The 72,089-nt window shown below is 46.1% G+C and overlaps 1 protein-coding gene across 2 annotated transcripts; it reads left to right on the plus strand.

The window, feature by feature from the left end:
- The first annotated feature begins 5,093 nt into the window (after nucleotides 1-5,093).
- THNSL2 (threonine synthase like 2) lies at nucleotides 5,094-45,325 on the plus strand. Of its 2 annotated transcripts, none has more exons than XM_075571921.1 (9): nucleotides 5,094-5,115; nucleotides 23,967-24,203; nucleotides 25,524-25,718; nucleotides 26,394-26,546; nucleotides 26,878-27,108; nucleotides 28,984-29,129; nucleotides 30,893-31,018; nucleotides 34,061-34,212; nucleotides 41,842-45,325. In XM_075571921.1, exons 2-9 carry the CDS (start codon nucleotides 23,981-23,983, stop codon nucleotides 42,044-42,046), a joined length of 1,431 nt encoding a protein of 476 aa, XP_075428036.1. In that variant the 5' UTR covers nucleotides 5,094-5,115; nucleotides 23,967-23,980; the 3' UTR covers nucleotides 42,047-45,325. The 2 variants fall into 2 exon arrangements, with proteins under 2 accessions (XP_075428036.1, XP_075428046.1); XM_075571931.1 differs by lacking the exon at nucleotides 5,094-5,115 and adding an exon at nucleotides 18,942-19,157.
- The last annotated feature ends 26,764 nt before the right edge of the window (nucleotides 45,326-72,089 follow it).

The following is a 72,089-nucleotide window of genomic DNA, read 5'->3' on the forward strand; positions in this document are numbered from 1 at the left end:
TCTCGCCCCCAGTATGTGCAGTAATTTACTGAACATGTACTGTAGAATAAATGCATACAGTAGTTTTATTTATTCGGGTTTATTACACAGTATACTGTATGGCCGGAAAACATCAGCATACAGTACAATATAATCCATCGAAATCCCCCCATTAGCCGTTTTCTTTTCTGAGGAAAAACAAAATGAAAAGTTTTAATGTACAGTAATGGTCAGCCCCCTAAAGAAGTTCCCAGCCAGCCCCACCAAAATAATACGGCAAAAATACAGTACTCACCATACTGTACAGTACAGTATTACTAAATTTCCCATTCAGCTTGCGCTGGCGCCGGCCCACTTCCAGTCCAGCTTTCATCATTTTGCAGAGGGACTAGCCCACCTGTAGTCAGCGGGAAATCGCTTAGGTACATGCAAGCTTCATCAAAACTGGCTGCGAAATCCATCTCAGATTTGTCACCGACGGCAGGACCATGATGATAAGCTGGTGCTGCTGCTGGTTCTGGTTCTGGTTCTGGCGCATTGCTTGGCAGGGACTGTCGCTTCTTATTTCGTTTTAACACGACCCTTCGCCTTTTGCCGCCTCCATTATCATAGATACGGGAAAAACCCTGTGACACACACCAATACCCTCCAACAAATTGGGGCTCAATACGGTGAAAACAGGGGTCACTACATAACCTTTTCCTTATTGCATGCTTCCACAAATGAGGAGTTGGCGAAAATCTGTAAAAGTCATAATTTTCGATAAAATACTGATAAATTTGAACAACTGTTGCCATCTTATCCTCTGTTGCATTTATAGCGGCCCATATCAAATAAGCATAACTTCTGTCAGGTTTTTGGAACACGGGCTCCACTTGTTCACTCATGTCTCTGTAGAATAGTGTAAGTGAAAATGATCTTTGTCTTTATTTAATACATTACTGTATGTAAAGCCTAAATTGATACATTTTTTGCAACTATTCCTTCAGTCTCAAGGACAAGTTACACAATAGCATACTGTACTGGGATAAAGTAACTTTTTTTGGAAACGAAACAACTTGCAAAGGCCACACATTACTTAAGTCATGAGTTTATGCCATCTGGTGGACAATCGAAACATCGCAGCCTAGTAAATCATTCTCATTATCATTTAACAAGATCAGGCCCCCGTCAGCCAGGCATGAACCGTGGCTGGGAAGGCAAGCGCAACGAAGCATGCAAGAGGTGAGCAGTGGCGGATTCCAGGTTTCTGCCAGGTACAAACCAGGCATTTGCTCGAATAAAGTGTGTCGGTGCAGTATGTAAAGCGAAAATGTACTTAAAGTGAAGCACTACCTTTTTCCTACTTATCGATGCATGAACTGTACGTCAATCGTCATATACGTGCATAACTGATGTAAATAACGCATGTGTAACAGGCTCTATAGTCTCCCCGCATGCGCACAGCTTCGGTACAGGGAGGGAGTCGGTATTGCTGTTCAGGACGTGCTGACAGGCGCATGCGTGAGCTGCCGTTTTCCTATTGAGCGATATGTACTTACTCGTGAGTGTACTTAAAGTGAGTGTCATTAAAGCGGGGTATGCCTGTATTCTATTTTAATAAGCATTTGCTTAGGCACTGCCCCTTCATGTCCTGCCACAAGCCCTGGCACACCCCTTTGTCAGCCCTGCCCTCCCTCTAGCACGTCAGTGCAGGAGTGCTCATGAATATTCATGAGCTTCCACTGAGAGACAGAAGCAGAAGAAAAACATATGCCAGCTCTAATTATGTCACCAAATTTCGCCGATCAATACACGGAGAACGAATTGACCTGCAGCTCTTCAGTTCTTTGGTAATTAGAGATTGCACACATGAAACTATTGAAGTAAAAAAATAAATAAAAAAAAAAAAAAAAGACTGAACTGCAGCTTTAATACGAACAACTTTTATATTTGAAAGCAGCTATTACTTACGGTTATGAGACCCAGTGAAGGGTCCATCACAAAACTTTTTGTGAACCACCACAACGAATGACATATTTTATCTGAGCCCCATTTCTCTGATCATATCATGTTCTATCACTGGCACGTTGGCAATATTTAGCAGTGCTCCGTCTCCTCTGATTTCGGTTTATTGAACAGCTGAATTCTCTCGATTCAAGCATCAGATTTCCCCTAACGTTCAGCAATATCTCGATTCATTTTTCGATATGACTTTAGGCAAATACGGACATGTTGGTTTCTGTATAAAGAAAATGACAGAAATACTCCTATTTGCATCCAGTCACCATCCCGTTCCCCGAAAAATATGGGATACCATATTCCCAGATATTAAGGGTGTTACAGACCTTGAGACCCTTATTAAGATGGGACTGAAATGTATTGACACCGGCTATGATCAGGATGAGGTAACTGATGCCATTAATACAGTTGTGGCACTTAATCAACAGATTGATCAATTCAATGAGTCATGTTTTGTCTAACAATCATGGCCTCGGGTTTCATAAAAGTGTTCTTAACACTGGTACGTACTCGCTAGGTATACCTCTATTGGACTTATTTTTGTTCTTTGTTTTATTACAAACGTGACAGAAAACTCTTGGATTTGTTAATTCAGACTGATCCTGTGGACAAATACTGTAGCGCCGACGAGTATTCTAAAACAAATCTGGGGCTATCACCAACAAGACCCAGGTACATGCTGGGTACATGCTGGGTACATGCTGGGTACATGCTGGGTACATGCTGGGTACATGCTGGATACATGCTGCAACATTTCAGTGACATTTCTGCAGACAGACGAATGGCCCATCGGATTAACAGTGGGGGTCCCTGGCAGTCCTATTCAAACTGAATGGGACTGCCAGGGACTCCTGCTATGTTAATCCAATGGGCCATTAGTCTCTGCAGAAGTGTCACTGAAATGTTGCAGCATATACGCAGCATGTACCTGGGTCTTGTTGATGATTGCCCCAGATTTTCCAAGGCAAGTTTAAGGCAAGTTTTAAAATACTCGTCGGCGCACCAATGGCTCGCCCGACCAAATGGATTTTTCAAATTCAATGGATGCATAAACTGTCAATATCTGACTACTGGACAAATCTACACACCTCCCCAAAAGGGCAACACAATCAAGACTTTTCAAACTGGGAATTGAAGTATGTTGTCTACTTGATTAAATGTTCTTGTGAACTGTATTATGTTGGGAAGACAACAGAATGTTCAATGAAATAAAGAATTAACCTCCATCGATCTGCAATTAGCAAGGCTTTTGATTGACTCAGATGAAATGAAATGCCAGCATGTCACGTGGCATTTCCAGTTAAGGCGCTATAGTATAGCAACACCATGTTGCATGCTTATTGTACCGATACATACACCTCACTGGAGAGGTGACCTTGACAGGCTCCTACATTAGGAGGCTAAAATTATTTTCAGGCTACTGTAGAACTGACTCAATGGACTTCAAATTTAAAATATTTGTATGAGTTTTGTGAGCATTATGTATTCATTATCGTTCAGAACTAGGAAGCCTTTGTTGAGACACTTCAAGTTCCTGATGCACTCTTACAGTACCAGGTTTCAGCATAACGCAGTATAAAATAAAGAGCAGGAATGCTCCCCTTATGTGTGACTTTCTTGGAGACACCAATTCCCCCGTGCAACCACCTATGCTTGTGTACTATTAGATCCATACATTGCTAACGTATGCAATCACACTGTGTTCCTGGGATGCCCTAGCTGAACCTGGCTCATAATGAGACATGGATTACTATGTCTTCTTAGTGAGCAATTGAGCGCAGGCACCTGATACCCTTAGAAACGATTTAAATCACCCTTTCAATGTCAGGTCACAAATGTAAATTTAGAGCATGAGTACTCCCCTTGGTGTATGACTACATCAGAGACTGTACTACTTACTGTACATGACACGATCCCCTGTGGATTCAATTTAAGAACTACATCTTTTGTCCGTAATCTTTTGAAGAACTCCGGTCAACTTGTTCCCCTCAGCTCTACATAGATTACAGCGATAAGTTACCTACTCCACCGACACACTTTATTCGAGCAAATACCCGGTATGTACCTGGCAGATACCTGGAATGCGCCGCTCCTCACCTCTGATAAGCCCCGTTGCATTTGCCTTCCCAGCCTGGGTTCATGCCTGGCTGATGGGCGGCTGATCTGTTAAATGATAATGATTAGGATTTAATAGGCTGCAATGCTTCGCGTGTCTACCAGATGGCATAAATTCATGAATTGTAATGCAGTATATATATATATATACTGTGCAGTATTGCAGCCAGAGGGAATAAAATGCTTCAATCCCTGCTTGGAAAATAACTCAATGCACTCGGGCAGAAAACAGTCACAAACCTCAATACACCCGGGTATACCCGAATTCGTGGGACTAGCCGAGCTCGAATAAAGTGTGTCGCCAGTGTATTTTTATGGGGACACTGATTTTTCATTGCTGGCACCGATTTTGGATGAAATGACATTAACCTCTGATGGACTTATGTTTCCGTAGCACTCGTGCTTTTTGCCCTGTCCTGGCACTGCCCTCTAGCTAAATCATTAACTCCTTTTTATGCAATTTCCTTTATGAGTTATTATATGGGTATAATAAGATTTTCTTTTCACATTTACCAGTGACGGACTGGCACGGTTATCTTTATTATTGCTTAGGTCTCTTTTTGTGTTTTTGATCTATCCTTTAGCTGGGGGACACTTTACTATTTCAATATTCTCGATGGCCGTAACTTTAATTGCTCTTTACGTGAACATGCAAAGATTCATTTGAATTGTTAACTGATAATTTGTATCTGATCTATAATAGTTGACATACCTCTTGGTATCTCTTTGTAACTACCTGTGTGATGCAAGCAACACACTGACTGCCCCATCAGGTTCCTCTCCTGTGTGCTATGGGTATGTGTCTTATGATGGACATAGGATCAGCCAATAACCAAGGCTGTGATAGAGGTGGGACTTAGGAGAGAGGCGCCTTTAAGAGGGATTGACAGGGCATGTATGAGGGAGATCTGCACAATGCCTGGAGCACCCCAGGTTTGAGCGAGTGGGACCCGGGGACCAGTTTATGTCCATCTGAGAGAGAGCGGACGTTGATTGGAGGGAGAAGAGCACATCGTGCAGGTAGACACGCAAATCACCAACGGGAAGCTGCACGGAGCAGCGAGCACCGTTGGAGGGGGGCCTCAATTGTTGCAGCTAAAAGTGTTACCAAAGTATTTTGTGAAGTACAGGGCCGCTACACTTTATTGCATTAAAGAGCTCCAATGATTTCCCGGCACCATCACATAGGCCTAGATACCCAGGATCAGGTGGCCGTATCCCGAAGACACTGACATACACCTGCGAAGCGTTATGGGGAATGTTATGTTGATGTGTTATAATATGCATGTGGTGATCCTTTGTTAAGGGTCGCCAGGATTCTATACTATCTTTAATTGCTACAGTATATAAAACCGGTTATATTACAAACACCATTGTAGTTTTTTCCTGTGTCTGACCGAAAGTCACGTGTGGTATACCAACCAGAAATAGAGGACTCGGGCCCCCACTTCAGCAACTGTTATCAGTCTCAGGGGCTAGATATAAGAGTGGTTACATCTGTTTTTATGTTTCTTTCCTTATGCCTCTGCTTTTGCATTCTGTTTTTTAACATGTCTGACCCACTAATCGGCTCCCATTTTCACCGTCTTTTCTTTTATGTCTTTCGGTTTGTTTGCATTTATAACATTTTAAAGTTAGTTAAGTGACACTTTCTGGGAGGAAGGTAACACTTTCCAAACCACAATTAGAGGTGTAATTTCCAATATTCACACACTCAATTCGGCTCCTTACTTATAAAGCTTTACACTCTTCTGCCCCTCCTTTCTCGCTATACACCATCCCGAATCTTGCGTTCTGCTAAAGGATGTCTTCTCTCTACACCTTTTGTGTCTAAAACTCTCTCCCGCCTTAAACCTTTCTCACTGACTGCCCCGCACCTCTGGAATGCCCTTCCCCTCAATATCCGACTAGCACCCTCTCTATCCACTTTTAAGACCAATCTTAAAACACACCTCCTTAACGAAGCATATGAGTAGCTCCATGGCTGATACTATACATCTCTTACATAAACCTTGGCCCCTTGCAGATGCACTTACCAGAACGCCCTCCTACTGTCTCTGTACGTTCTTCCTATTTACCAATCTGATTGTAAGCTCTTTGGGGCAGGGACTCCTTTTCCTAAATGTTACTTTTATGTCTGAAGCGCTTATTCCCAATAAGTGTTATTTGTATTATTTGTTATTTATATGATTGTCACGTGTATTACTGCTGGGAAGCGCTATGTACACTAATGGCGCTATATAAATAAAGATATACATATGTAGCCCTTTTTGTGAACGCCTGAACTAAGGGACTACTGTGCATAAACCTGTGGCTTCAGGAGCTCTGAGCCTCCGCATATTGGGAGCCTGGGGGTATACCTTTATCACTTGTGGTGCAGCGCCTCCACTTACCCAGGATCCCCATTATAGAGATTATACCCTGAGCAAGAACCTAACAACAGCAGTATGCAACAGCAACCTTTTTATATCACACATGAATAACAAATGATAGGCAGACTTATCATATAACATTTACATACACACACACAACGTGGCTCGGCCACACCTTATTAGGGATAATGTCCTGTACATAGGTGGCTCTGCCACTCTCCTTAGGAGTATGTCTCATAACCAGTAAAGTATGGTACCATATGCATTCTCTCAGGAAACCCAATTAGTTAGTGGGAGGCGGGATCAGCGCCTGGTGACCGGTGTAGGTGCACTTGTAGATAAGGATACCTTCCGGTCACTACGATGACCTTGACACTCCACAGGGGGTCCTGGTGTTAATCCAGCCTTGCGCCGTCTCTCCCTTCTGCAGCACCGTCAGATGGGAAATCCAAGATGGCGGCCGCAGCTCCGCAGCTCCGCAGCTCCGCAGATAACCCTCACTAAAGGGAAACGTCCCTGACGACTATGGGCGTCCTTACAAATACAGCACCCTACGATGGCAGGGAAAAGACTCCTGGGGCTGTGGGCATACCCTACCTAAGCAGACGGGTCACTGACCCTCTGCTCTCGCACACGAGGTTCCACCAACCTCCTCCTTCACCTCCCTCGCTGCTCTCTCCCACCGCCCACACGCATCCGGTTCCTGCATACACAGTCTCGCATCCCATTGGTCCTCAGCCTCAGCTGACCTTCTCACAGTCAGAGTTCATAGTTCAAACCCCCTCCAAGTCTCTACTTACGATTACCCTTCGCGCGCTTCCCTCGCGCATGCGCAGCCCAACTGGTACGCAGTAACTTCGCTGGCAAACAGGGACAATATGGCGCTGCCTATGTAATTGACAGCGCGGAACCTTTAATATATATGCACATCCTTACATTCTCCCCCCTCCAGAATCCAGCGTCCCCGCTGGACTACCTAACCACATATATATAACTATGTACACAACCCTCTCTTCCTAGATTAGGTTACACATCTCATTAAACAGTACCATCATAGCTTGCATCCTATGCCGAGCCCACTGCTGAGCCTCATAATGGGGTGCCCCAAACTGATCATATGCCATTCGCATGGGAGGTTGACTGTTTCTTTGACTTCGGCGGGGTTGATCCTCCTCTGCTTCCTCTGCAGAGTGCTCAGTCTCAACTGGTATTTCCATCTCTACCCTTGAGGGGTGTTCAGCATTAGCACAGTCTCTTTGGGGTGTAAAACATGGACTTTGTGGGTCTAGAGGCTGACTCGCTGGAGTCAAATGATCAATGTTCGGGCCAAAAGGCTCTTTACCCGTGGCTCCTTCGGGAGATGCCTCCACGGCCGGAAGGCCCCTTTGAGAGGTTCCCTCCATTGTATCCTCAGAGGTGGCAATTTTTACAGTCTCTGAGCCATCCTCTGTGTATTCAACTGCTCCATCTAGAGCAGTGGCTGGGGCTTCCAATTCATCCGTCCCTACTTGAGGTATGAGAAGCAGATGATTCCTATGCCACACTTTTACGCGGCCTTCAGAATCCTTGATCCGGTACACAGGAAGACCCGGCATCTGTGACTCCACCTCATACACACCCTCCCGCCACCGGTCTGCCAATTTATGCTTCCCAGGAACACCTAAGTTGCGTAAAAGGACCGCATCTCCGGGGTGAATTTCCTTGTAACGTACTTTGTGGTCATAACGCCTTTTATTCCCCGCATTCAATTGTGCGGTCGTCCGCTCAGCCAATTTGTAGGCCAACTGTAAACTGTCCTTTAGTCGCTGAACGTATCGGAAATGCGTCCTATTGGATACCCCATCGGTAGATATCCGTAGGCGCACATCCACCGGTAACCGGGCTTCTCTTCCGAACATCAAGAAATACGGGGTATACCCAGTGGACTCATGTCGGGTACAATTATACGCATGTACCAATGCTTCGACGTGTTTACTCCACTCCGTCTTTTGCGGGCTCGTCAATGTACCCAACATATCCAACAAGGTGCGATTGAACCGTTCGGGCAAGGCATCCCCTTCGGGGTGGTACGGGGTAGTACGCGACTTGGCAATGTTCAGTAGAGTGAGCAACTCCCGTATCAGTGTACTTTCAAAATCCCGGCCCTGATCGGAGTGAAGACGATTTGGTAACCCATAGTGAATGAAATATTTTTCCCATAGTACTCGGGCTACCGTTACGGCCTTCTGGTCTTTCGTAGGGAACGCTTGGGCGTACCTAGTGTAGTGGTCAGTGATCACAAGAACATTACTAACTCCCCGACTGTCGGGTTCGATACAGAGAAAATCCATACACACCAAATCCATGGGACCCGAACTTTTCAAGTGTGCCATAGGAGCCGCCCTGGTAGGCAGTGTCTTCCTTTGTAAACAACGATTACACTTCCTACAATGTTGCTCCACTGACTCCCTCATTCTCGGCCAATAGAACCTATCCTGCAGTAGTCCAAAGGTTTTGTCAATGCCCAGGTGACCATGGTCATCGTGAAGGGCCCGGAGGACTAGTGTTCTCAAACGTTCCGGTAAAAACAACTGACGTCGATCGGGATGGTTATGATAGGAGATCACCCGATATAACAAACAATTGTCCATTTCAAACTTCCCAAACTCATTTAACAGGAGCTTCACCAAGTCTTTGGGGGCCCGCTTCAGTATAGACGGATTATCTTGCTGTACAGCTTGACGGGCTAGCTCCACTATGGGGTCTTGTGTCTGATAATGCACTAGGTCCTTCCACGCTATGATATTATCTTCATTGATATTCATCCCGTCTCGACCTTGATAGGCCCGAGGAACAGCCTGCGAATGACATCCCAACGAGTCAACCACCCGTAATTCCGAGAATGCTACGTTGTCATCGACTATCGCCGCTACTGAACAGAGAGCACGAATCCCGGGGCCCGGTATCTCCTCCCAGACTTCCTCATCAGGGGTGGATTGCAGGCCAGGTCGACGAGACAGAGCGTCGGCACCTATGTTGGTGGGTCCGGGTTTGTATTTAAGGTTGAACCGGTAATTGGCTAGAGCAGCTAACCAACGATGTCCGGTGGCGTCCAATTTGGCAGACGTATTGATATAGGTCATGGGATTGTTGTCCGTGCGTACTTCGAACGGTACTCCATATAGATAATCGTGCAGCTTGTCCACCACCGCCCATTTTAGCGCCAAAAATTCCAACTTATGGACCGGGTAATTCTGCTCGCTAGGGGTTAAACTTCGGCTCGCGTAGGCCACTGGACGTAGCCCGGTCTCATACTTCTGATGCAAAACCGCTCCTAGCCCGCTGAGGCTAGCATCGACATGTAGGACATAGTCTCGCTCAGGATCCGCGTAGGCCAAGACGGGGGCCTGAGTGAGGCTGGTCTTTAAGTGTTTGAAGGCCTGTTCACATTCTGGAGTCCACGTCTTCCCAAAGGGTGTCTGCGCCGAGCTCCCCTTTCTCCCGGTCTCTCCCGGATACACCTTGAGAAGGTCATTCAGTCTCTTGGCCTTGCTGGAATACCCCTCCACGAACCGCCGATAATAGCCACAAAACCCCAAGAAAGACCGCAGCTCTTGAACATTTTGAGGTCTGGGCCAGTTCACCACCGCCTCGATCTTCCCTGGGTCGGTGGACACCCCATCAGCTGACACAATGTGGCCCACATACGTTACAGAGGCCCGACAGAATTTGCACTTGTCTAGCGACAGTTTTAGGCCCTCCCCCTCAAGCCTATCCAGCACCTTCATCAGTCTCTCGGAATGCTCCTCTAGAGTCCGCCCGAACACGATAATGTCGTCCAGGTACACTAAGCACTCTCGCGGGTTAAGGTCTCCGAGGGTTTTTTCCATTAGTCTCTGGAACGTGGCCGGGGCACCGCAGATCCCTTGAGGCATGCGGGTGAACTGGTAAAACCCTAATGGACAGATGAAGGCCGTTTTTTCTTGGTCTTCCTGGCCCATGGGCACTTGATAATACCCGGACCTGAGGTCAAGCACACTGAACCATTTACTCCCGGTCAACGCATTCAGGAGGTCCTCGATTCGGGGCAGTGTATACTGGTCGGGGATAGTACGGTTATTCAGCGTTCTGTAATCCACACATAGACGGACCGTCCCGTTCTTCTTGCGGACTACCACAATGGGTGAGGCGTAAGGGCTCCGAGATTCCTGCACGATGCCAGCCGTTTCCATCTCGTCGATTAATCCCCTCACTTCGTCAACATCCCTGGGGGCAAGCCGGCGGGAGCGCTCCCGAAAGGGGGTGGCGTTGCTCATTCGGATGGTATGGTGGGCACTGCGACTGCACCCCACATCCATATCACCAGTGGAGAACACACCCCTTCGGTCATGTAGCTCATCCTGCAGCCTCTTCCTCCACTCATCCGGGAGGGGCGAGTCGCCAAAGTCAAATTCCAATGCCGGCGCTATGGTAGTAGGCGAGCTCCTAGCTAGTCCCGTCGAGGCCTTCTCCTCGGAAGTTACCGGGTATATCCTTCCTAACGTCTGCCGCCGGTCAATAGTCATCGGGTACGGGGATATATTCTGCACATACACCCAGGTGCGCTTCGGGATCTTCCCGGGCCATTCCTTGACCGAGGTTAGTACTTTGTAGCCCAAACGTTGTTCGTCCTGGGCCACACTCTCCAAGGTGAAGAGCTGATCCTCCGACCGTCGACGGGGGTAATGGCAAGCGGCGACCATCATTCGTCCTTCCCCCGGGGGAATCTGGGTCAGTCCCCATTCTTGGCTGTAGAGGACGCCATGCTCTTCCTCAGTCGCAATTTTACCGCAGACCTCTTGGAGGGCGGGGCAGGCCGCTAAGGCCAGCAGTGGGGCTTCTCCCGCTTCTTGTAAGAACTGGCGAAACACCGTGCGTACTATGTCAGCGTTGGTCCCCAAGATGATTGGGGCGCTGGGGCGGTCCTGAGGTTCGGGGCACACTAAGGCCTCCACTTCCATGGGGTGATGTTTACCCGTATTCAGCTGGAGAATATCTAGCTGCACCTTTATTACTCCGTCTATGGGGTAATCTTCATGACTCAATCCCCGTAGCCGCAGGGCATCCGCCGATAGCAACGGTAGTTGATGTAGGTGTTGGTCGTAGAAGGGCCGGTATACGATCGTTACTTGAGATCCCGTGTCCAACAATGCGGCGGCGTAGATGCCTTCGATAACTACGCGAATAATGGAGGCGGGGCCGATTCGGGAGCCCTGAGGAGGCGGTAATGCCTGGTCATCCTTCAGGGGTTGGCACGGCATTGAATGCGCCGGTCGGGACGACGTTCTCCGTGAGGTGGGGCAGTGGGCCCGCAAGTGTCCCATCTTTCCACATGCATAACACTGTATTTGGCTGAGGTAAGCCTCGTCTCTCCTGGTGGGGGGGCTCCGCCCGGTCAGGGGACGAGGTCTGGGTGTCACGGGGGTGGGGGCATCCTCGGGGTCAGGGTCCCCAGATTCGGGCGCATCGGTTTTGGGTTCCACTTTCTTGGCCTCCTTACCTCCGAGCTGGGGCTTCTTCCCGGTGGCTAGGTCACGCCCCAGCAGCACCGTCTCATGCGCTTGAACCCGGTCCATTAAGTCGTGAAACGACAACGCTTGTCCGGGCGTTAGGCAGCTACTGACCCGCACCGACACGGGGTGTAGGGGTAAGAGGCCCCGCAACAGCTGAGTGGTGCGTAGTCCGTTAGCTTCTATCCTTGGTAATACGCCTTTCCTCACCAGATTCCAGAGGTCCAGGTGTAATCGTCTGAGAAAATCGGACACCATTTCTCCTTCTTTCTGGGTTAACGCATGAAATTTGGACATCAACGTGTACGTGTCCACCGGGGCTCCATAGGCCTTGGTCAGGCAGTAGATAAGATCGGCCGCGTCAGCTTCCGGATTGTCATCTCGGTAGTAGTGCACCATGTGGGACGCGGGGGGCCGTAAGCACTCAACTATGCGTTGTCTGCGGACCGCGTCCGTGCAGGTCCATTCAGGCAGTACCTGTTCGGTATGATCCAACCAGTCCTCTATCCCTACTTTCCCTTGAGGCGTGGGTTTCTCGCCGGAGAAGGCTTTTAACTTCCTGTACTGGAGCAACTGGGTGGTGTTGTGGATAGCGGCGGCTATGGCGGGAATAGAGGTGTCTCCTGGTAAGCTGTCCCCGACTGCAGGGTAAGCGTCCAATCTTGATACGCTAAGGCGGTTGAGGCCAGCCCGCAGGCCGGACGGGGTGGACGAGGAGCCTAGGCTCAGGGTGGCTGGCCAACGAGGGTGTAGGCCACGGTCAGGGGAGTGGTCGGGGCCTCCCGTCGCGGCACCTGCGGTGGGAGCATACTCTCTCCTAGGGGTAGAGGTGGCCAGGGGCGCAGGGGTGTCCGCCTGGACTAGGGGGCAGCGCACCCCCGGGGCCTCAGCCAGCAACAGTACACGGGGCAAGGCCTCGGGGCATATGTCCTGTTCAGTGGCGTACAAGACCCGGCGCCAGGTCTGGTCGCGGTCATAGAAGTGGTCTTGTACTTGGGCATTGTCCAGGAGTGGAAGCTTGCGGACCTGCTCGGTCACTGTGCCTAGCGAGATCGTGGCGGGGACATGGCCCAGCGCGAAGACACGGTTCAAGGGAATCCCGTGCCGTTGGGCCCACTTGCGCACCTCGAGCGCCGAGGGCACCGACATGATGTGGGTTGGTTGCACAATAGAGACAAAAAAAAAAATGTGGGGGGCACCCCAGGTCTAAGATCTCAGCAGCGCCTCCAAATGTAGCCCTTTTTGTGAACGCCTGAACTAAGGGACTACGGTGCATAAACCTGTGGCTTCAGGAGCTCTGAGCCTCCGCATATTGGGAGCCTGGGGGTATACCTTTATCACTTGTGGTGCAGCGCCTCCACTTACCCAGGATCCCCATTATAGAGATTATACCCTGAGCAAGAACCTAACAACAGCATTATGCAACAGCAACCTTTTTATATCACACATGAATAACAAATGATAGGCAGACTTATCATATAACATTTACATACACACACACAACGTGGCTCGGCCACACCTTATTAGGGATAATGTCCTGTACATAGGTGGCTCTGCCACTCTCCTTAGGAGTATGTCTCATAACCAGTAAAGTATGGTACCATATGCATTCTCTCAGGAAACCCAATTAGTTAGTGGGAGGCGGGATCAGCGCCTGGTGACCGGTGTAGGTGCACTTGTAGATAAGGATACCTTCCGGTCACTACGATGACCTTGACACTCCACAGGGGGTCCTGGTGTTAATCCAGCCTTGCGCCGTCTCTCCCTTCTGCAGCACCGTCAGATGGGAAATCCAAGATGGCGGCCGCAGCTCCGCAGCTCCGCAGATAACCCTCACTAAAGGGAAACGTCCCTGACGACTATGGGCGTCCTTACAAATACAGCACCCTACGATGGCAGGGAAAAGACTCCTGGGGCTGTGGGCATACCCTACCTAAGCAGACGGGTCACTGACCCTCTGCTCTCGCACACGAGGTTCCACCAACCTCCTCCTTCACCTCCCTCGCTGCTCTCTCCCACCGCCCACACGCATCCGGTTCCTGCATACACAGTCTCGCATCCCATTGGTCCTCAGCCTCAGCTGACCTTCTCACAGTCAGAGTTCATAGTTCAAACCCCCTCCAAGTCTCTACTTATGATTACCCTTCGCGCGCTTCCCTCGCGCATGCGCAGCCCAACTGGTACGCAGTAACTTCGCTGGCAAACAGGGACAATATGGCGCTGCCTATGTAATTGACAGCGCGGAACCTTTAATATATATGCACATCCTTACACATACATATATACATACTGGTGCAGCTGGCTGTTGTTGACCACATCTCGGGCCAATCTCGCTGCCGTCTATCGTTGTACATACTCTACTACCTATATGGCTTAGGTATCAAGACAAAAGAGGAGCAATTATAGTGCAAAAAACTGCACCGTATGTATCGCAGAAACAATTCCATTGAACACAATAGGATTTTTGTGCTTTGATTCATCTGGGGATGTTTGTTTTCAGCCTTTATTTCACAATTGTTGCCTACATACAGTACAAAGGGGATTATTTACAAAAGTCTCCCGGGTACAAAACTGGCGCAAAACCAGTGCAAAAAAAACTAGCACCATATTTATGAAAGGAAAGGAATCCAATTAAAAGCAATGGGATATTTTACTTTGAGAAACCTGGTGCAGTTTATTTGCTCTGATTTCCCCCCACTTTAGAATCTGGAATTCTATAGTAAATAACCCCCATGGGCCTCTATCTGCTGTTTCTATCTGCTTGTTCCAGCAACCTATTCTGGCACTGAAGTGGCTATTTGGAAATACACATTTTTGTCATTGTCACCTTTCAATTAACCATGTTAAGCTCTGTATAGTGATTTCTGGCTTCATTATAATTGCACTTAGCACTCTAGAGACATCTGCTTGTACTTTTTGATTTGCAGCATGATCATTTTCAAGAGGGGTAGGGTTAAACCATCCTTCTTACACATGTACTGTTACATTAATTTAGGGTGCATAACAGGGGTGGCCAAACTCAGTCCTCAAGAGCCACCAACAGACCAGGTTTTAAAGATGTCCCTGCTTCAGCACAGGTGGCTCATTCACACTGACTGAGCCACCTGTGCTGAAGCAGGGATATCCTTTAAACCTGGCCTCTTGGTGGCTCTTGAGGACCGAGTTTGGCCACACCTGGTGTATAACATGCATGCCTTATGTATAGTGCACTTGTTTGCATGTAGACTATGTGAAATCATCTGTGTTGCTGAAATAAATGTCATGTCTAAGTGTAGTTACTGACTGCGTTAGTAGAAAGAGCCACAAAATAAATATTTGTCATTGTTGTAAAGTTTATTCAGAGTGTGAGAGAGTTTTTGGTTCCATATTAACTGTGCAAACTTGTATTAAACCATTAACAGGCCTGGACCTAACCAGCCACAACTTTATGAGTTCGTTTTTATAAAGCGGTAGGTGTGTGTTTTATCAGTTAGGGGAGGTTTCTCAGCTATGTGAAGTGGTAAACTTTATGGTGAAAAAAAAAAATGTATTGGGAGATGTTCAACTTGAAATAAATAGAGGTTATTATCCCATTTAGATTTCATGTTAACAAAACTTTTTATATAGCATGAAGAATGTGACATTAACTGAAACAAGGTTGCTGTCTGTCCTATGATGTCCTTTATTCATCCGAGTGAAGAGGTAATCTTTCTTCATTTTCCAGGAAATGGACAAATGTTGGCATATATTGTGTAGCACTGTTTCTCTCTCCCCCTTTCCCCCCAGTGGAAGATACACAGCTTCTGCTACCTGGTATGTGATGTGGATACCTGTTAGGTTCAGGAGAGCTGAGTGGATCTGCGCTGTAGTGGAGATCAGGACAGGCTCAGGTTCTTTCTCTGTAGTTCTTCTCATGGTGTTAGCGCCTCCAGCCGTAGTGGGCTCCAGGTTGTCCAGAGATCAGCTTCCACTATTGCACACGTCTCCCTCCTGCCCAAGGACTGATACTTAGACAGGAGTGTAATGAACAAGGGTCTTTGTTGGCATGCACCCACTGCAGATGGTTCCATACAGTGATGCAGAGTCTCAGTGGTCCCAGGCCTCTGGATGGTGATGGCCACTGATCTTACAGGGCATCGGTGGTTCGAATCAGATGTTCCCCCAGCCCGCGATGGGAGAGACTTACAGCTCTACTGCTCTCTTAGGCTGCGCTTATAGTGCCGGCAACGGCGACAACAACGTCGCGGTAAAACAAATTCATTGCCGCCGTTGCGTGCGCTTATAGTAAGCGCGATGCGACGGATTGGCCGCGATCGCTGGAAGTCATCTCTATTTGATTTTCCAGCGACCGTCGCCGGCACTATAAGCGTAGCCTTACTCGTCCAGAGCAGGATTGAACTCAATTTGCCACTCCCTCCTAGGAGGAAACAGAAGGGGCGGGCTTGTGGTCTATACCTATACCAGATAGGCTTACACAGGCCATGAATCACCACCACACTTCTGTCACTCAGAAGAGGGGCATGAGAGGGGGTCAAAAAGACCATAGATTAACCTGTCATAGCCTAGACTGCTAGGAGTTACATGACAGGGAGGAGAGATAGGCCAGAAGATACAGACCATGTTACACTTGTATATATTACAAGGGACTTCATGTGGAGGGCCTTTTTTTGCTTGTATTTAAAGATGATTATTTCCAGAACATGCTGAGAGCCATGAAATCAATGGGGACAGAAGGACTTCCTCGGTCCTGTCATGACATACATTATGGTTCGCATCTTCGTGACCGCTTTACAAGCGAGATTAATCACTGTGGGGCCCCAACGTGGGGTTCTCTGGTGCTAAATGAATTTGGTGCATAAAGGGCCTAAGGATAATTACATTTCTTTATGGGAGCCCATTACACAGGTACCTTGTTCGCAAAGTGTTTTGGAAGCAGTGTCCTTAAATTGTCTGTGGAGATTTGTTGCGGGTGTTTCTTTGCATTTATTTATACTTCCTTTGCGAGACCTCTTCTTGCACTTTCCGACGCTGTTATTCTTTATAAAATCTGATTCTCCATTGAGGAAATCTAAGCATTTGAAAAATTAGATGACCAGGCTGTAAAAATGGAAGCCGCACCGATGACATCATGGCTTCCTAATAGGGAGCAGTGCAGGAGAGTTCTGAACAGAGGACATATTGTGAACCCTAGTAGCCAAGGAGAGTCGCTACAGGCACCTAATTCATAGGTAAGTGTAACACCTCCCCCCCAAGGGAGATCTGTAGCTCATGGTATGGTTGTGGTTCTGGGTAGCTCACCTGTGGTCTTCCAGGAGACCCGAGTCTCCGCAGTTGGTAGAGGGAGCAGCAACAGGACAGGCTTTTAGGTTCGTTGGTACAGTGTCTCCATCCTGCCAGAGGTAGGGAGTAGTCCCTACAGGAACCCCTTCCAGTAATACACACTCAGGCAAGGAACAGTTCACCATTTATTGGCAGGCCAGACCTGATCCTTCTGTAGCCCTCTTTCCCCCCTCTCTGGGAAATGTGCTGCTATCAGTGTGTTCTGTGGCTGCTGTATCATACCTGGTTGGTAAACAGGATGGCTCTTTAGCAGTCCAAGAGGAGCCTGAGGCTTTAGGATGCATCTCATGGACTTCTTCTTCCTCTTCTTCTTCCCATGCTTCAATGATCGTTGGTAGGACTGAGGTTTATTTAGTAATGAGGTACATGCACTGGATCACATATCCACTGTACCCCCCCTAGGGACTAGGCCTAAGTCACTTTCTAGCAGAAGAACTCTCTGCAGTGTCTGCACACTCTGGCATCTCTTCCAGAAGACCCTCACTCTTTGATGGCTATCCCAGACTCTATGCTCACTCACTCTTAATCTACACTATAGGGAAGGACACCCCCCCTTCCCTGGGGAGTGGCTTGTAAGCCGGCCTATTTTTGTCATAGACCCCCCTTACTTCAGTGACAGGCTACTCATAACGTAATTGCTCAAGTTTATTGAGAAAGTTCGGGGCAACAATGTAAGAATCTGCCACTGTTCCTGGAAAGCCCGGGGAAAGCACGTTCTATCGATGTACTATCCTGTATAACAGGAATGTGTTGCAAATAGGGTTAGCCAGGTGGCTTCTCCAAAAAAAACTGGCACAATTGTGAAAGGTGTTTCAGGTCACTATGTCCAGGGAGGTAATTCCGGACACATACTGTACATGTCCAGTATTACAGTACCTCTCATTTTTTACTGGACAGAGTGTCCAAATACAGGCCAATATCGGACACCTGGCAACACTAGTTGCAAAAACGTTTGTAAGGGATCGGAAGCGTGACGGACGGGCAGTTGAATTGTGTGTGTGCATATCATACATCATATGAGATAAATAATGAAATCATTTTAGTCCACATGTATTATATTAGATATTATAATATTTTAACAAAGTGCAAATATATGTACAGGCACACAAACACTGTAAAATACATACAGATGCAGCCAGACTACAGAAAGACCTCATAATATCGAGGGCATGCCTTAAGACACGGGTGCTCAACTCCAGTCCTCAAACTCCCAACAGGTCAGGTTTTCAGGCTATCCCAGCTTCATCACAGGCGGCTCAATAAGAGGCCAATCAGATTGAGTCACCTGTGCTGAAGCTGGGACTGATTGCGCCACCTGTGCTGAAGCTGGGACTGATTGCGCCACCTGTGCTGAAGCAGGGACTGATTGAGCCACCTGTACTGAAGCTGGGATATCCTGAAAACCTGACCGTTGGGGGGCTTGAGGACTGGAGATGAGCAGCTCCCCTGCAAGAGTTTCCATGGGATTCAGTGTTAATGTTGCAGCAGAATGCCTGTGCATGCCTAATAAAAAATAAGGAAAGTTAGTCTGGTCACATCTGTTAATGCTGAGAGAAAGTTCTCCCATTTCTTTATGCACGTTCAGCAGTCTCAGCTAACGGCACTGCCCCTTTAACCGAGACAGTCTGTCATGTGACAGTGCAGGGGGCAGAGGGCATCTCTCTGCTGCTTTTTCCGGTGACTTCTGTTCGATCGGTCTGGGACTTTATCCAAATCCTGAATATAAAGCCTCCTTTTGTATGTGAAAGTCCTTTCTACTCGTCTAACTAGGAAGCCGGCAAAGAAACTGCTTGCTACTGTATCTCTGTGCTGCACAGGAGGCTGGTGTGTGAACACTAACAAGGTACAGCAATAAGATGCGTGTGTTTCTGCAGAAAAGGCTCAAATCGCCAACAATAAATGTGATCAGCGTTGATCTCCATAACCAATTTTATTCTTTAACATTCTTTGGTATATGCAAGTTCTAGCCATTGAAAATAATCTGTAACCTTTTTAGAGTGTAAGCTCCTTGGGTCAGGGTCCTCCTATTGTCTGTGTGTCTTTACTTGTAAGTCCTCATTTTAGATATACAATGTTACCATCCTCCCTCCCACTTACTGTAGTACTGCGCTGCGGAATATGTGGGTGCCATAAGAATAAAAGATAATAATAATAATAATAGTTGTTTTTTTACATATGTTATCACTCTAAATGATGAGAAAGTTGTTTAAAGCTATTTCCACGGTTTCAAATGTACTTTATGGGCTAATCAAGTAAGGCTGCTTCCATAGATAGGCAGACCGCGCTGTTGCGTCCGCACGCTGAGCGATCAGACTGCCTAAAGGCAGTGATCGCGTCTATACGACATGCGGTGCGGAAGCGGGAGGGGGCGTGCGATGGGCGGGAAATCAGCCAATGAGGGCGAACCAGCTCCGTTATGTCACTGGCCCGCCCATAGACACACCCCCGGACGGCGTGCGTACTAAGGCCAGGGAAAGCACCCGCTTTCCCTCAGCCTCCATGCGCCTCCGCACGGCTGCAGTGTCTATGGACGCAGCCTAAGGAAACAGTAGAAGGAGACAATGGGGCTTATTCTGTAAGCTCCGTTACCGCGTTACCGTACGATCTGCACGGAAAGCCATATTCACGTCAATGGGACTTTCCGTGCAGATCGCACATTTCAGCCCTAACGGAGCTTACAGAATAAGCCCCAATATGTTTTCTTTCTTGTCCCTCTACCTTTTTACCCATTTCTGTCTTACTCATCTCTGCCACCAGGGCTGGCTTCTAATTTGGTGGGGCTCAGTGCCGGGGGGAGCGTGGTGTTTCTTATCTTGTCACCAGCATCTCCTCCTCATCTCTGCGATGTCGAGTTGTCATAGCAGCGCAAAGTGTTGGCTTCACGTTGTCATGGCAATGCGTCGCCATTTGACGTCATGGCGTCACGTCGTTGCTATAAGAAGATTCTGGAGAGAAAGTAAGAGGCAGTTACAGAGGACCCACGCTCCCCCCACCGCCCCCTGCCCCCACCGGCAATCGGTTTCCATGTTGCGGGGAAGAGCGCAGGGCCTTTGTAAGCGTGGCTGCATCGATGGAACTACTATCAAGCCAACGCTGCCTGCAACCCCTGGCTGAATAAATGTTAGAGTGCCACGGAAGGCACCAGGGTGCCACCGGACTTCCAGGTCACGTGATCGCTCCAGGAACAATGAGATGGTGCGACTGGACAGCTGGATGTCGAGAACAGAAGTAGTGGGGGCGGCACTTCCATTACAGAGCGGCCAGCCGGATCACCATCTACAAAACAAGCAAGGGCCTATAATGTACTTGACTATGGCGTGCAGGACCAAGGCTGTACCTGGTATGTCATAAGGGCACCGGGAGGATCAAACTGCGAGTTTCGCCAGGCAAAGCCCGTCTGAAAACTAATTGCAATTCAGCGTGATAAACATCGGATGTTTTCACCATATTGATTAAGAATTATTGGTACCGACAATTACGAATATTTCATTTGTTGCTCCCTCCATATCTATTTTGCCCCAGTACTTGCCCCTCATGACTCTCTTACCCAGGAATTGCCCTATTTATCCTTTATTTTATCTCAGTAATAGCCCCTTGTTAAGATTTCACCTCATTTATTACCCCCAAGTTACTATTATACCTTAGGGCAGGGAAGGGAATAATATTTTTTATCAGCTCCTCATTGATTGGTTGGTATGATACCCAATCAGCATTAACGTGTTAAAGACTCAGAGACTGTTTCAAAAAAGGACAAATATGGCTGCAAGGTCACCAGTAGAAATCTATTGATGACGTTGCAGCTTTCTATTGGTCGACGGAGCAAGGATGACTCAGGTGGCCAGTTTGTCTCTTTATGGTCTACTAGAACAGAGACAGAATTCAGGAATAATATAAGACAATGTACTCTGGAGGGCCATCCAGATTAAACATCTTTTGTAGTCAGATAAGTAACTTCCTGTAGTATAAGAGATCATGTAGTTGCAGCAGTAGATCCCACTTGGGTTTTGAAAACTTATTCCACTAAACTAGTGGTAATATCCTGGGCCAGAAAGGTGCGGACATCTTAGTGGCCACTTGGACATCTTTATATCCTTTTTACCAAACATTGTGAGGTATTTTGTCCTTGAAGGCATCTGAAAGAAGGAAGGTGGAACATGTTGTAGGTTTCCTCAATGTGTCCCGCATCCCTTTTTTGTTTTGCTATGTTTTGTTCATGTTCTACATTGGATATCTGCCTCATAAAATGTCCTAAGTGTTATATCATACTTGAAGATGAGAAGTAACTATCAATGTATTACTTCCTGGTAAAACATTTTTATAAATAAATAACTTAATTCCCTTTTCTTATCGTGCCCCACATAAGTACACACACACACACACACACACACACACACACACACACACACACACACACACACACACACACACACACACACACACACACACACACACACACACACACACACACACACACACACTCCATTGTTTGTTTTTCTTGTAACCAAAGTATATTGGATTGCTGTTTCTGACTGTAAAGCTGTATTTTTGCTCTTCCATGGAGATACTAGACTGTAAGAGGTGATGGAGAAGAAGTCATTACCATTTGGAAGAAGTGATCTTCCCAATAGTGTAAATATTGCTGTTAGGTACCAAACAAAATGAAGGTTACAGGATTCCCATTTTTTTGCCTTGGTCTTTTAGCTCTCCAAAGGGGTATGATACAGAAAAGAATAGGAGTAGATTGGCCATGAGTATGTAACAGGTCTTTCCCCACCCAATCTCATATTGGGCCTCCTCAGGGAACTCTCACTCTGGTTACAGGGATGTTGGTGGTGCATACCTGCTGGTAGCAGGAGGGCCTGGGTCTCCCGTGATGTCATGGGGGATAACAGGACAGGCTTCTGTGGCTGTGCCCAAATCTTTCTTAATGGTGCAGCGCCTCCATCGTGTGCAGCCCCCAGTACCTGCAAAAGAGTTGTCTCCCTCTCCTCCCAATATACTCCACTCTCAGGCAGGAGATAAAAGCAGAATTGTTATTTATTGTCCTGTTTAGCAGCAATCTTTGTTACAGCACACAGAACTCTCAAAGATGTTCACCACCAGTATGTTCCTAGACACACTCCCCGTCAGATATAGGAGCTGTTCCTTTCTCTTCCCTTACTCCTTTGTGGAGCAAGAGAATATCTCTCCCCCTCTCCCCTAAGGGAGGGCCTTCAGCTTACCAGAGCCCTGGCAGCCTACTGTGATCCAGCCATCCTCTCTCAAAGCTGGAGAGGAACCACACCTCTCTCAAGGCTGGAAAGAACCACACTAAACAGGAAGGGGTAATCCATTTAGTACAGATCCAGTAGCCCCACCCCTGTGCCCTTGACTGACACAAGGCCTGAGCACTACCTTCTCTGACCAACCAAATTACATTTGTGTGGGGCAAACCCATTTTAACTCCTGGCAAACCTGCCCTTACCAGGGATTATTGCACAGGAGGAGGACAGAATAATAGCCCAAACCTACCAGGGCTATAAGTATATTAATGTAATTTGGGATACATTTAAAAGACATATAAATATTATTACTCAAGAATTTGCAAGCAATTATAGCACCTGTGCCATATATTTATCTTATAAGTCACTTTTAGCGTGAAAACTTGCACAGCTGCCTGAGCAATGAAGGTGAAATCAGCAGAAGCAAACAGTCTAAGGACCACTTCGTAATCGGGTTTGCCTCCGGGCGACCTCCAGTTGAAGAGCCCTGCTGTATTCTCTGAGTTTAGGACATACGTATGCAATGCTAGAAGCGAACTCTCTTCAAACTTGCAACGTGTGCAAAAAGGTATTCCCTTGCCTCTCCACATGTGTATTTTTGCGTTACTATATACAGGCATACCCCGCATTGACATACGCAATGGGACCGGAGCATGTATGTAAAGCGAAAATGTACTTAAAGTGAAGCACTACCTTTTTCCCACTTATCGATGCATGTACAGTACTGCAATCGTCATATACATGCATAACTGATGTAAATAACGCATGTGTAACAGGCTCTATAGTCTCCCCGCTTGCGCACAGCTTCAGTACAGATAGGGAGACAGTATTGCTGTTCAGGACGTGCAGACAGACGCATGCGTGAGCTGCCATTTGCCTATTGAGCTAGATGTACTTACTCGCGAGTGTACTTAAAGTGAGTGTCCTTAAACCGGGGTATGTCTGTATTCTGTTACCATTTTCAAGAAATATATATATTTTTTTATATACCTACCTCGCTAAAATATCGGTATCACAGATATTTTGCGTTCCCGCCATTGGTCTGTATGAATTGGTGCTTTCGATTTTCAGTACAGTTAATATAAATGGCGGTATTATATTTTTATGCACAGGATAATGCTTCGTACCTTTTGCTGGCGTTAAGTAAACAAGGCTGAGGAGCTGATGCCTTTTTTTTTAAACAGTCTGGAAAAAAATATCACTAACAGTTTACCCTTTTTAAGTACTTCTTGCTTTCTATGCAAGTGGGAAGGGGCTCATATATATATATATATATATAATCACACACACAGCAAACCTACACTGGTTACTGATGCTGAAGCCTTCACAATGTTAATTCTTCTATTTTTTTTTTGTCTTGTAATACCTTCTGAAGTGTGTTTTTTTTGTAGGGGAGAGTGAAGACATGAAGTACATAAGCACACGTGGAGGAGTCCCGGGGGTGGATTTTGAAGGAGTGCTGTTTGCGGGTTTTGCTCCAGATGGTGGACTTTTTATGCCCGAGGAAATTCCTAAATTGGATGCCAAAACACTGCAAGCATGGAGCTCTTTTTCCTATACAGAAATAGTCAAGGAAGTATGTTCCCTTTTTATTCCTCCAGAGGTCATTCCGCGGGAAGATCTTAATGGTAAGTGCAAACAAAAGTAAACCGGACTTCCCCTACTACTGTATGCACGGTATGCCTCCTCTCTGACAAATGGCCAGTAGGGTAATATGATCAGTATAGCTAATAGATAGCAGAATTCATCATTTACATTGTTCCAAGTAAGATTGGAATGTTTCAGTGTTTGATTAACGGTTAAATGTGTACAATTCTGTCCCTGGGGAAGTTAAAGCTGGTGTGGCTCTGACATCGGGGGACAGTCCCGTTAATGTTGGGGTAGTTCCAGTGATATCAGGCGCTGTGTAATCCTGTAGAGAGAGCCCAGATGACATAACAATTAAACATTTAAACAGGGCTGGAGACGAATTCTATATGTACAGTATAAGAAAAAGAAAATCCCCAGATTTCCATGGTAGTTGGGATATGCAAAATTACAGTGAGCCCATTCAGTAAAGCATAGTAACACTTACCACTAGTATCAGCCATTCAGCTGCACAGCTGATATCATGTTATAAGAGCTATCACACTTTAGGGACATTTCCGCCTACATGTGAGTAAGTATATACTTAATCAGATCAACACATTGGGGTCTATAGTAAGGCAAAAATGAAGCAATTCTGGGGCATAAAACTGCACAAGATGTATCAAAGAATAAAATCCTATTGATTTTTAAGAGACTTTTTTTTCTTTGATATACTGTATTTGGAGTTATTTTGCCCCAGAATTGTTCCACTTTTGCCCTGATAAATACAGTATGTTTCGTAGGTCTTATTCTACATCTGCCGAATCGGCCGTTCAGACCATTTTCAGCCGCAAATCGCCATTGAAGTCTTTGGGGATTTTTGGACGAAAAACTGCCTGAATGGCCTTTTTGACAGATATACTATTATATGATATAAAATCACCATAAGTTATAATTATGAAGTGTACAAAAAACAGACACTGATACACACACACACACACACACACACACACACACACACACACACACACACACACACACACACACACACACACACACACACACACACACACATCTCCTCTCATACACACTGAAAACACGCACATATATACTCCCTCATGTATTTCATACACACACATACTGTATACACTCAAACATATACACTAATTTACACTCATACAGTGATGCACATAAACATTAACACATACTTTTTTACATAAAACAAATGTTTTTGTGGGGGCTCAATTTAAAAAGAATGGGAACCGTTGCTTTAAGCATTTGAATGTTAAATGTTTTGTGTATTTGACAGTGCCTCACTTTAGGTTTAAGTAGGCTAGATCCGATGTGCTTAATGAGTGACTACGAATATTTTGCTTCCTTAGGTCTCATTAACAAGGCATTCAGCCGCTTCAGACACAAAGACATTGTTCCTCTTTCCCGGCTGAGAAGTGGGTTAAATGTTTTGGAGATGTGGCACGGTGCGACTCACGCTTTTAAAGACCTCCCTATGTCCTGCCTGGGACAGTTTTTAGCGTACTTTCTAAATAAAAAGAATACGCACGTCAACATTGTGGTTGGTAGGTGATTTAATGAGATTTCTAATTTTGTAGCATCAGTGTTATTACAGACTGTCATTCACTTTAGATGCTAGTGCAGGTTGTCTGATTTATTCATTTATCCAATGCCAGGTAGCATTTACTTACCCCAAGAATTTATTTATTTAGTGCTCCTGAATATCATCCCAAAGACTAGGCAGGTGATAAATAGGTGCGTTAAACTAGTGTGGTGGGGTCATGAGAAGCTCGAGTGAAACACGCAGGAGTGGTTTATTTTCTTTGTGTAGAACAAGGCACACAAATAAATAAGGGAACAGTCTGGTCTCTCAGAGCAGGACAGTTACCCCACAAAACTTTGACCATAGCCATGGGACTCACAAAAGACTGGCAGCCTTTCCTGCCATTGATAAAGGGGCAAGAGCAAACAGTGCTATGCATCCGACAGTCGCCATGTAAACCCTAAGATCAGGCAACTGTTCCTCCACCATGGAATGCAGGGTAACAACATATCTGGGTAGGTCTTGTGATACATATTGCAGTAGCATTAACGAATCCCATTGCAGTAACAGGTGCAATCATTTCTGCCACATCAATTGGCGCACTTTTTTTTTTTTTTTTTTTTAACATCTATATTACCAATTTTTGTCCAACTGGGCTAATTTCCTAATTGAGTTGATATTTTTCACCCAATTTTAGGAACGTCGGGAGACACCGGCAGCGCAGCAATTGAAAGTGTGAGAGGAATAAAGAATATAGACATCCTTGTTTTGTTACCACATGGGCGCTGCACTAAGGTCCAGGAACTGCAGATGACAACTGTGATTGAAGACAATGTCCATGTATTTGCTGGTCTGTTTGATAGAAATTTAGATGTTTCCTATATTATGCAGTGTTCATCGTTTCCACTCACTTAGCCCTGGCTTCAGCACAGGTGACTCAAACAGTCCATGCTTCCGCACAGCTGGCTCAATCAGTGGTGCTGTCTCCGGATTAGTTCTAGCCTACACTATCATTAAAGTCCCTTTCTGTACATAAACATATATGAAGAATTCCCACGGTTGATTATTTAATAAGTATCCCAGCCTAAAATGAACCGGATGTCACTTCCGATGCAAAACTGATGTTGTAAAGTTAAAAAACTATGCAGTGAAAGTAACCACGTTTTCTATTCTTTCCACAGTTGATGGAACGTGTGATGAGTTAGATGAACCCATCAAAAAACTGTTTGCTGACACTGACTTTGTGACAAAGCATCATTTAATGAGCACAAATTCTGTCAACTGGACTCGGATTATGATACAGATATCCCATTTCTTCCATGCCTACTTTCAATGTGCTCCATTCATAGAGGAGGGTACTCTGCCCCTGGTGGAAATAGTGGTGCCCACTGGAGGAGCAGGAAATATCACAGGTTAGAAAAAGACCTTAGAATTGACACACTGCCATTAACTGGAAAGGTAGTTAATGCAGGATCGTAGTGTGATAATAACCTGTATCGGAGCATAGTGACTCTCCTCTAGAGAACCACAGGGATAGGACAAACCCCTGATTGCCAGAATGGTTTCAAAGCATGGCAGCATCAATGCATTTCACGTCATTATAGAGTAACATGGTATTGTATAGTGGATTATATTTATCACTAGCTGAGAGACCCGGCGTTGCCCGGGATGTGAACCGTGAATAAGTACAGTACAGTATGTGTAAATGTTGTATTGTAAAGTGTTAATGTTTCAAACAGTTTCACACAGTCACAGACACTTACACAGACTTACACACACTCACACACACTGTCACACTTACACACACTCTCACACACAGTTACACACACTCACACACAGTCACAGACAGTTACACACACTTTCACACAGTCACAGAGACTTACACACACTTACACTCACAGACACTCACACACAGTGTCACACAATTACACACACCAGCACCAACACCCGCTCCCCCCCCTCCTCCTGCGCAGGCAGCGGGGTCAACGGTGGGGCATCCCCCCTCCCATCTCCTGTCCCGCGGCCTGTCACGCGGTGACAGGGGGAAGCCGGGACCGGAGGGGCATCCCCCTCCCATCTCCTGCCCCGCGGCCTGTCACGCGGTGACAGGGGGGAGCCGGGACCGGTGGGGCATCCCCCCTCCCATCTCCTGTCCCGCGGCCTGTCACGCGCGGCGCCGGGGTGTGAGCTTGGGGGGGGGGGGGTGAGTTTGGGGCGGGGGGGGTGTGAGCTTGGGGGAGGGGATGAGCTTGGGGGGGGGGTGTGAGGTGTGTGTGTGTGACACTGTGTGTCCTTTGGGCCGTCACTCTGCCTCAGGCCAATGAGAGGTGTGCGGGGGCGGCCCAAGGGACCAATGAGAAGGGACACCGGACATCCAGGCAGGCAGGCAGGCAGGCATACAGTGCTTTCAATTATATAGTATAAGATGGGATAAAGACTGGTCACTTTGCTTCAAAGTGTTATTCAGAGCATATGTCATGTATGAAAGTACATTGCTCCAATCTGGCTGCATCTTCATCATGACATTAGGGGTGTGTTGTAAAATGGAGCAATAACATGAGTTAGGGGTGGAAACTCTTGACACACTTGTTATGAGATGCATCAATTTCTTTGCTGCTTGCCCTTAGTTTTCTCCCTTTCTGAGGGGATTGATGCACTGCGAGTATTATAACTAATGAGCATTTTTATGTTGACAGTGTTCTTACCGCTTTATTCCTTAAATAGGCTGTACTAATCCGAGGTCCCTTTTATCTCGCATAATAAAATCAATGCTGGAGCCAAGTATTCTATACAACATCCGTAGGAAAGAGTGAGCTGTTTGTATATCACAAACAAATGATTCACCTCGGAGGAGTAAATAAAGAATATGCAATAATATATTTACAGTATATTTGATTTAGTAGCACCTGTAGTGCACATACAGTATATTGAAAAGTGAGCACGACTTGAAACAACTTTGTTTCTAAATTTGGAGGACAACATTTCGCTTACTGATTAAAGTTAGGAAAGTGTCATCGTTCTCTTATAACGGCAAATTTGGGAAGTAACGAGATGACAAATCAAAAATATGTGCGTCTTCTATAGCGGGTGTCAAGCTTGTAATACCGAAATGCACAATGCTGGTCAATGCAGAAAGTCAAAGCAGCACTGCAGGCGCTGGAAGGTGGGGGTGTCCCACTTCCGTCGTGTGACATAACTATTAATATAAGTAAACAATGCGTTAAAGATAAATACAAGCTTGTTTATTTGAATGTAATAGTCGCAGTAATTCCCCTTTTTCTTAACAGCTGGATGTATAGCGCAGAAGATGGGTCTTCCAATCCGCCTGGTCGCTGTCGTAAATCAAAATGATATTATTCACCGCACTATTCAGCATGGGGATTTCTCATTAAGTGACCCACACATCACTCTGGCATCTGCGATGGATATCCAGGTAACTTAGAATCTGAAACATTACCTGTGAAGTCTCTCCTCCTGCATCTTGCTATGCCCTCCCTACTGCTTTTTCGGTTTACTGTTTTCTCACTCCTTTGTGAATGTCTCTGTTCTCTCCAACATCCCCACTCCCCACTGCACCATTATTTATACACCTCTCTCCCAACAACTTCTATACCCCACAACAAAAAACACTGACACAAATCCTCTATTCACACCCTCTATCTACTTCTTCCTGCTGCTGGGGATCTCCCCATAGCCTGAAGCCAGACATACACACCTGATCTCACTCATGTCTCCCTGACATCTCTTCCCCTGTAAATGGTGTTAACCTTTTCATTTAATATTGACCAGCCTTAAATCTCACCCCACAAATCAAGTATCCCAATAGCCTACACTCATGGCTATTGTCCCACACTCAGTCACTCCTACCACCCATTGTGACCAAGCACTGCCATAACAGCACTTACTCCCTCACCTGCTGTCTCTGTAAGTTTCCCATTTAAATACAGTGAAATACAGTTTTTTTGCTAGGGAGGGAGAGCGAGGGAACTAAATATATATTCAGTGAGCTGAAATATTGAATAAACAGCATAAAAGGGGTTACAGGTGCGCCGACGAGTATTCTAAAACTTGCCTTAAACTTGCCTTGGATAATGTAGGGGCTATCACCAACAGGATCCAGGTACATGCTGGGTACATGCTGGGTACATGCTGCAAACATTTCAGTGACATTTCTGCAGAGACTAATTGCCCATCGGATTAACACAGCAGGGGTCCCTGGCAGTCCCATTCAGTTTGAATGGGACTGCCAGGGACCCCCGCTGTTAATCCATTGGGCCATTAGTCTGTCTGCAGAAATGTCACTGAAATGTTGCCGCATGTACCTGGGTCTTATTGGTGATTGCCCCAGATTTGTTTTAGAATACTCGTCGGCACTACAGTATAGATTTCATGTTGATCATTTAATTTATCACCCCCTGCAAATATTTTTAAAAGGTCCCGAAAACCCCCCCACATAATTCATATAGAATTTCCACCGGGGACCCCGAGTCAGCGGCCTTGCAAGCACCCCCCTTCTTTGCCCCACCACAGCTCCTTGATCTCACCCCCTCACAATTCCACCCTCTCATCCTCTCCTCGGCTCTCCCCTCGTGTCTTACTCCTCTCACCTCCTCCCTCACTCCCCCACCAAACCCGCACACAATTTCACAACCACAAATCTACACACACCAACAAACCCACAATTCCACACGCGCGCACACACAAACTCCACACACACATTTTCTCCCTCCCCTCTAAGAATTTTACCTGGGGTTGAGGGGGGAGGCATAGAGCTGCTCAGGTCCTGGGTGTGTCTGTGTGGGAGCTGCTGCAGTGGGTGCTCGGCCAGGTGGGCAGAAGGTTGGACCGACTCAGGGGAGGCATGGGGAAGGGGAGTTGGCTGTGAAGTGACGGTCCTGCATCAAGCAGCAGCAGCAGCCGGCGCGGAACTTGGGCTGACCTCTGTCCGCAACCGGGCCCAACTTCCAGCACCAACCTGCAGGCTCCCGCCCCCCCCCCTGCTCTCGGGCCCTTCCGTATTGCGGGGTTTAGCAACATGGGGGTCACTGGTAGCACCTTCTTTTAAATGCAATTGTTGAAAGAATATATGGCAGAAATCCTTATTGTATGGTAATATCATCTATTCATGTTTTTATCGGTTCATCCTGCTACTGTACATGTACTGAATGCTCATACTTGATTCTTATTTATTCCTAGGAGCCCTATAACATGGAGAGGATCTTCTGGTTGCTCGCAGAATCTGATAAAAGACAAGTTAAAGAGATGATGGAAGAATTTCATATTAAGAAACAGTTGACTTTACCAGAGGAACTTCACAAAAAGGTTAGGGATCATAAATAATGTATATTTATATCACATGCACGCACACGCACACACTCAGTCCTGTCTGGGATGTTTGCGGGTCTTGGTGCAGGGACATGTGTGGGGCCTCGGCTCTTACCTTCCCCAGCAGTATCACCTCAGCGTCCCTTCGTCATGGCTCCTCGACAATGTTGTCCCATTGCCATGAGAACATGACATCACATTGTCATGGCAACACGACGCCACTGAGCGTCCCATTATCATAGCAACGTAACGCCATGTGATGTCGCGGAGCCATGATGAGGGACCCTGCAAGAGGAGATGCTGCAGGAGAAGGTAAGAGAGTTACAGAGACCCCACACTCTCCCCCCAACAATGAAACTGATTGCCGGAGGAAGAGCGGAGGGCCTCTGTAAGTGTGGGGCTCAGTGCAAATGCACGGACGGCACAGCCATCAACCCGGCCCTATATATACAGTACTAGCAAAACACTATATTTTATACTGCGTTGTGGGAAGAGTGAGTAAACCTACAGTAATATTACAAAGATTCATAACAAAATGAAACATGGGCAAAACCAAATTTGAAACACCAGTTTTTTATTTTTTGACATTAAATTGTGCTAGTATTTTCAAACTTCAGTTAAAAACAGTAATGTTATTATTATTATTATTATTAGTATGTCTGCCCAATTTAATTCTCACACTACTGTGTGGTATTATATGAGCCTATAAATAAGCCTGGTTTCCACTGACAGTCAAAGTACCGGCAAAAAAGGCCGGCTATTGTCTGTCTCGATGATCAAGCGCGGTCTTGAAGTGAAACAAAAATGTAAATACTGAATATCATTTCAACGCTCACATTATTGCGACTTGAAAAGAAATACATTTAATATAATATGAACTGTAAAACACTTTCACGTAACAATGACAATCTCATTTGCACCGAACTGTCCGAAAGATGAAAAACAAAAAAACAACACACAAAACTCATTCTCAATAAGGCCGTGATGTATGAACAGTTATACTCACATCGTCAGAGGATACCGTGGGAAAGCGATCAAAAACCTATTACGCAATCAATAATTATCACTGCCACCAATGTGTCAAAGTGAATCAACAGATTTGTACAGTGTTGTTTGTTACCATGGTTACCAGTTTATTTTCATTTTAAATATTTAATTTCTCTGAAAATTAAAAGCAAACTGTCTGAAAGTGTAGTCCAAGTTGCAAAATAACACATTGAATGTTTTTTGTATAAAGAATCCTGTCGAAGAGGGTTTTTTTTTTATCACTTCAAAAAAGCAAAAATGTATTCAAGATGAGGCCTGCACTGATTTGGTTGACATTTCTGACAGGTCGAAGTTAGGATAGTAGAAAGGTACCATCAAAATGTCATCAGAATCGGTCAAGGATTTTAGCTTGTGGAGAGAGAACACACAGACAAAAAAACACATTAAAAAAACATCCCCAAAGTGGCCAGAAAGAATAGTTGATGACTTCACTTCACTAATCCAAAAAAAATTATACTTCACTCAAACATATGGCTCAAAAACGGAGACACAGCTTATCAAAGGTTTCTTCGATGTGCAGCGTCTCCTTCTTCGAGCCATTGGTTTGGGGGATGTATAAACGTTATGTTGACCTTTATAATACATGCAGCACTTATCTGAGATCTGACTCCAAAAGACTGTTCATGGTCCCAAGGTTCAACAAAGTATCCGGCCGCTCCTCCTCCTCTTACTGTGTCCCCCAAAACTTGAACAACCTACCGGAGACTCTCACATCCGCCACCAATCTAAATTTGTTCAAAACTAAAAGCTGTCTCACATTTTAATCTGGTCTGTAACAGTTACATACACCTATAATATATATTATCTCTAACTGTGCATGCAATGTCTGTATATAATGTATAATTTTGCTCACTTAACGTAACGATGTATTTGTAACCATGTATTGGTCATCATAACTAGTGATGACAAGTAGTGGGCTCGGCGTCGGGTAATAACCGGCGCAGCGTAATGTCAGAGTAGCTGAAAATAATCACTTGCCTGCAGCCAGCGACGGAAGACATCTATGAAGAGCAGCAGAGGTTCGGTAGCGATGTCAGCCACTGACACCGCCACAGGACCTCTGCTGATCTTCATAGGATGTCGCCGCGGTCTTCCTCCACCCTGCAGGTAAGTGCCAACTGGGTAATTGGGTAACCAGGTACCCAGCCGGGTAGAACAATTGATTTTGGCGGGGTACCCATTACCAACTTAAAAAAAAAATTCTACCCGGCACAACACTAATCATAACTCTATGCTCAGGACATACTTAAAAATGAGAGGTAACTCTCAATGTACAGGTGAGACCGCGACTATTCTAAAGCTTGCCTTAAACTAGCCCGGTTACATTCTGGGTATGTGCTGGGTATGTGCTGGGATAGTTTAAGGCAAGTTTAAGGCATTTCTGCATTGACTAATGACCCATAGGATTAATACAGCAGGGGTCCCTGGCAGTCCTATTCAGTTTGAATGGGACTGCCAGGGACCCCCGCTGTTAATCTGATGGGCCGTTAATCAATGCAGAAATGCTGGGGTTAGTGTATTACTTCCTGGTAAAACATTTGATAAATAAATAAAAATAAATAATTACATGCACTCCCCAGTTATCTGCTTCAGTATATTTGTGAGGCGATACCATGTGTAAATTCATCAGAAATCACAGGAAAGCAGTCAGACAAACACAATTAACAACCATTCTTCATTTAGAGTTCCTGTATTTCTGTGATGGAGAGATTATTTCTAAAAATGAGGAAACGGAAAGTGTAGTGGTTTGTAAAGAAGAAAGTAGCCGTTCTATGTAGCAGCTAGTACCCTTGCACTTCAGACCCTGCTGGGACTGTATGTTGTATTGATAGGGCCCTGGCAAACCAGCATGTCCCTGTCACAAGTGGGCATTTCTGAGCTATGGAGCAAACAGCAGCTGAGCTGACTTGAGGCTGAAGTTTGAGTAACAAACGAACTTTCACTGTAGTTTATATGAAGACATCTACTTCAAACTCTTTTTAACACCTCCAGGTTGCAGGAGCAATGGCCTCCTGTTCAGTTACTGATGAAAATATACGTTCTACCATGAGACGCTGCTGGGAGGAAAATCAGTACTTGCTGTGCCCTCATTCTGCTGCAGCTGTTTTTTATCATTACCAGCAACTTGACAGCAACCGGAGCAGGTAAGGACTATGCCAGGAATATCAGGAATGAGTTGGATTGATAAGAGAATGTTATCTTCTGATAGATATAACATTGTGGAAATTGGATGTCAGGCGATTTCTTCTTACTGTGAAGCCAACTGTAAGATCAACTCAATCAGTGGGGCCTGTTCTAGTAGCTTCGATAAGTGACGTATCTAGACCATTGGGCACTTCTCCAGTGAGTTTCCATGTGTAGGTATTCAAGAAGCTCCGATAACATGCCAAACTGACGGGAGAAGTGCTTCTTCCCGACATGTCGCGCTCCCGCACAGACAAACCATGCGGGAGGTGAAAAATGCTCAAACTCACATTTTTGGCTAAATCTAGGTATTCCAGTAGCTCCGCTGCAAATCACGGCTGCAACTGGCAAGCAACTCACAGGTTTTGATCTCGCCAGCTGAAGGGTGACTGCAGAAAAAATGTATTTTTACTGCATTGGATTGAAGCCGGGAGTCTCCGGAGCTGACACGCATTAATATCAGCACCGGAGACACCCTGCTTCAATGTAATGTAGGGGTGAAATACCAGTGCCCGGTTTATTGGGGGTAGATGGGCTGGGGGAGAAAGTGATATTCGGCCGGTGGTGGCTCTTTATTTATGCCTACCGGGAGGGATGCGGGAGGAGTTAACCTATGTGCTATTAGCCATTTTTAGCTACTAGTGCCTTTGCCTATTTGTATGTGTGGAGATGGAGATAGAGGGGGGCCTCCCGGGTGGGTATCAGGTAGGGGGTTTAACCCCTTAATTACTAACTGCTAAGGTAATTAAGGGGTTAGTGGCCAGTAGTTAGTTTTTTTATTTTAATGTTGCTGCCCACGGAGGAGGATGAAGATGAGGATAGCCATCATCCTGACAGGGGTAAGTACAACTTTAATTTACTTTTATGCTGGCTGGGTAATATTTTATATTTAATGGACAAATGCGCTATTATCGAGATCTGGATTTTGCCCATTACTGTACTGTATGTGTGTGTTGTTGGGGGTAGAGGGGTGGATAGTAGGGTGCCCATTCATTGCAATTGGGGTTATATTTGCTCCCATTGAGGGCATAGGCAACCACACTGGCAATCAATATGTGTTTTGGCTAGTATTGCTGTTTGTATTGTATTTTAATGTTTATTGGGGTAAGAGGGGGTGGGTGAAGGGGGTAGTTGCCATGGGGTGGGTGGTTAGGCCTCTCAGGTGGGTTGCGGGAGGCCTAACCCCCCCCCCCCCAAGGGCAGTTATACAGAGGAATATAGGTGCAAACAGGAGAAGAGAAGTTATATGCACAGATTGATAAATACATTTAGCTTGGAAAAGCAAACAAAAAATGGGGGAGCACAGGTTGAGGGACTATACAGACGTTTATAAAACTGCACGGTATATAACTGTGAGTTGAAATTTGGTAAGGTGTGCAATAACATAAACACTTACACGGCCTTGTGTAAATGCTTTCACATCAAGGTGTCTTTCCTTTAGGTGTCTTCTCTCCGGTGTTCTTTCTGCTTAATACTTTTCTTCTCCTCTGTTGTGTGGTTGAGTGTTCCTGGTCTTCTCCACACGGATGGTTAGCGATGTTGTCCTCAGGATTAAATGAAACGAGAACAAATGGCGTAAGGAACAATACAGGAAATAAAATGAAATATAGCTGGGGTAGACAACTGTATTAAAATCAAAAAGCAGATGATTACTGCATCCACTCACACGGGCAAGCGTGAGTGATCTCTGGAGGGAGGTATCTTTTAAGGCACCTAACTTGCAGTGCTGTCACATCCCCCACCTTCTCCTTTATACCATATAAGTAGGAAAAAAAGGGGTAATGGGGCGGAGGTTGATTTAAAATGTAACCCCGTAAGGTTAGTGATAGACTCACACGGCCATGTGTGAGTGTAAACTCTGATTGGTATCTCTTCTCCCCTCACTGGAACTTCAAATCCAAACCTTCACCTAGGTTTGTTGAACCACTCAAATAGTGCCTTGATCACACGATGATACACAGGGGTGCAGAGGTAGAAAAGCGTGATACTTTATTAACAACAACGGGACAAAGTCCTAACAAAACATTAAAAAAGCACTTAGTCAAAATAACTAAAGAGCTAAGGTGTGCATAAAAACAGCCAGTCCATCTGAAAATGTTTGTGCAGGATACTCAAGTGCGCAGCTAACTCTCCGCGTCCGGTTGGTCTGCTGTGCTCCTGCCTCCTGCTTCCGACGGTGGCTGTGGTGGTAAAAAAAGTCTCAGGGATACTAGCAACGCGTTTCGCCCTTCTTGGGCTTCCTCAGGCTCCGTAGAAAGGTATGGCTGGGGTCATAGCCTTATGTAGGGATCCCACAGCCAATCCGATCCTCTCCCTGAGTCCCTCCTTTGCTTCAGTGACGTGTCCCTCTTGAATCCTCTCAGCTGTCACATCTCGGGGATAACGAGTGCTCCCAAGTCGCGCTCTCGCTCTGCAGCATTACGGCACAAAGTGGATCAATTACATGACCAATTCATAAATAAATAATTATATGTGTTCACGATGTCAGCGCAGATTTTCAGATCTCTGGAACAGATGTTCTGCTTTGAGAGTGGTTTAGTGCACAAACCCTCTAGTTAGGTACAGTGGTTAACATATTTCTTAGTTTCTCACCGGGGTACACATGGTGATAACAGAAATAGTTAGTATAAATGCACATACAAATATATAATTATAATTATATCACACTTGTTCATAGTGAACAGACATAGATGTTCAGTTTGGTACTAAAAACTATTTAAAATTGTTATGAATAGTAAAATAATCAATATTAGATCCTAAACATTGATAAAACATATTACATTTGAGTACTTAAAATACATACTTTTATTGTGACTTTAGTTAAAATGTTTTAAAAACTACGACATGGATATGGTCTTACAGACTTTGGATTATTATCTCTGCTGGGAAGTGTCATCTGGAATAAAACATGAAAAAAATAAAATCAATGGCTTATATCTGAATGGGTATAAGGTGCTGCCCAACTTAAATCAGTTGGAGTAGCTGATGTCTAAATGATAAGCATACCGTAACATTTATAAAAACAGACGTGTCTCCAAAATGTTGTGTGTCCTGCGAGACATACTGCACCTAGATGAAGGCCCCCAGGTCTATGTCTATGTTCAGACCTTTCGGATTTAGGGTCTTCAACTTATAGATCCAGTATGTCTCGCGTTGGCAAAGTTTCAGGAGTCTATCCCCCCCTCTCCAGTGTGGGTCTACTTTCTCGATCCCCTTATAACTTAAACCCTCAGGATTACCTCCATGGCATAGGCTGAAATGCCTAGAGACGTTGTGTGTCATTACCTGCCTGCGTATGTTGCCCAAGTGCTCCAGTATCCGGACCCTAAGTGGTCTTGACGTGCGACCTACATACTGGAGACCACAAGGAGACCACAAGTGCAGGCGAGCAGATAAACCACATACTCACTTCTACAGTTTATCATCTGCTTAATCTTAAAAGTCAAGAAAGAGCACGGGATTGGGATAGACACCATCATTACGAGAGAGAGGGAAGGAGGGTAAGGGAGGAAAGAAGAGACAATTATCATTGGAGGGACACAAGAGAAGAACATAGAGATAGACGGGATAGATCAAGACCGAGGAGGGATGAAGAGAGGAAACAGAGGCATACTAGCAGATCCCCAGTGAGGAACCCAGTTTGGGAGAGAACTAAGCAGGATACTGCGGTATCTTTTTTAGACCAAAGTCCCCTGCAGGGACCACTTTTACAGAAACAACAGGAGATACTCACAGACAGGGGCACGGAGGAAAGCAACAGAGGGAAAAAAAGAGAAAGAGAGGACAGAGAGGGAGAAGGAAGCAAATCAAAAAAAGCAACAAAGTAGGAGGAGTATTTAATATAAGCAAAGTCACACTGAACCAAACACAGGTTGATCTAATAGCCAGGGGCTTAAATTTTGCACCAGCGACAAAACCTAGTGGTTTCAGTATGTTCCTAGACGCAAACAAATTTCTCAGACAGCTCACAATTAAGCGTTTTTTCCTTAATAAGGATGCCCAAAGTAGGGAAATAACGGGAGCTATGCAGGATATACAACTTGTAAACAATGTAGAAGACAGTTTCGTCCATTCAAAACTAAGGGAGAAGTCAAAGTTTAACCCAAGTGGCAGTAAGGGGCATTACTTGGAGGTATACCATCAATTAATTGCAGATGACCTTGAGAAGTTGACTGAGAGCTCAAAAAAACTAAAAGATAACCTCAGCAAAGAGGAGAAGGAAGCCCTTAAGGTCCTAATGGATGACAAGTCCATCACCATCAAACCAGCAGATAAAGGTGGAGGTGTGGTGGTGATGGACACTGAATATTATCTACAGGAAGCAGGGAGAATTTTAGGGGATGAGAAAACTTATCAAAAACTGTTAAGCGACCCTACAAAACAATTCAAAAAAGACCTAGATGTGATTTTAGACAGAGGGAAAAGTCTAGGAATATTAACCACGAAAGAATGGGGCTACATACAACAGGAAAACCCAATTTTACCAGTGTTTTATTTTCTACCGAAAATACATAAATGCTTGGAAACCCCTCCTGGGAGACCGATAATATCCGGCATTGGGTCCCTCACACAGAACCTATCAGAATATGTAGACTTCTTCCTTCAAAAAAAAACGACTGCAGGCAAATCCTATTTAAAGGACACGACGCAGGTCCTAAACATATTAAAGGAAATTAATTGGCAGGATGATTTTATACTGGGTACATGTGACGTCAAAGCCCTGTATACATGTATAAGACATTTAGACGGCATAGAGGCAGTATCCAGAGTAATGTCCAAAGACACTCTTATCAAAAAGGAACAAGGCACTTTCATTTTAGACAGTATTAATTTTATTTTAGGACACAATGCCTTCTGGTTTAATGACGATCTGTTCCTACAACTTCAAGACCACTACACGTCAAGACCACTTAGGGTCCGGATACTGGAGCACTTGGGCAACATACGCAGGCAGGTAATGACACACAACGTCTCTAGGCATTTCAGCCTATGCCATGGAGGTAATCCTGAGGGTTTAAGTTATAAGGGGATCGAGAAAGTAGACCCACACTGGAGAGGGGGGGATAGACTCCTGAAACTTTGCCAACGCGAGACATACTGGATCTATAAGTTGAAGACCCTAAATCCGAAAGGTCTGAACATAGACATAGACCTGGGGGCCTTCATCTAGGTGCAGTATGTCTCGCAGGACACACAACATTTTGGAGACACGTCTGTTTTTATAAATGTTACGGTATGCTTATCATTTAGACATCAGCTACTCCAACTGATTTAAGTTGGGCAGCACCTTATACCCATTCAGATATAAGCCATTGATTTTATTTTTTTCATGTTTTATTCCAGATGACACTTCCCAGCAGAGATAATAATCCAAAGTCTGTAAGACCATATCCATGTCGTAGTTTTTAAAACATTTTAACTAAAGTCACAATAAAAGTATGTATTTTAAGTACTCAAATGTAATATGTTTTATCAATGTTTAGGATCTAATATTGATTATTTTACTATTCATAACAATTTTAAATAGTTTTTAGTACCAAACTGAACATCTATGTCTGTTCACTATGAACAAGTGTGATATAATTATAATTATATATTTGTATGTGCATTTATACTAACTATTTCTGTTATCACCATGTGTACCCCGGTGAGAAACTAAGAAATATGTTAACCACTGTACCTAACTAGAGGGTTTGTGCACTAAACCACTCTCAAAGCAGAACATCTGTTCCAGAGATCTGAAAATCTGCGCTGACATCGTGAACACATATAATTATTTATTTATGAATTGGTCATGTAATTGATCCACTTTGTGCCGTAATGCTGCAGAGCGAGAGCGCGACTTGGGAGCACTCGTTATCCCCGAGATGTGACAGCTGAGAGGATTCAAGAGGGACACGTCACTGAAGCAAAGGAGGGACTCAGGGAGAGGATCGGATTGGCTGTGGGATCCCTACATAAGGCTATGACCCCAGCCATACCTTTCTACAGAGCCTGAGGAAGCCCAAGAAGGGCGAAACGCGTTGCTAGTATCCCTGAGACTTTTTTTACCACCACAGCCACCGTCGGAAGCAGGAGGCAGGAGCACAGCAGACCAACCGGACGCGGAGAGTTAGCTGCGCACTTGAGTATCCTGCACAAACATTTTCAGATGGACTGGCTGTTTTTATGCACACCTTAGCTCTTTAGTTATTTTGACTAAGTGCTTTTTTAATGTTTTGTTAGGACTTTGTCCCGTTGTTGTTAATAAAGTATCACGCTTTTCTACCTCTGCACCCCTGTGTATCATCGTGTGATCAAGGCACTATTTGAGTGGTTCAACAAACCTAGGTGAAGGTTTGGATTTGAAGTTCCAGTGAGGGGAGAAGAGATACCAATCAGAGTTTACACTCACACATGGCCGTGTGAGTCTATCACTAACCTTACGGGGTTACATTTTAAATCAACCTCCGCCCCATTACCCCTTTTTTTCCTACTTATATGGTATAAAGGAGAAGGTGGGGGATGTGACAGCACTGCAAGTTAGGTGCCTTAAAAGATACCTCCCTCCAGAGATCACTCACGCTTGCCCGTGTGAGTGGATGCAGTAATCATCTGCTTTTTGATTTTAATACAGTTGTCTACCCCAGCTATATTTCATTTTATTTCCTGTATTGTTCCTTACGCCATTTGTTCTCGTTTCATTTAATCCCGAGGACAACATCGCTAACCATCCGTGTGGAGAAGACCAGGAACACTCAACCACACAACAGAGGAGAAGAAAAGTATTAAGCAGAAAGAACACCGGAGAGAAGACACCTAAAGGAAAGACACCTTGATGTGAAAGCATTTACACAAGGCCGTGTAAGTGTTTATGTTATTGCACACCTTACCAAATTTCAACTCACAGTTATATACCGTGCAGTTTTATAAACGTCTGTATAGTCCCTCAACCTGTGCTCCCCCATTTTTTGTTTGTTTTCCTCTATCACTAAGGATCCTGGATAGGTCCTCTTTGGGGTTTGAGCAGCGGGAAGAGAATCGGGAGTAGAGGGGACCTTAAAGTACCCTTTAAGGTTGTATTGTTCTGTCACTAGAATTGTATCACCCCATTAGTCAATCAAATTGAGGTAGCGCCCGGGCTTTTCTGCACATCACAGCTTGGAAAAGCATAAAGAAGTGCTCCTAAGTCCAGACAAGCAGAGTTTAGCATTCATTACAAAACGCAGTGTAAAATAACAGAGCATTGCAGAATTTCTTCATGATCATCTCCCTGCATAGACATAACCACACACTTCCAACCATTATTGCCCTGATGGAGAGGGACACCAACTCTTACCTCAATGGACCCCACCTATTACTAGTGATAGTTTTGTCTTTGCAGACCTTTTTTTGTTTTTTTTCCCCCCTCACAGACACTTATTCTGTATTATCCTTATGTTCTGTGAAGCCATTTTCGCTGTGCGGAATAAGGGTTCAGCGCTGTTCTAAGGAATGAGACTAAAGTCTTCTCCAGCACGTGGAAGATGGTTTCACAGCATATTCGATAGACCAAAGTCACATTGGATTACACATCGCCTGAATGTTATTTCCTCTCTTGTTCTCCGCAGTCCCAGGTGTTGCTTGGCATCTGCTTCAGCCGCTAAATTCCAGGATGTCGTACTGAGTGCCAACCTCACTCCTGATATTCCCCAGGAGATAAAAGCTTTAATGGAGAAGGAGGCACGGTCAATACCGATGAAGAAAGAGGATGACTGGGATCAAATACTACGGGACAAGATAGAATCTATTGACCTGCAAAGAAAACTGTACTAGTTCGAATGGAGAGACATTGTACCCCCAACTTCCTCTATTTCCCTTATGCAATATGCAGATTTTAGTCATGTTCATTTGAATGGAGCTGATCTCTTCTCCAGCATTGGGGTGCAACTTTATGGATTAGGTAGGTTTGCCACAAGGTTTTGTTAAATACGGGCCGTCCGACCTCCAAAATCCATGACAAACACACACACCGTTTCTCTCCCCCCATTCTGTCTCCTCCCCTTTACCTTCTCAGCCCCCAGCCTCCTCCTCACAGCCCCCCTTCTCAACCCATGCCTCCTCCCCACAGCCCCTTCACCTCAGCCCCCAGCCTCCTCCTCACATCCCTCTTCACTTCAGCCCCCAGCCTCCTCCTCACAGCCCCCAGCCTCTTCCTCACAGCCCCCCCTCACCTCAGCCCCCAGCCTCTTCCACACAGCCCCCTCTCACCTCAGCCCCCAGCCTCTTCCTCACAGCCCCCTTCACCTCAGCCACAGCCCCCTTCACCTCAACCACAGCCCTCCTTCACCTTAGCCACAGCCCTCCTTCACCTCAGCCCCCAGCATCCTCCTCACAGCCCCCTCCTCCTCAGCCCCAAGCCTCTTCCTCACAGCCCCCTTCACCTCAGCCACAGCCCCCTTCACCTCAGCCACAGCCCTCCTTCACCTCAGCCACAGCCCTCCTTCACCTCAGCCCCCAGCATCCTCCTCACAGCCCCTTTCTCCTCAGCCCCAAGCCTCTTCCTCACAGCCCCCTTCACCTCAGCCACAGCCCTCCTTCACCTCAGCCCCCAGCATCCTCCTCACAGCCCCCTTCTCCTCAGCCCCAAGCCTCTTCCTCACAGACCCCTTCACCTCAGCCACAGCCCTCCTTCACCTCAGCCCCCAGCCTCCTCCTCACAGTCCCCCTTCACCTCAGCCCCCAGCCTCTTCCTCACAGCCCCCCCTTCACCTCAGCCTCTTCCTCACAGCCCCCCCTTCACCTCAGCCTCTTCCTCACAGCCCCCCTTCACCTCAGCCTCTTCCTCACAGCCCCCCCTTCACCTCAGCCCCCAGCCTCTTCCTCACAGCCCCCCTTCACCTCAGCCTCTTCCTCACAGCCCCTCTTCACCTCAGCCCCCAGCCTCCTCCTCACAGCCCCCTTCACCTCAGCCTCCTTCTCACATCCCGCCTTCACCTCAGCCACAGCCTCTTCCTCACATCCCTCCTTCTCCTCAGCCACAGCCTCTTCCTCACATCCATCCTTCTCCTCAGCCACAGCCTCTTCCTCACATCCCTCCTTCTCCTCAGACACAGCCTCTTCCTCACACCCCTCCTTCACCTCAGCCCCAGCCTCTCTCACAGCCCCCTTCACCTCAGCCACAGCCTCTCTCACATCCCTCCTTCACCTCAGCCCCAGCCTCTCTCACAGCCCTCCTTCACGGGAGCCACAGCCTCTCTCACAGCCCCCTTCACCTCAGCCCCAGCCTCTCTCACATCCCTCCTTCACCTCAGCCACAGCCTCTCTCACAGCCCTCCTTCACGGGAGCCACAGCCTCTCTCACAGCCCCCTTCACCTCAGCCCCAGCCTCTCTCACAGCCCCCTTCACCTCAGCCCCAGCCTCTCTCACAGCCCCCTTCACGGGAGCCCCAGCCTCCTCTTCACAACCCCCCTTCACTTCAATCCCCAGCCTCTTCCTAGCTGCTTTTATTTTATTTTAATAATGGAATATTGAAGCAGGGGGTCTCCGGAGCTGAACCACGTTAATTTCAGCCTCGGGGACCCCTGCTTTCCGAGTTACAGGCCCCGGTATGGGGTGTCGGTATCTTCAGGCATTGTTTATATTGGGGCCTGTAACTCGGGAAGCAGGGGGTCTCCGAGGCTGAAATGAATGCGGTTCTGGGCCGGAGACCCCCTGCTTCAATATTCCATTATTAAAATAAAAGCCGCGCGATCGCCTGTGAGAGGCGCGCAGGGAGAGCGACTGATTCAGTCTATTACTGCGCGTCTCTTACCGGCAGGATTCCCACAGCGCGAGTCCCATGCAGATGTGGGGACCCCCGCTGTGTTAATCCGGATGGGCCGTTAGTCTCCTTATTGGAACTCCGCAAGCACACAAATAAAAAACTTGCCCACAGCGAATTTCGTGAGGGCACCGCAACCGACCATAACTGTGTGTGTGTCACTGTGTGTGTGTCACTGTGTGTGTGTCACTGTGTGTGTGTGTCACTGTGTGTGTGTGTCACTGTGTGTGTGTGTCACTGTGTGTGTGTGTCACTGTGTGTGTGTGTCACTGTGTGTGTGTGTCACTGTGTGTGTGTGTCACTGTGTGTGTGTGTCACTGTGTGTGTGTGTGTGTGTCACTGTGTGTGTGTTTGTGTCACTGTGTGTGTGTGTGTCACTGTGTGTGTGTCACTGTGTGTGTGTGTGTGTGTCACTGTGTGTGTGTGTGTCACTGTGTGTGTGTGTGTCACTGTGTGTGTGTGTGTGTCACTGTGTGTGTGTGTGTGTGTCACTGTGTGTGTGTGTGTGTGTCACTCTGTGTGTGTGTGTGTGTCACTCTGTGTGTGTGTGTGTCACTGTGTGTGTGTGTGTCACTGTGTGTGTGTGTGTGTGTGTCACTGTGTGTGTGTGTGTCACTGTGTGTGTGTGTGTGTGTCACACTGTGTGTGTGTGTGTGTGTAAAAACGAGAACCAGCGCTCAATGAAATATATAGAAATAATAAAAATTTGATAAAGTGTCCAATCAAATAAGTAAAACCCAATTATGAAGTGATCAAGGTGGAGGCCTGAACTGCAGAAGGGCGCAGCTCTGATGAGGATAAACCTAATCCATATATGATCTGCAAACAAAAAAAATAGCGCAAATCTCTGATAGTAAATGTCAATATAGGCAAGTTAAATAAAAAACAGGGAACGCAAAGTCCCTATAACAATGAAATGACAAATATGACATAGGCGGCAATGAGTATATATTAAAATAGAATGTATGGTTTTCCAATTCAAACACTGAAAATGCCTGGCTTACTATTAACAGTCACATTGTCCCCCGTAGATAATAAAGATTATAATGAATAAAGTCCAGGGCCACAGCGAGACACACGCTATCTCATGACATAAAGTGCTGCTGAATCAGTTTTCTGCACAGGGTACAATCTCTCATCACTCCTATCAGCTGCATGTTGAAGCTGAGCCATTTGACTGATGATTCAGCGGTGGTGCTTACATTGTATAAAATCAATGAACTGCTGGCAGTGAGGTGAGGAAGCTTCATTCATCTGCAGCACTGTAAATAAAAACCAGGAATTCTTGCAATCTGATTTACTGTTGTATTTACACATTTCTACCCGCACTCCCGGGCCTCCTACGGATGGTTTGACTTCTGTTTTCACCAAACTTATTTTAATTGTAGATGTTGACTCCATACCGTTGGCTAACTCTTTCCAGTAGCACCACAGTGTTGAAAATGTACTAAAGGAACCTTACTGGTATGTCACTTTAATGCAGCAAACTATGCGGGTTCATTTCTATGTTCACCCCGTCACTGGCGTTACCTTTATGGAATATTTACTACTAGGGAGACACTCCGTCCAGGAGAAGGAAAATGCTCCTCCTTCATGTACAGATGTAGCCAGACTAACTGTCACCGGCATCGTGGTCGAAGAAGCAAAAGCCTGCGGCGCCTGAGAGTGTCTGCGGCAATCCCTCTGCGGGATGTCCATGCTTCCAGATTGGGACCCTGAAGACAGATTAGCTACATGTACATACTATTATGTCATTCTATTCACAGATAAAAATATGTATGGTTTACAGCATCATCTTTACTCGGACACAATAGAAAAAGTATAGGGTAGATGCCTCAACATAAAAAAGGCGCGAATAGGGGATATTTTTTTAACATATTGCTGCATTTTCTGTTTGTGTCAAATATAAGGAAGAGTTTCTTATATTTGACACACATAGATGTACAGAGAAGTGCGTGACGCTCAGAGATACAGAGTGTGATACTGATATAACCAGAATAACTTCTCCTTGATACTCCCCCAAATCGGAAGTGTGGGCACCTGGGACAAAACTTGGAGGAAGACCTTGATACATTGATTAAAAGTGACGCAAGATGAAAATAATGCAATTTGCTTCAATGTAACTCCACCTTTGCCTTGGTACATCCTCCACACAGTGGGTCTGTGTACGAAGACAAAAGTAGAGCGCATGAACACTGCCCACCGCTAACCGCCGCCCCGATGGCTTGTCTCACTGTGGTGGCTTCTCATGCACGTATTTAAACCCCCGGCAATTTGCCGTTCATATGACCCTAAATTCAGGCCGCGTGACCCTTTATATATTTATTTGCCGTGTTCACAAAATTCGGGACGCATTTTGGGAAATTGCCAAAAATGGTGAGAAAACCTTGAAACGGAAGAGATTTGCGCAGAGCACATTTGAAGACATTTGCATCTTTAACACGTTTCCAAAACTTCTGGGAGATGAAACGGCAACACCGGCTCTTACTGATAAATTATTTGTAATTGGCTACTCTTTCATGTGAAAACAAAGAAAGAGACAGTGCAAAAAACCTCATTGTGCAATATTTAAACAAAATTGTATTGGTAAACTGGTGAGTATCACACGTACATCAATATAGTTAGATTTAAGCAGAACATGTTATGGACATGTTACCAATCTGTGCTCAGGGTACAGGACTTCTAGGTTAGCTGGCTTCTCACAGGTCTCGTGGAACAGCATGCAGGGTACAGCAGTCGTCACCGCAGGGGAACTGCCACTCCAGATGAAGAGAACACTCCGATACCGAGTGTTACGGTGGAAAGTCCTATCAACTGTATCCAGCCCTCTGCACACCAGCTTCAAAACGCCACACGGGGCGGAGGATGATTCGGCTATGTATGCCGCTGCAGGGAACCTCACCGTCAGCCGCTTGCTCGGAGAACGCTAGACGCACATCTGTGACGTCATCGGGCGGCGTCAGCGTCGTGCGCGAGTGAGTCACTGCTTGAGGAAGCTGGAAGTCCCAAGAATGTCCCGTATAGTGCCCGCTTGGAGTCGCGAGCAATTAGACAATGTATTAGACAATGTATTAAAACATCCAGTATGTAGGAATAAATGAATGCGCCCTCAGTCCAACGCGTTTCGTGTTTACAACACTTCGTCAGGGAATGGAGGATTAATTCATGGGGGCGCTTCATATACCCACAGATCTCTTATGATTGGCTGCTTATCAGAAAGTCCAGCCTCTCATGTGGGAGGTACAATAAAACACAAGTGTTTCTAAGCAAACATAATTTTACATAAAATACACACAATATATTTATTAATCAAACAAAAAACTTTTTGGCGATGTTGCTAGAAATATAAAAAAACATATATTAGTACATAAAATCAAACACTTAATATAATTGTTATTTAAAAAGATCTATAAGGTATATATGAAAGAGGAAAAAAGAAAAATATATATAGGAGAGGTATAACATCAGTATATATAGAGAGAAACAGTATGATAAATATGAACGAGCTAGTACACCACCCTGAACGAACTCTGAGCGCCAATCTCCACAACGTTCCCTTTTTCTGGAGGCCCTGAAATCACGATATTTGGGTCCGACAGAGAAGGGAAAATTGGAGAAAGAAAAACAGATAAAAAGCCAAGAGATATCGAGATCCCAAAAAAGACATCATTCACCAGAAGAGGGACCAGAGGGGGGCGGAAACCCCAAACAGAGAAGGGAATCCAACTAGGCTCAAATGATAGAGTGGATGGTATCTTTAACCTATCTTCAATCATATTATCTCCTTGCCAAAAACAAGTTCTAAATAAGGGCTTAAAATTTTCAAAGTCAAGCGGCCCAAATGGGTTTCAGTTATTCTCTGATTTACACAAATTTACGAGAAACTTGACTTTGAAAAGGCACTTCCTTAAAAAGGAAAGAAGTATTAATTATACATTAGTGGAGACAGATCAAGTCTCTGGAGATGATACTTTTGAGGATACACTCTGTCAACATACGCCTTTTAAACCACCATCTCGATTTTATCCTGCTAATAGCAAAGGCAGTTTTATTGATTCATTTTTTAATATAGTCAATAACGAGTTCATATCATTAGTAAAAAACTTTAAGTCCACAGATATTCAACATAATTTAAAGTACAATGAGCATTTAGCCCTTAAAGAATTACAGGACAATAATGAATTAATCATAAGACAAGCAGACAAAGGGGGAGGGGTAGTGCTTCAAAATAGAAGGGACTATGAAAAGGAAGCATTCCGTATACTACATGACCCTATTTACTATGGTAAACTCCCCCACGATCCTACAAATGAATACTTCAAGGATCTAAAAAATCTTTTGGATGAAGCTATTGAATCCACTGTAATTAATAAAGCTGAATTTCAATTTTTATATGCACAATTTCCAAAGGTTCCGGTGTACTATCACCTTCCCAAAATACACAAATCACTGACTGATCCACCAGGTAGGCCAATAATTTCTGGCATTAGCTCACTGACGGCCAATTTGTCTGAGTATATAGACTTTTTTTTACAGAAATATGTAAAAGTGCAGCCATCTTACATAAAAGATACAACGGCAGTTCTCCATTTAGTAAAAACAATAAAATGGCAAGAAAACTATAGATGGGCCACTTTCGACGTCCAGTCGTTATATACCTGTATTCCCCATGATAAAGGCATACAAGCCGTCAGTGAGACCCTAATGAAGGATCCAGAATTACACCCTCTGAATTGTGAGTTTATCGTCAATGCAATTAAATTTATACTATCCCACAATTATTTCCTTTTTCTGAATCAACATTATATTCAGAATTGTGGTACGGCTATGGGGACACGTTTTGCCCCTAGCTACGCCAACATTTACATGGGATCATGGGAGGACCAACACATATGGCACAATAATCCCTTCTCAAACCAAGTAATTGTTTGGAAAAGATATATTGACGATATTCTGTGCATTTGGGAGGGTGATGAGAACACTTTGGAACTTTTTAAGATATATCTGAATAAAAACACTCTCAATTTGAGGTTTACAGCTGAATCTAATGACAGAGAGATTCACTTTCTAGACCTTCATTTAGAGTCTAGAATAGACATGAGAATTAACACTAAAACTTTCTTCAAGAAAGTGGATTCAAATAGCTTCATATTATCAACAAGCAACCATAAACGGTCCTGGATAGATAACATCCCACAAAGCCAGTTTATGCGTATAAGACGTAACTGCAGTTTATTGTCTGATTTTGAGAGCCAATCGGTGCTCTTATTTGATAAATTCATTGAACGTGGATACGATAGGGCCCTCCTTACTAAATCACTAACAAAGGTTTATGACATGGACAGAGAGTCGCTTCTGATACAAAATAAGACTAAAATTGTGACAGAGGATAGAAATATTGACAATGTAATTAAAGTCCCTTTTGTCACTGAGTATAACTCAGTCAGTAGAAATATCCAGAAAATTATAGGTAATAGCTGGAATATTCTATGTAATGACCCCATCCTTGGCCCGTCTCTACAGTCCACACCAAGCTTCATCTACCGTAGAGCAAAAAATTTAAAACACTACCTGGCACCCAGTGATATTGGTCCCCCAATTGATTCACAATCGGGGACAACCTGGTTACCTGTAAAACCTAATGGCAATTTTAGTTGCGGTAGATGCAAAGCCTGCAAAATGCTCCATACTGACCGTAAAAAATTCATTTCAAATACAACAAAGGAATGTTTTACGGTGAAGGACTGCATTTCTTGCAAATCCACACATGTAGTCTATTTGCTCCAATGCCCATGTGGGTACCAATATATTGGACGTACTAAAAGATATTTGAGGATTCGGATACTAGAGCACGCTAGAAACATCAAATTAGGTTTAGAAGATCATAGTGTTTCTAGACATTTTAAAAATAAACATAACTGTGACTCTAGTCTTTTGAAATATATTGGTATCCAAATTGTTAACATTGGAAGACGTGGGGGAGATAGAGACAAGATGCTTTCAAAACAGGAAAGTCTGTGGATTTATAAAATGCAAACTCTGTCTCCTTTAGGACTTAATGAAGAACTCGATGTTTGGTCCCTTTACTAAGTAATTTTAAAATTATTTAAAATTATTTTAATTTATTGTTTTAAAATATGTTAAAATTTTTTTAATAATATTTTAAAATCTGCCATTTTAGAGTATAGGTGTATTCTCTATATAGGTCACAAAACTGATGTTATACCTCTCCTATATATATTTTTCTTTTTTCCTCTTTCATATATACCTTATAGATCTTTTTAAATAACAATTATATTAAGTGTTTGATTTTATGTACTAATATATGTTTTTTTATATTTCTAGCAACATCGCCAAAAAGTTTTTTGTTTGATTAATAAATATATTGTGTGTATTTTATGTAAAATTATGTTTGCTTAGAAACACTTGTGTTTTATTGTACCTCCCACATGAGAGGCTGGACTTTCTGATAAGCAGCCAATCATAAGAGATCTGTGGGTATATGAAGCGCCCCCATGAATTAATCCTCCATTCCCTGACGAAGTGTTGTAAACACGAAACGCGTTGGACTGAGGGCGCATTCATTTATTCCTACATACTGGATGTTTTAATACATTGTCTAATACATTGTCTAATTGCTCGCGACTCCAAGCGGGCACTATACGGGACATTCTTGGGACTTCCAGCTTCCTCAAGCAGTGACTCACTCGCGCACGACGCTGACGCCGCCCGATGACGTCACAGATGTGCGTCTAGCGTTCTCCGAGCAAGCGGCTGACGGTGAGGTTCCCTGCAGCGGCATACATAGCCGAATCATCCTCCGCCCCGTGTGGCGTTTTGAAGCTGGTGTGCAGAGGGCTGGATACAGTTGATAGGACTTTCCACCGTAACACTCGGTATCGGAGTGTTCTCTTCATCTGGAGTGGCAGTTCCCCTGCGGTGACGACTGCTGTACCCTGCATGCTGTTCCACGAGACCTGTGAGAAGCCAGCTAACCTAGAAGTCCTGTACCCTGAGCACAGATTGGTAACATGTCCATAACATGTTCTGCTTAAATCTAACTATATTGATGTACGTGTGATACTCACCAGTTTACCAATACAATTTTGTTTAAATATTGCACAATGAGGTTTTTTGCGCTGTCTCTTTCTTTGTTTTTGCATTAGTTTGGTTGTGGAGCGGTACCACGAGCGCAGCAGCATAAACCTCTCATATTGTAAACAGGTTATCTTATTTGTATTATTAATATCACTAAGAGCACATTAACACATTTTTTAGAGCGCAATTCACTTTTTTCTTCTATCACTCTTTCATGTGAACCATGAACCAACATGAAGACGTGTGATGACACGCACTGCTTCGTTTTGTGGAGTCGTGACACTTTAGAACATTTTTTTTACATCTGATGCATAATGTTACACTTACTCCACTTCATACACAGTATGGAGATTTTTTGGGAGGGGGTGGGGGCAAATAAAATGGAAACAGTATGACACACAGAGAGGCAGAATGTGATACATCTCATTATAATCTGTGCACCATGTAACTCCTCCCTAACTCATCCTATTTACCCCCCCCCCCCACTCACAAGCTGGGACAGAGAGCAAAATCGGAGGAAATTACTTTGGTACGTAGGTGCTGGATGGAAATGCCCCAGTTTTACACCACAATTGCATTGATACATATTACGTGTGCGCTGACTGAGTCACGTCAAAACATGATCTTTTTTTTGTCTGAAATGCAACATATTTATAAAGTGTAGTTCTGCTGTGCTACAATTTGACGTATTCTGCGCTAAAAAAAAAGACTTCAGTCACCTTTACAGTGACAGAGAAAAACAATGTAATCTATCAAGATCAGTAACGTAACAAAGACCGGCGCCGATATGCAAATGTACTCGGCCCAAACTCCTCCCTCTTGCTCCATAAATCCCTCATCACATCGTAGGCAGACATAACCGAGATGGCGCATCTTAGATGAATACACAGACGCTGCCTGACGCAGGTATATTTCAGCATAGAGCCCACAGGGACATATGTATCAAGGCAAGAGCAGAGCCAAGCTGGGGCAAAATAAGTGCGCCGGATGTATCAAAGTAAAATGTCCCATTGAAATGAATAGGATTTTATCCTGCACTATGTTACATGTGGCGCAATAGTTTTGCCGCAGAATTGCTCCTCGGTGCCATCTATGTGGCCTCTGACCCCAATGTTTTATCCCAGAACTGATTTTGAAGAAGAATGTATCTTGAAAACGCTTTGTTAAGGGGAAGCATCACTTATGTTTTCTTTTCTTAAATAGCACATCAGAGACTAAACTTTAATGTTCTTCTAGGCCTGTTGGTTCTGGAAACGTTAGTTGGAATTCATGTCGTGTTGTTCTATTCCTTCAGTGTGAATGAATTCTATCTGTCCCCGCCATAAGCTGCCTCATCTGTTACAGTCTAGTGTCGCTGTCAGACTCCAGGGACCAAAATCAGCCACCAAGAAATGACATTGGACATTTTTTCAGTGAGACACTATTGGAGCGTATGAGACTTCCTGTTTAAAAAAAAAAAAAAAAATCAATGAGACTGACTCCAAATCAGCGAGAGCTGACAGGTCTGCTTTATGTGACTTGTTTGCTTTGCATTTCTTCCGTTTTCTCTGTAAAAACATCGAATATAGTTTTTGTGCTATTGTTTTCTTTGGCCAGCAGAGGTCGCAACAACCTAAACCTTAAACCTGCCTGTTTCAGTATTTCAGCTACAGCTTTGACACTGTATTATAACACACCACATACTCAGTGAATTATCATTAACTCCTAATCAACCAATTTACTACTATTACCAAGGGGCTACAAAGCATTGCTAATCAACACGCTGCACTACCCATGGAAGAAATGTTAATGTTTCAATTCAACTTACAGTACTATGACTCCATTTTTTATTTTGTTCACGAAGATCTTACAAGTCCCTTTCTTCACCCTGCTCACAATCCTAACTGAAGTAATGTTTTTGGCTTACTACAGATAACTTCTAAATCCAACCCCCACCACTTTTTTTTCTCTTCCTTTTCCCCATATTAACATTAATATTTAAAAATACAATATGATTGTGTAGCCAGGTCCCCCTCTTACCTCTGGGCCGCGTGAGGGGGCGGCTGTGTGGTTGCTGCAGGGAGATTGTGAGTTGGTGAGTCGGTGCTCTGCCGAGGGCGCCTCCAATTTGTTTGTGCGCGCGCATGCGCAGAGAAGGCTCGCGCATGCGCAGATAGTATCTAGAGTTTCAGTGGCCATCTTTGTACACCTGGCGCATGCGCAGTATAATGCCAGCAGCGGTCATTACACCCATAGATCCGCTGGGAACTACAAGTCCCAGCAGCCTCAGGGGCTGCAGACCACATGTTGTCAGGCAGCCAATAGGGCTGCTGCATTTAAAACAGTTAAAACAGTGATAACCATTAGAACAGTGATAACAGTTAGGGAGTTAGTCAGTTGGGAGCAGGGTACAGAAGAGGGAGGTAGGGGCCCAGGTGCCAGTAGCTCTGGGGCTAGGCCAGCTTTCCCCTGCAGGCCCCAGTTAGTCCCCGACTTACAGTAGGCACCTGCAGCTGTATAGGGAAGCCCATAGTTAGGGACCCTTTTACCTGTGTTATGCAGTATCAGGGATACAGTGTCTACGTCACGCGGTGACGCATAACTAGTGGTCTGGAATCAGACCACCTATATTCAGAGACTATCTATGGTGGGACGCTCCTGCTGCAGACCACCCCACGCGGAGACGGAAGGCGTCGTTGGAGCAGACTGCCCGTTGACATTGGAAATTAGACATTGGATCCAGAGGATTTTTGACCTCACAATACCCCCAGACCCATGGCTGTTCCTCTTGAATAGACCATTAACGGGTCTTACCAATGCAAACAATAAATTAATTGCACATTTTGCAATAGCAACGCAGTGCGAGATTGCAGCATTATGGAAACTCCCCGATATCCCAAGTATCCCAAAGATTCGGAATCGCATGTGGTTTATCTGCCAGAGGGAAAAGTTGACGAGTTTAGTTAACGATACTGGCACCAATTTTCTAAAAGTCTGGATGCCTTGGTTGGCACAGAGAGATATCCCCGGGGTTGAGAGTAACACAATCTGGCTATAATAGTTATAGGTGCGTTCTCTTTTGGAGGAGGAAGCTCAATTTATATCATACCAACAGATCCATAGACATCAGTGCTTAAGAGTCAATCTATTTTGGATGATATGGGGCCAAGAGGGATCATCCTCTATCGGCCTGCGGGTCTCGTCGGGGGTGGCACCCTCTCCCCAACTCCCCCGCCTCTTCCCCCCTGCCCCCTTCCCTACCTTTCCCTTCCCCCCCCCTTTTTTTCCCCATTTTTATTATTATTATTATTTTGGATTAGGTTGTTGAATCGCCCGGCTGAGTAGGGCTCGAAAAGCCGAGCGATCTAATTATGACTGTTTCATTTGCAAAAAGTTAATATCATCTTCACGATGGTTTATATTTTATGTTGTATCCTATGCTTGCAATACTCAATAAAAAAAAACGAACGTAGAGGTCGCGGCTGGGATTTGATGCCGATTTCGGCTCCAGAGGATCGGTGGTAGCTCGTGGTCAACAAAAGTCCAAGTTCTCAGAAGAGAAGGGAGCAGTGGCGTGTGGAACCTCACATCGATTTGGGAACCAGGAGATTTTGGGCTATGTCCCGGTCAGGGTAAAACTCTTATTTAGAGTTCCCTGCACTTAGGAGAGCATAGTTTTCAACCCCAGACTCCCAGTAAGTGTGTCTTTTTGTCTGTATTTTGTGTTTCAGTGTGTGTAAGCGAATTTATGCCGAATAAATTACTGTTTACTTCATTACCTTGTTTTTCTCAATGAATGATCCTGGCTAAAAGGTGTAAACTGCTTGGTCTCCCATGACGCTCATCTGAAGCATCATATTTACTTGGCATGAGGTATTGTATTCCACAAGATACCTTGCTGCGCTCGAAGGCAATTTATGGCTCATTCACTTAAATGGGCCATAAGGGGCCAAGGAGGTGTCTGTTAGTACATGCAGTATGGCTCAATATCTATCATTGTCAAAATATACTTTCATTGTTTTGGGTTATAATGTATAACATAGGGAGAGGGAGTGGCTCAGTGAGTAAAGACACTGACTGGCACTGAGAGTTTGAAGAAGGGGAGCCTGGTTCAATTCCCGGTGTCGGTTCCTTGTGACCTTGGTCAAGTCACTTTATCTCCCTGTGCCTCCGGCACCAAAAACATTGATTGTAAACTCCACAGAGCAGGGACCTGTGCCTGCAAAATGTCTCTGTAAAGTGCTGCGTACAACTAGCAGTGCTATACAAGAACATGCTATTATTATTATTATAATCGCTGTTTATTACTTTTCTTCCCTTGTCTGTTTTCAGACCTTCCACTGTTTTTGCATTTTGAGGGTGTTTGACATCCAATTAATAATCCAGGAAGAATGGGGAAGATACCTGGCAGTTAAAGTTACTTTATAGGTATGTGAAGCCTAAGGGGGAAACCAATCACCTTTAACCTTCACTTTTCAGGGGATTATTACTCGTGTTCCCTCCACAGTTTAATAAGTTTACTTTAACACGTGTACTTTCATTCCCTTCCTTCTTTTGTTAATTGTGTAATAAAAGTAGGTGCCCTATAAGAGGGCCAATGACAATGTACAGTTGTGTGATCTTTTCGTTCAGGATGCCTAATTTTATACTATAATTAATGAATACTTCCCAGAAGTAGGACTATAAAATAAGGGTGAGCCCTACCACATGTGTTTTGGTTTTGGTAACAATTATGGGGGGGGGGGGAAACTAAAAAAAAAAAAAATGTACATTTGGGGCAAACTTTTTTTTATTAACTTCAAACTTCCTTCCAAAGTTTGCAGTTTTTTTTTCAAGTATGACCTATTTATTAAAAATAAAGAAGAAGAAAAAATACAGAAAATAAAAATAAAACTGAGGGTGAGGATGTTCTGGGATTTTGGCTCAAACAGAGAGAAAGGAGAGAAAGGATGTTTGCTTTGTTTCTATGAGGGTATTAGTACCACTACACCAGACTTCATGTAGTGTTTCCTTAACTAATATTGGACTCAGTAAAAATATTTTCACCTGGATTGAAAACTCGTTGAAGGACAGACAACAGAGAGTTGTCATAAATGGAACTTGTTGAGGTTGGCCTAAAGTTGTGAGTGGAGTACCTCAGGGATCGGTACTGGGACCCCTGGTTTTTAACTTGTTTTTTTTAATTACTTTGAGGTTGGCATCGAGAGCAAAGTCTCCATCTTTGCTGATGATACTAAATTGTGTAAGGTAATAGAATCAGAACAGGATGTAATTTCTCTTCAGAAGAACTTGGAGAGACTGGAAACGTGGGCAGGTAAATGGCAGATGAGGTTTAATACAGATAAATGTAAGGTTATGCATTTGGGATGCAAGAATAAGCAGACGACTTACAAATTAAATGGAGATAAATTAGGGGAATATTTGGTGGAGAAGGATTTAGGAGTGCTTGCAGACTGCAGCCTTAGCAATACAGGCATACCCCGCTTGAAGGACACTCACTTTAAGTACACTTGCGAGTAAGGACATATCGCCCAATAGGCAAATGGCAGCTTGCGCATGCGCCTGTCAGCACGTCCTGAACAGCAATACCGTCTCCCTACCTGTACCAAAGCTGTGCGCAAGCGGGGAGACTATAGAGCCTGTTACAAATGTGTTATTTACATCAGTTATGCCCGTATATGACGATTGCCGTACTGTACATGCATCGATAAGTGGGGAAAAGTAGTGCTTCACTTTAAGTACATTTTCGCTTTACTTATGTAGCCTGGAGCTCCCGTGGCTCCTGGAGACCCCCCTCCCCTTGAGCAGCTCGGTCGCGGGTGCCGACAGACCCGACGGCTGCTTCCAAGGGTGGGGGCTGGAGCAGGGAGCAGCGCGGCTTCTCCTGCCTGCGGCCGGTTGCCGGGGACGCGATCGGGCGGTTGCTAAGGCCGCGATCGCGTCTCTAAGGTCCCGGCGGCCGGCCAAGCAGGGCGCCGCCATTGAGGATACTGTTGCGCATGCGCAGGGATGCGTAGGCGCAGGGACAGCCCCCGAGACAGGGATAGCTCGCGCGAGAGCAGGGAGAGCTGAGGGAAGGTCGAGGCAGCCCGGGAAAGCTTGCGCAAGCGCAGTGAAGGTAGGGAAAAGCCCGCGAACCCCTAGCCTACCAGGGAAGGCTCTGAGCTGGGACTATATATCCCAAGAGCCTTTGCGAGCCCCATGTGACACCAGGGAGCCAATAGGGCTTAGGAGACCCCTGGGAAAAGAGATACATTTGGCGGGCTTGCAGCACGTTAGATCAGTCAGAGACCGGAGCAGCCCAGGGAAGGAGGTAGGGTACAGGAGTCAGGGACTCCCTGTACTAGGCCAGCACCCCCAGGGCTCGAGATAGCTCAGCTCCCCAGTAAGGTGAGTGTTGCCAGGGGCAGCCCTCGGGTTAGGGACCCTGCCACTTACATTAGTGGGAGCTGGGAAAGGAAGGTTACGCAGAGTTGGAGTCAGGGAGCTGTAGGGAAGTAAGGTGCGGGGAGCGAGAGCAGCTCCTGCACCCCATAGGTACCCACACCCCAGGTAGGCCCCAACTCCCCACTAGGTTAGTGGGTAATTGCTGAGGGAGGCCCAAGATAGGGACGCTGCCCTTAGTGTAGTGCTGCATTGTCAGAGTCACGGCTGTCAGTGCTGTGAGGTCTGACAGGCAGGCACCTTGTTGCGCAGCACGTTGGCTGCAGTCAAAAGTGAGCTACAGCTTGCTGCGGTAGGCGCTGGGACTAGTCAGAGAGTAGTGGGTCTGGAGAAGGGCTATAGCTGTTCTAGTCACCTTGAGGTAGCGCTAGGGGTAGGATGCCTGAAGGGATAAACTGGTAACTGAGAGCAGGAATTCTGGAGAGGATCTGCACTAGGCTAGCCAACAGTAGGTAGACGCCCAAGTACTGCATGGAAGAGTACTCTAGTCCATTCCAGATCACTTACCGAAGGGACTTGGGTAGTTGGGGGAGTGAGACAGGTCATTACCCCTGCAGGCCCTAGGAGTTCCCCAAGCCACTACAGGTTGCTGTACTACAGGGACAGGCCCTAGGTTAGGGTTCCTGTCACGTTAGTACCAATTAGATTAGACAGGGATACAGCAGACGCTGCGGTTCCTGTGAAGCGGTCCGCACGTGCAAGGAGTTCGGTTGGATCAGACGGATTCATCACACGTCTGACCCTTTGAGAAGTTTGTTGCTGACCCGAGCACCGGAGGGCTCGGCAGGTATTATACCATCACATGTGCACCAACAGGCCTAGAGGTTCTTAGTGACTGCGCAGTCACCCATTGACTATCTCTGTAGGAGTACGGGACATTGGGTGGGGTTCTTGGGACACTGGGTGGGATCACCTAGTGTTTGGGAATCGTCCTGCGAGACGTCACTGTTAGTGTCTCACCGTGAGAGAGACACAGGTTATCATTATTAGTCGTTAGTAAAGTCCTTCGTTATATAAAGCACTGTGTATGGTATTATTGATTGTCCTGCGAGGAACCACTCCCCCTCTGGTGGGAGCCATCGCAGGTGGAGGCGCTGTACCGAGAAGATGTTGTAAGTGATCACCCCTAGTATAATTACCCCAGGTTCCCCGTGGCGGAAGCTCAGCCCTCCTGTGAGCCAACAGGTAATGCACCACACCTGAGTAACAATATATGTTTCCTGCACTCACACAGTAGAATCTGCGATTGGGTGGGGGAATACCCGTTACATTTGGAGGCGCTGCTGAGAGGAGACCTGGGGTGCCCGGTATATTTTTTTTTCTAAATTGTGCTATTTTTGTTCGCCATGAAGAAGTCACGTGCTGATTTCCCGCCCGCGCGGGAAAATGTTGCAAACTGGCCGGGTTTGGCGGGAAACCCTAAGCTCCGCCCCCGCAATGTGAGTGACTCAGTGATAGAGCGAGCCCCTCCTTTACATTCCACCAGGGGGAGCAAGCAAAGTGAACAACCATCAGCAACTGCTATTCCCATTAAAAACAGTACAGAGTGCAGAGAAATACACCCTCATTTATATGGAGCATGGCGGTCTAAAGGAGGGAAAATATCCTTTCTGGTGTGCCCGTGCCTACAAAAGGACTTGAGTCTATCTGGTGGTATGGACTTTAACCATTTTAGGCTACCAATAGAATATCGGGTGGCCGTGGTGGAGGATGACGGGTGCATAAGATGTGTTTGTGACCAGTGTGACTTCCCAGGTGGCAAACCGACCTGGGGTCCCAAGTGTGCTTGTTGCGGAGCACAGTTTCTAAAGCCTGTGCTGCTGCAGTCTACAGTCCCAGATCCCAAGCAGGAATCTCAGATGGCAGAACACAGAGATGAAGATGCTGTTACTTGCTCTACCTCAACCACGGAGGTGGAGGAGCTGACAGACAAGGCTGCCCTGGTTCCCTGTTGCAACCAAGCGGGAAGAACTGAGGCCCAGCCAGCTACGGAAAAGGACGAACCATCGGTGGCGATGCGCCTACCGGCGAACCACCCCAGCAGTGAGACAGAGGAATCACAGGGGGAGGTGTTCCCCCTAGAAGAAAGCTGTTCCGCCATGCGAGTGGACCAGTATCTACCACCTACCGTTCAGTTGAAGAGAACAGTCAGCTCTGTCGTGGTGTCAGGTGAAGCACCGCAGATACCTGACAGTGTTCCACAAGAAGAGAAAACCATTGCAAGCCAGCAGAGTGGTAAGGAACCCCCTTGCCCCCCACAGGCTCCGATGGAGGTGGCCGTGAAAAGGGTCAGAGTTACGGCTCCTGAACCGAGTGTGAGCCCGTGCGCTCCGACTCAAATGGTCCCAGGACCGGGATCCAACGCTCCCGAGTTTCAAGCCAGTAAGTGGACTGTCCCAGAAGTGCCAGGGACAGGTCCCGATACAGCCGAGGTGGGAACTGACAGCGTCCCCGAGGACCTGTTGGCTACCGTGAATCACCACAGTGGTAAGGTATCTACCCTTTACCCCCTGCCAGGTGAAACAGAGACTTTGAGGAAAGAGACATTGTCCATTGCTCGCTTCCCAGCGGAAGCCTCGCAAGTACGTAGGGACAAGGACTGTGTGGCGAGGGATTTAGTAAAAATTGCCTCCCTTAAGCCCAAAAGGGAGCGTGCCATTCGCCAAGTAGTGGACCGCGGAAAAGGTCCTGGCCGCCTGGTCTACCGCATCCATGCCGCGGGTGACCGGGTAAAGGTCTGCTTCAGAGACATGGTGCTACTCCTTCCACCAGGGGGAGGAAGTAGCGAGGAACCAGTGACTGTTGCCCTCCGGTGTGCTCTTCAAGAAATTTTTCTGGGGGAGGCTCACGGACGCAAAAGTGAGGTACCCCCACTTGATCAGTTAGGGGCACCCCACGAATGGTCTCAGCAAACAGCTGACGCTCAGCTGGCCTCGGGTATGGTATGTGAACTGTATTGTAACCTGATGTCTAAAGTCACCAGTGATAGGTTGTACATATGCCATGCATTTTCATTGTATAACTGTGTACCAGGTTATGTCTGCCATCCAAGCGAGGTCGTTGGAGTTTCACCAGGGGGAGAGTGTAGCCTGGAGCTCCCGTGGCTCCTGGAGACCCCCCTCCCCTTGAGCAGCTCGGTCGCGGGTGCCGACAGACCCGACGGCTGCTTCCAAGGGTGGGGGCTGGAGCAGGGAGCAGCGCGGCTTCTCCTGCCTGCGGCCGGTTGCCGGGGACGCGATCGGGCGGTTGCTAAGGCCGCGATCGCGTCTCTAAGGTCCCGGCGGCCGGCCAAGCAGGGCGCCGCCATTGAGGATACTGTTGCGCATGCGCAGGGATGCGTAGGCGCAGGGACAGCCCCCGAGACAGGGATAGCTCGCGCGAGAGCAGGGAGAGCTGAGGGAAGGTCGAGGCAGCCCGGGAAAGCTTGCGCAAGCGCAGTGAAGGTAGGGAAAAGCCCGCGAACCCCTAGCCTACCAGGGAAGGCTCTGAGCTGGGACTATATATCCCAAGAGCCTTTGCGAGCCCCATGTGACACCAGGGAGCCAATAGGGCTTAGGAGACCCCTGGGAAAAGAGATACATTTGGCGGGCTTGCAGCACGTTAGATCAGTCAGAGACCGGAGCAGCCCAGGGAAGGAGGTAGGGTACAGGAGTCAGGGACTCCCTGTACTAGGCCAGCACCCCCAGGGCTCGAGATAGCTCAGCTCCCCAGTAAGGTGAGTGTTGCCAGGGGCAGCCCTCGGGTTAGGGACCCTGCCACTTACATTAGTGGGAGCTGGGAAAGGAAGGTTACGCAGAGTTGGAGTCAGGGAGCTGTAGGGAAGTAAGGTGCGGGGAGCGAGAGCAGCTCCTGCACCCCATAGGTACCCACACCCCAGGTAGGCCCCAACTCCCCACTAGGTTAGTGGGTAATTGCTGAGGGAGGCCCAAGATAGGGACGCTGCCCTTAGTGTAGTGCTGCATTGTCAGAGTCACGGCTGTCAGTGCTGTGAGGTCTGACAGGCAGGCACCTTGTTGCGCAGCACGTTGGCTGCAGTCAAAAGTGAGCTACAGCTTGCTGCGGTAGGCGCTGGGACTAGTCAGAGAGTAGTGGGTCTGGAGAAGGGCTATAGCTGTTCTAGTCACCTTGAGGTAGCGCTAGGGGTAGGATGCCTGAAGGGATAAACTGGTAACTGAGAGCAGGAATTCTGGAGAGGATCTGCACTAGGCTAGCCAACAGTAGGTAGACGCCCAAGTACTGCATGGAAGAGTACTCTAGTCCATTCCAGATCACTTACCGAAGGGACTTGGGTAGTTGGGGGAGTGAGACAGGTCATTACCCCTGCAGGCCCTAGGAGTTCCCCAAGCCACTACAGGTTGCTGTACTACAGGGACAGGCCCTAGGTTAGGGTTCCTGTCACGTTAGTACCAATTAGATTAGACAGGGATACAGCAGACGCTGCGGTTCCTGTGAAGCGGTCCGCACGTGCAAGGAGTTCGGTTGGATCAGACGGATTCATCACACGTCTGACCCTTTGAGAAGTTTGTTGCTGACCCGAGCACCGGAGGGCTCGGCAGGTATTATACCATCACATGTGCACCAACAGGCCTAGAGGTTCTTAGTGACTGCGCAGTCACCCATTGACTATCTCTGTAGGAGTACGGGACATTGGGTGGGGTTCTTGGGACACTGGGTGGGATCACCTAGTGTTTGGGAATCGTCCTGCGAGACGTCACTGTTAGTGTCTCACCGTGAGAGAGACACAGGTTATCATTATTAGTCGTTAGTAAAGTCCTTCGTTATATAAAGCACTGTGTATGGTATTATTGATTGTCCTGCGAGGAACCACTCCCCCTCTGGTGGGAGCCATCGCAGGTGGAGGCGCTGTACCGAGAAGATGTTGTAAGTGATCACCCCTAGTATAATTACCCCAGGTTCCCCGTGGCGGAAGCTCAGCCCTCCTGTGAGCCAACAGGTAATGCACCACACCTGAGTAACAATATATGTTTCCTGCACTCACACAGTAGAATCTGCGATTGGGTGGGGGAATACCCGTTACACTTACATGCTCCGGTCCCATTGCGTACGTTAATACGGGGTATGCCTGTAGTGCCCAAAGTCATGCAGTAGCTGCAAAGGCAAACAAGATCTTATCTTGCATTAAATGGGCAATGGATGCAAAGGAAGTAAACATATTTATGCCCTTTTATAAAGCATTAGTAATTAGCAATTTTGGGCACCAGTCCTTAGAAAAGACATCATGGAACTAGAGTGAGTACAGAGAAGAGCCACCAAATTAATAAAGGGGATGGACAATCTAACTTATGAGGAGAAGCTAGCAAAATTAGATGTATTTACATTAGAAAAGAGGCGTCTAAGAAGGGATATGATAACTGTATACAAATATTTTCAGGAACAGTACAAGGAGCTTTCAAATGAACTATTCATCCCAAGGACAGTACAAAGGACTCGGGCCATCCCTTAAGGTTGGAGGTAAGGAGAATTCACCAGCAACAAAAGAAAGGGTTCTTTACAGTAAAGGCAGTTAAAATGTGGAATTCATTACCCATGGAGACTGTGATGGCAGATACAATAGATTGTTAAAAATATACCATATAAGTAAACATGGGAAGGATGTTGATCCAGGGAGTAACTTGCCAATTCTTGGAGTCAGGAAGGAATTTATTTTCCCTCTTATGAGATAACATTGGACGATATGACACTGGGGGGCGGGGGGTTGTTTGCTTTCCTCTGGGTCAATAAGTAAGTATTCATATAAGATAATGTGTCTGTTGTCTAAATTTAGCATAGGTTGAACTTGATGTACGTGTGTTTTTTTTTCAACCCCAACAACTATGTAACTATGTAACTAAGTAATATTGTACTAGTACAGGGGCTGCCAACTCCATTCCTCAAGGGCCACCAACAGGTTAGGTTTTCAGGATATCCCTGCTTCAGCACAGGTGGCTCACTCAGTGGCTCAGTCTTAATGACTGGAGTTGGCCACCCCTGTACTAGACCTTCTTTTTGTACTTTGATTGCCTTACTATGCTATAGTATGTATCACAGCACTCCGGTAAACTCGCTGCAGATTGCCTTACTATGCTATAGTATGTGTCACAACACTCCGGTAAACTCGCTGCAGATTGCCTTACTATGCTATAGTATGTGTCACAGCACTCCGGTAAACTCGCTGCAGATTGCCTTACTATGCTATAGTATGTGTCACAGCACTCCGGTAAACTCGCTGCAGATTGCCTTACTATGCTATAGTATGTGTCACAGCACTCCGGTAAACTCGCTGCAGATTGCCTTACTATGCTATAGTATGTGTCACAGCACTCCGGTAAACTCGCTGCAGATTGCCTTACTGTGCTATAGTATGTGTCACAGCACTCCGGTAAACTCGCTGCAGATTGCCTTACTGTGCTATAGTATGTGTCACAGCACTCCGGTAAACTCGCTGCAGATTGCCTTACTGTGCTATAGTATGTGTCACAGCACTCCGGTAAACTCGCTGCAGATTGCCTTACTGTGCTATAGTATGTGTCACAGCACTCCGGTAAACTCGCTGCAGATTGCCTTACTACGCTATAGTATGTGTCACAACACTCCAGTAAACTCGCTGCAGATTGCCTTACTATGCTATAGTATGTGTCACAGCACTCCGGTAAACTCGCTGCAGATTGCCTTACTATGCTATAGTATGTGTCACAGCACTCCGGTAAACTCGCTGCAGATTGCCTTACTGTGCTATAGTATGTGTCACAGCACTCCGGTAAACTCGCTGCAGATTGCCTTACTATGCTAGTATGTGTCACAGCACTCCGGTAAACTCGCTGCAGATTGCCTTACTATGCTATAATATGTGTCACAGCACTCCGGTAAACTCGCTGCAGATTGCCTTACTATGCGTATAGTATGTGTCACAGCACTCCGGTAAACTCGCTGCAGATTGCCTTACTATGCTATAGTATGTGTCACAGCACTCCGGTAAACTCGCTGCAGATTGCCTTACTGTGCTATAGTATGTGTCACAGCACTACGATAAACTCGCTGCAGATTGCCTTACTACGCTATAGTATGTGTCACAGCACTCCGGTAAACTCGCTGCAGATTGCCTTACTGTGCTATAGTATGTGTCACAGCACTCCGGTAAACTCGCTGCAGATTGCCTTACTGTGCTATAGTATGTGTCACAGCACTCCGGTAAATTTGCTGCAGATTGCCTTACTGTGCTATAGTATGTGTCACAGCACTCCGGTAAACTCGCTGCAGATTGCCTTACTACGCTATAGTATGTGTCACAGCACTCCGGTAAACTCGCTGCAGATTGCCTTACTATGCTATAGTATGTGTCACAGCACTCCGGTAAACTCGCTGCAGATTGCTTTACTATGCTATAGTATGTGTCACAGCACTCCGGTAAACTCGCTGCAGATTGCCTTACTATGCTATAGTATGTGTCACAGCACTCCGGTAAACTCGCTGCAGATTGCCTTACTATGCTATAGTATGTGTCACAGCACTCCGGTAAACTCGCTGCAGATTGCCTTACTATGCTATAGTATGTGTCACAGCACTCCGGTAAACTCGCTGCAGATTGCCTTACTATGCTATAGTATGTGTCACAGCACTCCGGTAAACTCGCTGCAGATTGCCTTACTATGCTATAGTATGTGTCACAGGACTCCGGTAAACTCGCTGCTGATTGCCTTACTATGCTATAGTATGTGTCACAGCACTCCGGTAAACTCGCTGCAGATTGCCTTACTATGGTATAGTATGTGTCACAGCACTCCGGTAAACTCGCTGCAGATTGCCTTACTATGCTATAGTATGTGTCACAGCACTCCGGTAAACTCGCTGCAGATTGCCTTACTGTGCTTTAGTATGTGTCACAGCACTCCGGTAAACTCGCTGCAGATTGCCTTACTGTGCTATAGTATGTGTCACAGCACTCCGGTAAACTCGCTGCAGATTGCTGTGACTGCATTTATAGCTTTCTTGCCAGCGCATTGCATTGGCTTTTATGCTGAGACTGTTGAAGAAAAAAACAACCTGGGCATTGTAAGCATCGCAAGCCCCAATTCTAGAGAAGCCTACAGCTCTTAATGGTGCAAGCCCTCTAGACATGGCATATACAACACAGGGAGAAATGGTACAGTGAGCGGCAGGAAGATCATACAATCAATCCACTACCACGTATAGGTACAGTATGATCTGACTTCCCACTATTATTGTATTATAATCATCTACCCAGTTACAGTCAGTGGGAAAAGTGGAACTTTTATTTATTTATAAAATGTTTTACTAGGAAGTAATACATCCAAAGCTGCCTCTCGTTTTTAAGTCTGTCTTTGGCACAGAGGTATGATAATACATGGTTGCATTAAATGAACAGAGATTAAATAGATGCCTGAGTCCCTCCCCCAACTGATTAGGACAGCATTGAACGATACATATTTACTAGACTATGATTGTTAGCTAAATATAAAAATATACTTTTCACCAGGGGGACTTTGTTATTTGACTGCCCATTGTTATAGAAGACTTTGCTTTTAAGTGCTTGCTCAATAATATCTCCAAAAGAATCAAAAGCAGGTAATTAGCAGCAGTGTCACCTGCTCGTATAACAATAACGAGAAAGATTCAGAAAACCTGTGTCAGAGTTCATAATAAGCCTGGCAATCCCCCTGTTGTAATTGCTCCACCACACCTCCCTCTAGCTGGTTAAACTGGCCCGCTGATGGGATCTCTGTCTGTTATCACTCTGAAACCTTTCCAAATAGCTGTCTAGTTTTTCATGTTGGTCTGGAGACTCCTGTGATTGATGACCTAATCCATCTTGTAATTTGCCATTGCCTTTATGAATGACTGCACAAATGTCTTCCCCTACAACATTTTGTCAAGGAAAGTTCCTGCTTGCCTTTGATTTATTACCTTGAAGGACTAGAAGACATCCTAAGGTCCCCAACAATGTTGTAGGTCCACACTTCCCTTACGGACATTTGCCAGGAAAAATCTTCACTAGAGAAAATAAAAATGTCTAGAAATTGGCCTATGTTTTGATTGATCACTGCCTGGTCAATAAAACATAAACATATAAAGCAGTCATCCACATTACCTAACAAACAAATAACATATTATACCACCTAATTGCAATCCGTGATATTGATGTGTTTGTGATGGAATGTAGGATTGACCTGGATAGAAATTGAACTTGTAAGCTGTGGGTAACATGTTCATACAAGTAAGGTTGTGCTTATAGTGGCGGCGCGTGCGCACAATGCCGGAACAAACATATGGAGCGTAATGAAGGCGCGCGACTGCCGCGTCCAGGCACGGGATTTTTGCACATATTTCTAAAATTGTTCTCCCTGCGTGATGGACGCGCCATAGCAGTCTCAAGTGAGCAGTTCAGCCAATGAGGACGAACCGTTCACGGCCACACCTCCGCCACTCCTCCCTGTCACCTCCCGATGCCTCCTGCCTGCAGTGCAGGTTTCGGGCATGCGCATCGGCCTAATGATGTCACGAGGGAGCGTGCACGCACTGCCGGACCAAGTATAATCAAATTGGGGATTGGGTGGAAAGATTGTTGGGAGGGGCTGGTACTGACATATGGCCTTGGTACACATTTGCACCAATTACAACGTTAGAGAAAGATGTATGGTCTTAAAAAAATATTTCAGGGATCTAGCCTAAGGCAAGGACCTCCAAGATAGTATTTTCAGATATACTACCAATGACCTACACTACCTCTGGGAGACTGTTGGATCTTAGGGAGGTTAATGCATGGCTAAAAAAGTGGTGTAGAAACTTATAAAGACTAAATACAGTTGGAGTAGAAAGGCAGGAGAATATCATATAACAATAGCACAGACTGAACAAAAACCTTAAATGCATCCTTGATAATGCAAGAATCCTGACAGATTAAATGGGGGATCTTGAATTAATAGCTACATGGGAGCAGTATTTATTTATTTATAAAATGTTTTACCAGGAAGTAATACATTGAGAGTTACCTCTCGTTTTCAAGTATGTCCTGGGCATAGAGTTAAGATGACAAATAATACATGGTTACAAATACAGTTACATAAGTGAACAGGGTATACATTATATACTAGACATTGCATGCACATATAAACCATGCTCCCCCATCCAATCGCAGATCGGGCCCCCTAAGGTGTTCTGGGGTCTGGCTATATGTCTTTGCGTGGTGCGTACCTGCTGGCAACAGGAGGGCCTGAGTCTCCCGGCGATGAGATGGGGGACAACAGGAACAGGTTACTGGGGTGGGTGCCTTCATTCTCGTTCAATGGTGCAGCGCCTCCATCTATAGTAAGCCCTAGGAATGCGGGGTGGAATCCCTACCACAGAAATCCCTCTCACAGGGATGAGAGATTCCAGTCTCACACAAGGTTATTTTTAAAAGCAGCAGACTCTTTATTCTCTTGGGCAGCAGCAGCAGCCGACAGGTACAGTTGATGCACAGTCCACTAACTGTTCTCCCTTGTGATGGTCACTGCTGCCACTCTGGACCAAAGGGCATCCAGAGTGGGGCTAGCTCTTCCCTCACCCCCTAAGCAGGGTGAGAGGTATTTGGTCCACCTATAACTCACTAGCTATATCAGCTCTACTCATGAGCTGATCACTCCTCTCCTCCCTAACACTAACTCACTGTTCTGTCAGACTGACAGAACTCACAGACACCTAAATAGGAAATGCACTGCTCTTTATGATCTCAGCAGGCACCGCCCCTGTGTCTCTTGATTGGACACGGGGTCAGGTGACCTACCTCCACCATTCAGGGCAAGCGCTTGAAGTGGGGGAACCCATGATAACTCCTGGCAACCTGCCCTTATCAGGAATTATACCAGGAGGAGGCTAGAACTATAGCCCCATTTCTTACCAGGGCTACACACAGTTAGAGATAATATATATCATAGACGTATGTAGCAGTTACAGACTTGTATCCACACTGCTGGTCATCATCTGCAGTACTCCCCAATGAGAATAACCGATCCTCCTTGCGTCTTTCTGGGTAGCAACAAGCTGCGGTCATCATCCTTCCTCCCCCTGGTGGAATCTCAGTCAATCCATGCTCAATGTTGTACAACACCCCATGCTCTTCTTCGGCAGCTATCCTACAGCATGCCTCTTGTAACGCAGGGTACGCTGCTAGAGCAATCAACGGTAGTTCACCCGCCTCCTGCAAGTACATACGGATCACGGCTTGTACTATGTCAGTATTGGTCCCCATGATTATAGGGGCAGTAGGATGGTCTTGGGGTTCAGGGCACACTAACGCTTCCACTTCCATGGGATGATGCTTGCCGGTATTCAACTGTGGAATGTCCAAATGTACTCTCACCACTCCATCGATAGGGTAGTCTTCATGGATCAATCTCCTTAATCTCATGGTGTCTGCGGACAATAGGGCTAACCGGTGAAGGTGCTGATCATAGAAGGGTCGATATACAATGGTTACTTGAGAACCACTATCCAGTAGAGCAGAGCATTGATACCCTCGATAACGACCTTGACGATAGCCAGCGGCCCGATGCGGCTGCCAATCTGGGGTGGGGCCGGTACTTCATTAGCCTCCAGAGCCATACCCTTGTCGGACACAAGGGTGGTTTCAGCGGTCCAGGGGGTGCACAGCATGGATTTCGCAGGCCTGGACGCCATCTTCCATTTTTCAGGACAGTAGGAAGAGATATGCCCCATCTTTCAACAGCCGTAACACTGGATATTACTCCTTATGAAATTGTTCCTGAAAGCAGGGGAGGATCTTCCCGAAGTGTAGCCTCCACGGTCAACCTCATGTTCATCAGGCTCCTCCTTTTCTTGACTCACTTCCCCAGCTGGCCTCTCCTTTCTTTGCTTCCTTGGGGGGAACCCCTGTTTTTTTGGCCGTGTTCAAATCCCGACCCAACAGCATGGTTTCGTGAGCCTGTACTCGGTCCATAAGTTCGTCAAAAGACAAGGCTTGACCAGGAACGAGGCATCCACTGACTCTCACGGATACCGGATGTAACGAGAGGAGTCCCTCAGGAGTTGCGTGGTTCGCAGCCCATCTGCATCAGCCTTCTGCACTACTTTCCTCCTCACCAAGTCCAAAGATCCAAATGCAGACGCCTAAGAAAGTCAGAAACCATTTCTCCTTCTTTCTGGGCCAGCGCATGGAATTTGGCCATCAATGTGAACGCTTCCACCGGTGTTCCATAGGCTTTGGTGAGTGCATGAAGTACCCCATGCGTGTCTGCATCCGGATGGTTATCTCTGTACCAATGCACCATATGGGAGGCGGGCGGTCATAGGCATTCAATAATTCGCTGCCTCCTCACTGCGTCAGTGCAGGACCTTTCGGGTAGTACCTGTTCAGCATGGTCCAACCATTCTTCAAACCCTACCTCTCCCAAGGGCATCGTTTTTTCTCCGGAGAACGCCTTCAGCTTCCGGTACTGATGCGACTGGGTGGATTGATGTATGGCTTCCGCTAGCACAGGTATGGTAAGATCGTTAGGCGTAATATTTCCTACAGAAGGGCTATTTGTCTCAAGTCTGGACATACTGCTCCTACTCAGGGAGGGCCAAATGGTGGATGGGGCGAAAGACACTTCTAGGCCCATGGCGGCTGGCCACATGGGGTTCAGGGGTACGGAATGGAGTAAACGTTACTGCACTTGACGGGCCAGGGTACTCTCTCTGGGGTGTGGACATAGCCAGTGGTTCAGCTACGCCCACCTGCACCAGCGAACAATGGATGCCCGGGGCCTCAGGTAGGATTAATATAGTGGGTACTGCTTCTGGACATATGTCCCATTCTGTGGCCAATAGTACTTTACGCCAGGTTTGATCTGCATCATACTTATGGTCTATAACTTGGGCCATGGCCAGGAACGGAAGTTTCCTCACTTGATCCCCTACGTTGCCCAAGGACGTAGCAGCAGGGACATTCCCAACGGCAATGGCGCAGGTCAGTGGTATATGGTTTTGTTGGGCCCACTTGCGCTCCTCGGTCTGGGAGGGCACAAACATGGCTTAACTGGATAGCACAATTTAATTACTGATTGGGCACCCCAGGTCTGAGATCTCAGCAGCGCATCCAAATGTAGCCATCTTTCCTGCTGATATAGAGAGACTACTAGTGCTGTATGTACCTGCTGGCTCAGAGAGATCTGGGCCTCTGCTAATTGGGAGCCTGGGGTAACATTATGTTCTTGGCAGCGTCTCCACTTACCCAGGATCCCCAATAAGTAATATTCTCCTAGGTAAGAATAATGATAACAAGTTGTAACCTTTTACTAATAAGTAATTGCAAAACCTTAGCTTACACCTATTAGGGATAAAACACATATAGTCACAGTACATGAATAGCTGATGCTCAGTAATTATACACCAGTGGCCTGGCCACTCTCCACATTGAGTAATGTCACTTCCCACCACCGTGAGTACCCCACACCGTGTCCAATGTATAGACTCAGTCCCTTAGTCACTCAACCCAGTGTCCCCAAAGAACCCTCCCCCAAGGCGGGAACAGCGCCTGAAGGTACCGGTGTTGGTGCACTTATTAAATACCTTCTGGCTACTCCAGCAGCCGATAACATACTTCGAAAAGGATCCGCCGATCCAGCGTAATCTCTCACGAGTTTGGAAATGTCCAGCAGCTTGAGCCCAAACCACTGATCGCACACCGCAGCTCAGGAAGAACACTGTGTCCCTGACTGCTAATACAGCAAGGGAATAGAATGTCTCTCTCTCTAGGGCTTTCCCTGCAGCACCACATGTTAATGGTGACTCAGGGTCTACATTGGGCCTGAGGGGGAATCTGGCCTACGCAGGCAGATCACTGACCCCCTGAACACACACAACCTCTCCCCTTGCTTCTCCGGCACCCCCTGCTAGCGTGGTCTCTCCCCCACGCTTCCCTTTCCTGTCTGCCAGTAATCCCTTCACTCCTATTCATTCATGTGGCTCTGCTGAGGCTCATGGGAATTGTAGTTTAACTTCAGAGCCTCCTGGTTATTGGCCAGCCGTTCGCGCGCTTACACTGCGCATGCGCGAACTCTCTCCGTGTCTCCGGTCGCGCATGAGTATTGCGCAATGCCCATTATAACATGGCGGTGCCCTGTGCTATCGGGCCGCCGCAGAACCTCCGGACGCTCCCTCACAGCACCCCCCGTGATTGCGCCCTACAGCGGAGGTACAGAGGGGAAACCAGAACACCCCTACACACACATAAACAACAAGGTCCTATGATAAAGGTTAAAATGTACTCACTGCCTCACAGGTTTACAACATAGATTGTTAGATTGTAATCAGGGACTCCTGTAACAATCCTTTTTTAGCTCTAAAGGAGGTCACATCAAAATGGTTATACCTATGACAGTGCTCGGTACCTCGGGCCTTTGCAGGGTACTGGATAGGTGCATACTGGGCGTGAATACGCATATAGGAAAAAAGATGGACCCCAGAAACGTTTATAAAAACAAAATGTGCTTTCTTGACATACGAAGCATCTGGACAGAACTCTAGGAAAACAGTAG

Source organism: Ascaphus truei, chromosome 1 (assembly GCF_040206685.1).
Source record: "Ascaphus truei isolate aAscTru1 chromosome 1, aAscTru1.hap1, whole genome shotgun sequence".
Lineage (NCBI taxonomy): Eukaryota > Metazoa > Chordata > Amphibia > Anura > Ascaphidae > Ascaphus > Ascaphus truei.

What these genes read in the sequence shown, in the direction of transcription:
- THNSL2 (XM_075571921.1), top strand. Translation starts at nt 23,981, where the DNA reads ATGAAGTACATAAGCACACGTGGAGGAGTCCCGGGGGTGGATTTTGAA. An exon ending in CAATGTCCATGTATTTGCTG is followed by an intron (nt 26,547 to 26,877) that starts GTCTGTTTGATA and finishes TTCTTTCCACAG; the next exon opens with TTGATGGAACGTGTGATGAG. An exon ending in CAGAGGAACTTCACAAAAAG is followed by an intron (nt 31,019 to 34,060) that starts GTTAGGGATCAT and finishes TAACACCTCCAG; the next exon opens with GTTGCAGGAGCAATGGCCTC.